Source organism: Colias philodice, chromosome 11 (assembly GCF_061535455.1).
Source record: "Colias philodice isolate Cphi_HAF_F1 chromosome 11, ilColPhil1 Martin Lab GWU primary, whole genome shotgun sequence".
NCBI lineage: Eukaryota > Metazoa > Arthropoda > Insecta > Lepidoptera > Pieridae > Colias > Colias philodice.
The window spans coordinates 11,433,193-11,505,281 of NC_143096.1; the positions used below are offsets into that span (position 1 = coordinate 11,433,193).

General features: G+C 33.8%; 2 protein-coding genes across 2 annotated transcripts; both read left to right on the top strand.

Moving 5' to 3' along the window:
- Positions 1-5,066: 5,066 nt before the first annotated feature.
- On the top strand, positions 5,067-19,988 carry LOC149484895 (very long chain fatty acid elongase AAEL008004-like). Its single transcript, XM_089701223.1, has 6 exons — positions 5,067-5,164; positions 10,442-10,632; positions 10,970-11,104; positions 16,235-16,340; positions 16,877-17,013; positions 19,448-19,988. Exons 1-6 carry the CDS (start codon positions 5,104-5,106, stop codon positions 19,709-19,711), a joined length of 894 nt encoding a protein of 297 aa, XP_089557349.1. The 5' UTR covers positions 5,067-5,103; the 3' UTR covers positions 19,712-19,988.
- A 7,150-nt stretch (positions 19,989-27,138) lies between these two features.
- On the top strand, positions 27,139-50,043 carry LOC149484896 (very long chain fatty acid elongase 7-like). The gene is made up of 7 exons (XM_089701217.1): positions 27,139-27,183; positions 44,024-44,103; positions 45,111-45,298; positions 45,706-45,783; positions 46,030-46,119; positions 46,711-46,920; positions 47,821-50,043. The coding sequence occupies exons 2-7, from the start codon at positions 44,049-44,051 to the stop codon at positions 48,217-48,219; spliced, it is 1,020 nt and encodes a 339-aa protein (XP_089557343.1). The 5' UTR covers positions 27,139-27,183; positions 44,024-44,048; the 3' UTR covers positions 48,220-50,043.
- Positions 50,044-72,089: the final 22,046 nt, after the last annotated feature.

Below are 72,089 nucleotides of genomic sequence, written 5' to 3' on the forward strand. Positions count from 1 at the left end.
GTCCTTCGAATAATTTTTGAAAATGCTTAATTGCTAAATAAATTGCAAGTAACTCTCGACCATACGTAGATAGCGTATTTTTGCTGTGCATTAGTTAACTTCCTTGAAAAATATCCGGGTTGCCAACAGCCATTAACCTGTTGCTGCAAGACGGCTCCTACGCATGTATCTGATGCATCCGTCATTAAAGCTAAATTCGAATCTACTCGTGGAGGAGCCAATGTAGCGGCCTGTTTAAGACCTGTCTTACATTGTTCAAACGCTTCGATTGCTTCTTGTGACCAATCAATTAAAAAATTTAAACCACTATTTATATCGGTGATGCGTAGGCGATTACAGGGTTGGATACATGTCTGTGGTGCAGACTTCCGCCGCAGGCTGCACCTTGTTTAGTTTTCCTTGACCTTCCACGCGTAGGGCTCCTTACAGTTCCGTGCGTTGTCCCGGAAACGATAATGGTAAAAGCAAAGCCAGCCTGGACCAAACAGAACTTCGTCGAGGTGCTGAGTGTGCACGGTTTTTTTTTTTTTTTTTTTTTTAAAAGGCACCCGTCATCACAGGGTGTTCGCGCCACCTCTGGATTATAGTCCAGAGACATTTTTTGCTTTTTATTTATTTTTTTTGTATAGATAATATTAAATTACAATTAAAAAATACAATATAACATACTACTTTAAAACAAGATAAAAAATACTGGATTAAATTACAAATAAAATGACTAAAATATTATACAATAATTGCTGAAAATGCTGTAAAATTAAAATTATTATAAAAAATTCGGTAAAAACACGGCACAAAAACACTCAACTTAATCCTATATCACAATTCACAGTAAAGAGCTAACTAATATCACACACTATTCCTTTGGTTGACTACGACTACAATATTTCTACAATATTGTAGGAACGCATCCCTACACTTGTCCCCCAGGGCAGAAGGCAGATTCTCACCCGTCATCGCCATGCCCAATTTTTGTTCAATAGCATATCTATTGCTTGCAAAAATTGGGCACTCGAGTAACAGGTGAGGAACCGTCTCCTCAACTCCAGGCTGACATAGACACGACGGATTATCCTTCAGCTTGAATCTGTTCAAGTAGAAGGCGAATCCGCCGTGACCAGTCAGTACTTGTGTGGTGTGGTGTGTGATGTTTATTTTCCCGACTACCTTGTATGCAGCTAAGAGTGAGTGTGTAAGAGTGTGTGTGTGTGAGTGTGCACGGTTACGACTTTGAGAACGTGTTAGGGTGTTAGGTGTACTAATGAAAGGCTCACATACGAGGCATACATATTTTATGCGCTCGGCGTATACGTCCGGCGATATCGATATGAAGTTGTACACTGCGTTACACACAATACATATATCTTTTGTAGGTAAGCAAAACCCCTACATACCTATATGAAAACCTAAATAAAAAAATTGTTTGTCTGTAAAGTCGGTTTACTGACGATAGTTGAACGTGACAACGGCCTATTGTGCTTCTTTGTCGCTCGTTCCGCGCTCTCGCTTGCACTTCAAGCCTACATGGAACGCCTCAGAGCGAGGTAACGCCGCATGAGTCATGTTTTTTCTTGCGTGCAGCCGGCTATCGAATTATAAGACGTTGTCACGTCAAAAAAAAAAAAAACTAGAGCCAATCAAATAATTCTAATGAATACATTCGCAAACTGGGTATATGAAATATATAAATCTGTAGAAATATCCAGGGCAACAAAAAAAATGTTTTTTTGTTGAGCTGTGTAATTTATTTATTTATTTATTCATGCTTTATTGCTGTAGTTAAAGTACAAATTGAGATTTAAGCTAGGATACATTGTAAAAACATGACAAACATTGTCTTATCGCCAAAAACCAATTTCTGCCAGACAACCGGTTACACGGAGATAATTTAAGTAAAGGATAGGATAGGGATAGCAGAGAAATAAATATAATATTTATATATAAAATAAAATAAAAAAAAGACGTGTGGCACTCGGGGACTGCCGCGGTAAAGCTATTGCATAGCATGCCTTCAAGCCACACCTCCGTGCCCGTCAGAGTGGGGAGCGTGAGGTTTTTTCGTTACGGAATTTCTGGATTCGGTCCCCGCGCTCAAGGCCCGCGATAGAAGCTATGCAATAACGTAATAAAAAATAAAAAAGCCTTTATTTATCTTTTCACAATATAATCTTAATTCTTACATGCTAAACAATAAGGTAACATTAACTTATTTTTAATATACTACACTAAAGTTGGACTTATAAATATGAAATGAGATATACATTAATAGATTAGAGTGATTGTAATATATAATATTATAATGATAACATTATCTCTATTTTGCGCTTGTGCCATCCACTTTTATATCATTTTGTATATACATATACAACAAAAAGGATGAAATTACTTCCTAACTATTTAATTATGTATGATTTTAGTGTAATAAAAAACTTTTTTTGTATTTAAGCCGTCTAGACGAGTGAAAAATTTACAATATATTTTAATGATTATTTTTCCGACCCAAATATCGACCAATAGAATTGCACCATTCGACGTCACGTGGTACAACCTACATGGTATTATACTGATAATTTTTTGAAAATTTTCTCGGGTCGTTGACGTCAAACTGACAGGTTCAATTCAATTGTGAAATTATTGGCCGACATTTGGGACGGAAAAATAATCTCCCGAATACCACACGAGCTTCAAAATTATCTGGCATTTCCCTCAAGGTTCCCTGCAAACAAATAAAGTCGTCAAGTTTTTCAGGAAAAATCACTCGCGCTTCGCGCTCGTGATATTTTAACCTTGACTAAAAACTTGACTCCTTCATTTGTTTGCAACGAACCTATCGGAAAATACCCGATAATTTTGAAGCTCTTGTGGTATTATAAGTGAGTATTTTGTTTAGACCGTGTTAATTTTTTATGTAGAAGTTACGTTTCACTAATGCATTGATAGAATATTCATTCTTTTGTTGAAGGTTCTTGAACCGGCAAGCTAGGCGATTGAAAGAAATACTGAGTTCAAAGTAATCAAGTATTAATAGGAAGTATCAAACATGATGTGTTTATGAAAAATACTTGAATAATTTGAACCTAGATCAAAGCATAATATCCTATAATATTCGATGTGGAAAAAAGTTCGACCACGTCATGGATCAATCATGGATGAATCTCTCGCGTACCAACCCGAGTATACCGATCGGTACGCGATTGCAGTCTCTATTAGGGGGAGGCTCCCTAAATTTTATGTGAATTTGCATTAATATTCTGAAACAGTCACACATACAATCAAAATGGAACTTTAGTATATGATTTATTGGGTCTTTTTCTTTCCATGTACAAGACAGTTACGTAATTGTAACATTTTCGCTCGATTAATTTTTTATTCAAAAAGTATGCCTTTTTTAAGGATCACTTATTAAATTTTTTAAGATTTACTTGGACTTTAAGTCTAAAATAAATGTTAACAGTAAGAAAATATAGTTGACTATCGAATCCCAAGTTATTTTTTCTCTAGATCAATTATATACGAAATAAGAGAATTGAGACTTACGAGATTTAGTTTCGAACTCGAACGATACGACAGAGATTTAATCGCGTAGCACACGGTAGCGGATACCGCTCTATTTCGAATAGGCCTTAAATGAATAAAAACTTAGATATTAAAGATTTTTTAATACATTTAAAACGCGATTTAATTATTTAGTTTTATTCATTGTATTTCGAGCTAAGTGCTCGACAGCGAGTGTGGTCGCGGGGAGACATAAGTGATCACTGTAGTGTCTAGACTATCTCTGTTCTAAATTAAATCAGCATTTATTAAGTACTAGCTGAGCTCCGCGGTTTCACTCGCATTACTCCGCTCCTGTTGGTCTTAGCGTGATGATAAAAATATATAGCCTATAGCCTTCCTCTATAAATAGGCTATATAACACCGAAATAATTTTCCAAATCGGACCAGTATTTTCCGCGATTAGCGCGTTCAAACAAACGAACTCTTCAGCTTTATTATATTAGTATAGATTTATTTATTTTATTTATTGATATGTATAGATTTAATGGAATACGTCAATAATATAATAAGAAAAGAGGAATATTACAATAAATTGACGTCATCTTAATATATATAAATCTCGTGTCACAATGTTTGTCCTCAATGGACTCCTAAACCACTTCACCAATTATAATAAAATTCGCACACCATGTGCAGTTCGATCCAACTTGAGAGATAGGATAGTTTAAACATGTAGGTACCACAGGCGAAGCTGGGGCGGACCGCTAGTGTTTTTATAAGAAAGTAGGAGTTGTGAACAAAATGGGATACATGAATGATTTATTATTCATCATAATATTCATGATAAAAATGTGATTTTTGTTTGCCTGAACGTGCAAATATCGGGAACTACGGCTCCCATTAAATTCAGTGTCAGTTACTAGAGAATAACATCTAAAATTATTTCACGAGCCTAATGATTCATTTTATAACTGTACCACGATTGTAATAAGTAAGTGTAGTTTTATGTATAATATAATATAAAAATTAATCGCAAAATGTGTTGGTGCGCATAACTCGAGAACGGCTGAACCACTTTTTTCTTATTGAGAGAAAACGTAAACATGTACCACAGGCGAAGCCGGAGAGGACCGCTACTTATCTATGTAATAAAAATGAAGTGCCAAATGTTTGCAAATGTTTTTAACGTTTTTGTCGCACAAAGAAAGGAATTTTTTATGTTTTTATTCACGAAAAAGTGGCAATAAGGCAGAACAACGTCTGGGATAGTTAGTTATTTAGGTATGAAAGCACAGATTAGCATACCTAAATAAAAATCGAATAAAACATAGTATACTTCGAATTAAGGGAAGTCAGTGACCTTTTTTGTTTACTTTTTATACTAAACAAAGCATTAAGAGCGAAGTAATAATTTGAATTCGTCTGCATTAACAAAGTAATTCAATGAGTCAGTAGAAAAAATTACTAATGAAGTGAATTTATAAAATAAATGTAAATATATGTAGACTGGGCCGATATGTGGAGCTATTTCTTATTTTTTGTTTAGTATAGCACCGGTTGGCAATAGGAAGGGTCTATTTATAATAATTAAAATTATTTTTCAAAATGGTAGTTTTAATTAGGAAGTTATTTGTGGGTTACAATTTTTTGTTTGACGAATTGGCTGGTAAGTGTTTATAATTTTTCATATTTTTGTTTGACAAAAGAATTGAAATCGATTCGATGGTTTCTATTTTGACTGAATAATAAAAAAAAATTGTGAAAAGACAATCTAATAGTGCAATATTTATTATATTATTTTGCCTTTTTCTTTATTGTAGCAATTGTGTGCAAAATATTAGAAGTAGTTATGAATAACAGAAAAAAAAATCACTCTTAACATAATAATATGTATGAGATAAACCTTTATTTCAGTCTTAAATAAAATATGACACTATTTACTTGTTTTGAAGTTATTTTAATTTAAATATAATCAAATATCGATTATTTTAAATATTACCAGTTACCGTAGTTAAGTAATATATACCAATTTTTTTTACGTTTTTCAAACTTTTAGCGGTTATTTAGGTAAATCTTAAGTGGAGGTTTTAATTAACCAAATATCATTAAAGTCCGTTTTGCCATTCTATAGAGTTTAGATAAAAATTATGACTAAAAGTTTTTCGATTTAACATAATATCATACTATTATTATGTATTATTATAGTAATTGATGAGAAATTTCTTGAGCCTATAAAATAATAAAATACTTTTTCAAAGCTTTTCTTATTTGGTCTAGAACCAAGAAAAATTTAGTCAGATGAATGCTGTAAGATTTTATGTTTCGAGTTCCTTAAACATCCGATAAATATGTTATAGAATTATTTTATATCGTGACATAATAATATAGATTATTATATCATACTTCACATTTCATACAAAAAAACAATTACTTATTTTGTACTAGCTTTCCGCCCTCGGCTTCGTCCGCGCAGTCAAAGAAAACCCCGCATAGTCCCGTTCTCGTGGGGTTTCCGTAATAAAACCTATCCTATGTTCCGGGGTAAAAAGTATAGCCTATGTCCTTTCTCGGGTACCAAAATATCTCTATACCAAATTTCAGGCAAATTGGTTCCGTAGATAAGGCGTGGGCGGCTTAAAATAAGAAGAATATGAGAAATGCCCACATTTTGCATTAAATTAAATAATTTCGGCATTCAAAAGACCTCCCGAAGGAATGAATAAATGTTTGATTTTAAGTAAATTATACAAAAAACTAATTAAATTCTTATGTTATCTATTTACTGGACAAAATTTGTCATAAAACAGTGTTCAAGATCATTTAAAAGTGAAATGAAATAGGTACATTAAATGCCCGAATTTTAAACAAATAATTTACGTATGAACTATTTACATTATGTGACTACTATTTTATAGCATAATTTATAAGTAAAAAAAGACGTGTGGCACTCGGGGGACGGGGACTGCCGCGGTAAAGCTATTGCATGCTATGCCTTCAAGCCACACCTCCGCGCCCGTCGGAGTGGGGAGCGTGAGGTTTTTCGTTACTAAATTTCTGGATTCGGTCCCCGCGCTCAAGGCCCGCGATAGAAGCTAAGCAATAGCTTAAAAACTTAAAAAGTAAATAAATATTGATAAATGATAAACATTAAACATATCCCCATTGTTGAGTGGTAAAGTGAAGAAGTAAAATATACAAAAAAGACGTGTGGCACTCAGAGACCTCCGCGGTAAAGCTATTGCATAGCATAAAAAGTATCATCGCTGTGCCGGTCGGAGTGGGGGGTGTTAGGTTTTTTCGTTACGGAATTTTTACATTCGGTCGCCGCGCTCAAAGTCTGAGATAAAAGCTATGCAATAGCTTAAAAAAAATAAAACAAGATATTTAATAATCAAGTAGTTATTAGGCTCTTCACGTAGTTTCACGAAGCATTATAGGTACATACAAATCGTTCAGCTTTTATATGTTTACTAGCGGTCCGCCCCGGCTTCGCCCGTGGTACATATGAAAAATAGATGTTGGCCGATTCTCAGACTTACCCGATATGCACAGAAAATTTCATGAGAATCGGTCCACCCGTTTCGGAGGAGTATGCAGACTAACATTGTGACACGAGAATTTTATATATATTAAAAAGATGTTCGTCACCACAGAACTTTCGATTGGGAGAACCATGTTCCGTGTTCTCGTTACTATTTTTTTATTTCTGACAATTTTAAGTCGATTTATTTTTTTTATAAAATAATATACTTTACCTTGTGTAGATGATCTTTATATTATACTAGCGGTCCGCCCCGGCTTCGCCCGTGGTACATATGAAAAATAGATGTTGGCCGATTCTCAGACTTACCCGATATGCACAGAAAATTTCATGAGAATCGGTCCACCCGTTTCGGAGGAGTATGCAGACTAACATTGTGACACGAGAATTTTTGTATATAAGATTAGATTTCCGCTCGGTAATTCGTCAGCGTTTGCAAAGAAAAACCCGCATATTTCCCGTTCCTGTAGGATTTCCGGAATAGAAAGTAGCCTATGTCTTAATCTGGGTCTTCAGCTACCTTCATATCATTTACCATTTTTCATTGTAATCGGTTCAGTATCATTTGCGTAAAAAAGTAACATACATACATCCATCATCACAAACTTTCGCATTTATAATATACTAGTTCACCGCCCAGGGCTTCACCTGCTTGGTCTAAAGCCTAATAAATTATATACTAAAACCTTCCTCTTGAATAACTCTATTTATTAAAAAAACGCATCAAAATCTGTTGCGTAGTTTTAAAGATTTAAGCATACATAGGGACATAGGGACAGAGAAAGCGACTTTGTTTAGTGAAGTAGGATATTTTAACTGTAGGTGAAAAGGCATTAGAAATAATATCAAGAAATGGAATCAACCAGAAGTCTAAATTCACTTGTTTGCTTGGTGATATTATGCAAATGTATGCTAAAATAGATTTTAAGCATGAATAGTGAAAATTAATTCACATCATAATATTTCATGTTGATTATTGGTAATTATAAATTCAATAAAACAAAATTGTAACGTATTGTTTAAATTTCTCTGCGTGATTGACCTTTCATACTTTATATATTAGTATGAATAATCATTTATAATTAATGGAAAATAAGCCTCAGTACAATATCTATACTAATATTATAAAGCTGAAGAGTTTGTTTGTTTGTTTGAACGCGCTAATCTCAGGAACTACTGGTCCGATTTGAAAAATTCTTTCGGTGTTAGATATCCCATTTATCGAGGAAGGTTATAGGCTATATATCATCACGGTAAGACCAACAGGAACGGAGCTATGCGGGTAAAACCGCGCGGCACAGCTAGTTTTATATAAATGCATACGCACTTCAATCTGCAGCAGCAAAAGTCGGATTAAGAATCAACACCCAAAAAACTGTTGTCATGAAAACTGCATTGACAAATGAACAGCTGGAAATATCATTAAGGGCCGATTTTTCAATGCTTGGATAAAACTTAATCGTCCAATAAAGTATTAACACGATAATAATATTAAAATGTCACGTAAACTGTCAAATACGGGCAATTAGAATAAGTTTTTAAAATGGTAGTCTTATACATTATTCGACGAATAAGTTTTATCCAAGCATTGAAAAATCGGACCTAAGTGGAAAATCAATTCGAGAAGTATCTACATTTTGCTACCTATTAAGTATTCAGAGCCCTAACGGTGGTGCAGAGGTTGATATTGAAAATATAATACAGAAAGCAAAAGCTGCTTTTGCACAGTTATCTCCCATTTGGAAATCAAGTCACTTATCCTGTCAGCTTAAATTGCGAATCTTCGAGAGCAATGTGAAGTCGATACTGCTATATGGTTGTGAGACTTGGAAAGTAACACAAGCTATCTCCAACAGACTCCAGGTATGTCTGAACAAATGCTTAAGAAGTATATTACGAATTTTTTGGCCTGATTCAATTTCCAATGAAGAACTCTGGAAAATAACCAACCAGAAACCTATAGACCAACAAATCTGCTCCAGAAAGTGGTAGATAGGGCACTGCCTTAAGAGGCCGGAACATAATATAGTAAAAACAGCTTTAGACTGGACGCCCCCGAATGGCCGTAGAAGAAAAGGTCCCCTGCATCGTGGAAGAGATCCGTGGTTTTAAAGCTTAAATTAATTTATATATTTACAATAGGTACGTAGTTTTTTATTACAAATAATTGCTGAATATGCAAATTCGGACTCATTTGTATTATGTAATCATTATGAGATATTAAGCCATGTTTACACTAACTTTACCTTAGCTTGAAATAATCCAGCGTTGGATTAAATTTACACAGATTTTTATTAAAAAATCGCACTACATTCAAAAACGTGAAGTATAATATGTTCATGGTTAACATTAGTTCATAAAATGTCCAATAGTAACTCTCCATAAAATGTCCCTGAACTTAAAATGAACTACATCATATATTTTTCTTCGTTAATTTACCTGCATATTACTTAAACCCGCTTAGTTTACTGTATCATTAATCAAATGAACAAATTTATCCCCAAAAAATCAAGGGAAAAAACGCACGACCGCCTGTTGTGCTCTAACTAATGTATTTTGTCCTTATTTGTACTTTTCTCTGTGGTGCACAATAAAGTATTTTTGTTTGTTTGTTTGTTTGTTGTTACGTTTTTGCGGATCACTATTTTGTACGGCACTATTTGCTAGTTTTACCAATGAGGCTAGTTTTACATACTGTTTAAATTTTGTGAGGTTCTAAAAACTAGCCAAGTCAAATTATGAGGTTCAATAGGTCATTAGTTGTTTGCTTTGTGAAAATAATTATATTATTCAAATTAAAAAGGTCATATTTTGGAATAAAGGTTGTTCTCTAAGAGAAAATAAAACAATTGAGTTTTCAGTTCACCAAAGAACTTAAAACATCTTTGTAAATAAATTTCTGGACTGTCTACAGAACTTGGCACACATTTAGATCTCAATTCTTTTTTCAGCAAATTAAGTCAACGATTGAACTTGGCTCCAATTTTTACATTTATGTTTTTGGTGGGATTCTTATTACATTATAGCATTAAAAGAAGAAATAGGTAATAACTCATTGTCTCGCGTTATTTGTGGTGTGATTAATTAATTATATTTATTATTAGCTTTCCACCCGCGGCATTGCCCGCGCAGTCAAAGAAAAACCCGCATAGTTCCCGTTCCCGTGGGATTTCCGGGATAAAACCTATCCTATGTCCTTTCTCGGGTATCAAAATATTATCTCTATACCAAATTTCATGCAAATTGGTTCAGTAGATAAGGCGTGATTGAGTAACAGACAGACAGACAGAGTTACTTTCGCATATTTTATAATATTATAGTATGGATTTGCGTTTCTTTAGCCTTACTCGTAAGAAAACCACGATTTTACATTATTATTGATGTTATATGTATATTTTTCAGATGCCAGAACGAAAGAATGGCCGCTTTTAGCGAAGCCCTACCTTGGAATATCAATGCTGGCCCTGTACCTTGTATTCGTGTTCAAATGGGGTCCTCAGTGGATGAAGAACAGAAAGCCCTTTAATTTGGAGCGGACCCTTATCGTATATAACGCAATACAAGTAGTTGCTTGTGCGTATCTTTTTATAGCCGTAAGTATTTTGTGAAATTTCGAAATGATTTGAATTATGAACTGACGATTTTTTTGAATATTATTTGAATTAAAATTATTAATATAATATGGATGTGTTTAGTGTAGAGTTTAAGAGTTATTTTTGGCAGGAAAGAAATCTTGCAAATATATTTCGAATAAAAATTTTTTGACGTAATTTTGTTGTTTTAGTATTTTTTACGTACTCAGTGTATGCAAAACTACAAGTCCCTTCGCACTTATAATACCGATAGTGGGACACCCTGTATATTTTTTTATTATATATTATTGAGTGACATTCATAACTCTTGTTATAATCTCAATAATCATCATTTCAGGGGGTACGGATCTGGACATCTAAATACAAGTGGATATGCGAACCAGTTGATCCTACTAATTCCGAAAGCGCCTTGGCGATGGCCAATTTGGTGTACTATTACTTTCTGCTGAAGATAATTGACCTTATGGACACGGTAAGCATCGATCAGGTATAATGGCGTCTCATCACCATCATCAGTCCATATAATATTATGTTTCCACTGCTGGGACGTGGGCCTTATGAGGGTACAGGCCATTTTCCACCACGCTGGTCAAGTACGGGTTGACAGATGTCAAAATAATATTATGTTGTCAAGCATTTGATTCTTACGGTGCATTTAGATCAAACGAACATTGAGCTAGAGCTAGAGCAAGAGCATTTTTGAAGTGAAAACATCTTTAGCGGCGTTGGGTATAAAATCTTAAAATCGCGTCAGGACACGTGACCTGATCGAAAAAGCGTTTAGACGGATGGATATCAAACATGCTCAACGTTAATAATCAAGTTTTCACTTCTGCCGGCACTCCCGGAGTGCAACCCGTCTTTTTTGTGATCTTTTAGTGTAAACAAAAACTCGTATTCAGTGTTGTTCAGTATTAGAACATTGCATAGAATCATTTCAAACGCACTAAGAATGCTCTTCGCCTGTTTACACTAAATAATTTGACATTAGAATAGGTAATAATTAAATAATTAAAAAATATTTAATACAAGCTATGATAAGTAGAAAATATTTAGTTACTGTTAAAATTAAACTCAATATTTATTAAGAAATGTGTACGATTTCATATAGTCGTTCATCATTATGAATACGATAGGTGTTTTTGTCTAAAAATAAACCCCCGCAAAAAAAAACTCTTGAATCGGAACACTTATACTAGCGGTCCGCCCCGGCTTCGCCCGTGGTACTTAACATGTTTACGTTTTTTTTTTCATAAGAACCATCCTCGTACTTCAAGGAATAGATTCCGCAGCGCACGCGATGACAGAATTTTTATTAAGGAATTTTTTACATCTTGGGTTACATTATTGCATTTTTGGTAAGGATCTCTAATTTTTTTGAAAATGCAATATAGCCTATGTTGCTCAGTGAAGATGCAGCTTTCTATTGGTGAAAGAATTTTGAAATCGGTCCAGTAGTTTAAGCGTGAAAACGTTACATACATACATACATAATTACAAACCTTTCCTCTTTATAATATTAAGTATAGAAGTATTATAGATGAATATGTAAACGAAATCGAGGCCAAGCCATGCTTTATTATGCAACAGGAGTTCATTAACCTTGCACGCTTTGTTTATAAAATAAAAAGTGCTGACGTATACATTTTATTACTATCTAGTTTACTAACGCCTCTTCGTCTGCTCTTAAAAAGATCTTGATTTTGATTTTTGTAACATTTTTTATTTATCCCTTACTAGCTTTCCGCCCGCGGCTTCGCCCACGCAGTCAAAGAAAAACCCGCATAGTTCCCGTTCCCGTGGGATTTCCAGGATTACTACATTTTCCCGGGATAAAAAGTAGCCTATGTCCTTTCTCGGGTATCAAAATATCTCCATACCAAATTTCATGAAAATGGGTTCAGTAGTTTAAGCGTGATTGAGTAACAAACAGACAGACAGAGTTACTTTCGCATTTATAATATTAGTATGGATTTTTGCTCTTATTTGGTAGTATGATATTTTATGGCCTATGGTCATAGTTATCAAAATAAACAACTAAAAAAATTGAGTTTCCGATAATGCAAACAGTTGCAGCTATGAGGCTATGGAAATTTGGGCGTAAATACTTTAAATTCCCATTTTCTATTTATCCACAATATTTTAAAGATCTTAACAAAAAAAGGCGTTACCCGGCAATTTCGACTATATTCAACCTCTATAAAGTCTGGTACAACATAAAGCACAATACCGAAAAAAATATATAAAATAGGATGGTCTTTGATCTTTAATTGCTCGCAAGGACTTTTTTCCAAAGTTAATAGATTTCTAGAAAAAAAATGTGCCGTGGTCATCGATTTTTCCGCAAATACTCTATAAACTTCGTAACCTGCTGACTTAGAGCTCTGAAAATTTTATGTTTAATAAATTATCAGTTACACAACAGTCCCTGACGAGAATTTTTTTTTTCACTGATTAGTATCTTTTTAAATACAAAATGCGAGGAAAAAAGAAGGTGCAGCGGGAGAGGTTTGAGATCCGTCAAGTATGGTCAAGGTTATTAGCGCATGTAAAAGCCTTAATTATCCATGCTTCCTAAAAATCTGCGCGAGACAAACCGATTTAAAAATGGTCTAGATTTTAACTTGGCTGAGTACTGAGTAGCCAAGTTATTATTTGAAACAATAAAGGCTGTGTTTATTTATTGACCAAACAAAACTTGTTAAAAATAGTACAGAAAATTTCCTATATTAAACAAGTGCCATGAAAATTTAAATAATTACTTGGAAATAAATATACACGCGTAGACATTGTTTGGTAATTGAGGTCGAAATGGTTTAACCCACGGTTTTATACGTTGAAAAATGTATAAAATGTAAATCCCTTTGATTTGGGCCTAGGAATATCTAGAAACATTTGTATGTAGATACAGATGTCAAACTAGACTATAACTAAAATTGTAAAAAGGATGAGCAATATTTGCAAATATAGATTTATAGACGATATCACTATCACTACATAGTATAAAACAAAGTCGCTTTCTCTGTCCCTATGTCCCTTTGTATGCAACGGATTTGGATGCGGTTTTTTTAATAGATAGAGTGATTCAAGAGGAAAGTTTTAGTATATAATTTATTGGGTTTTAGACAAAGCGAGCGAAGCCGCGGGCGGTAAGCTAGTATATTATGAGGAGGAAAATTTTGATTGTCTTTGAGGTTGTTATAATTTGACTCAAAAACTGCTTGACCAAAAAAAATATCCTTAAAACCACTACCATTATAGGTACATACATACACACCACACCACTATACCAAGTAGTATGAACATTGAACATTATATAAATACAATATAATTAAAGTCTTTTTAACGGATTTTAAACGCGATTTATTAATTATATTATTTTTCCGACGTTTCGAACACTTTACAGCGAGCGTGGTCACGGGGAGACTGAGATGTTGTACGTCTTGACGGTCATTCAAAAATTGCTATTTGTAAACTACCTCAACCTATTCCTCCGTTGTTGGTATGTGGAGTATTTTTCCGGATTTTGGCAGTATTGGCTTATCGTCTCTTCTAGTCTTTTGGTACGTTTGACATGGGATTTTAAATTTTTAATAACAGTATCCCAGGTGTTAGAAAGTATCAAATCATCTTCTCTATTGAAATTTGGATGTTTTGCACGCCTCATAAGCGAAGCGTTGAGGTGGGTACTACTGTCACTTCGCGCAAAACATCTGATTTTTCAAACTTAAAATGTCTTTATGTATTATACATTGCACTTGTAAGATAATACATACACACACATATTAAGAAAAAACACTATTTTTAACGTTCATGATATTTTTGATGTCGTTTTTGTTATTTAAACTAGTTAAAAAACAGTTTAAAAAAGTTCTGTCTTGGACGTCCGTGTGTCTGTATGTGCGGATCCTTTTTCTTGTTAACACGATAGCGACCGAAATACTTTACTAATCGAGTCTTTTTTTTCTCTTACGCTTGAGTATGCTCAGGAATAGAACCCTTTCATTTTTCAGGGTCTGATTCGATGTGGTTTAATTGTTATTAAATAAACAAAAATAATAATTAATAAATATTTATTAAAAAAAAATTATGAGGCGTGCACTTTTGGATTTTCCAAATTATTTCAATTTACGTTTAGCAATGCTTCTTTTTGTTTGGCCGATATATATGAGACCACAGTCACAGTCTAATTTGTACGTACGTGTAAAATAATATAATGAATAAATCGCGTTTAAAATCCGTTAAAAAGTCTTTAATTCTATGTTTAATACTCGCGTAAAATCAAACACTAGAAAATACTAAATACAATAAACAAAAAAAAATTGAGGCAATAAGTACGGAAGCCGTTTTTATACCAACAAAGGAAATGTAAAATTATAACTTTCGAGAACATTAAAAATATGAAAAATATTATAACAATTAAAATGTATCTATATGCATTGTAATGTAAATAAATTAATAATAAAATTAATAATTTTAATACATTCATAAATTAATAATTTTAATACATTTTTTGACGATTCTAGCTGACCTCCGCCTATGCGCATTAGAACTATTTACATTATTAATTATTTCATGACTGTTAAATATTACATTTTACAAGTAAACAAAAATCGAATTGAATCATGCCATCTTTTACGTCTAATCGTGTGTGCGTTAGTGTGCCGTTTTTGAAGATCAAAATATGCTTTGTTGGTAATCTTCACCTTTTTAAGCCTTTTAACTTATAATCCATACTAATATTATAAATGCGAAAGTAACTCTGTCTGTCTGTCTGTTACTTAATCACGCCTAAACTACTGAACCAATTTTCATGAAATTTGGTATGGAGATATTTTGATACCCGAGAAAGGACATAGGCTACTTTTTATCCCGGGAAAATGACGCAATCCCGGAAATCCCACGGGAACGGGAACTATGCGGGTTTTTATTTGACTGTGCGGTCAAAGCCGCGGGCGGCATCCTAGTATTATATATATTAGAACGGTTCAACCGGTTTTTCTAATATATATAATATTATATATATTAGACTGACTGGTTGGCTTGGTTGGTAGTGGCCCTGCCTTCCAAGCCAAAGGTCGTGGGTTCGATTCCCACCCAAGCTAATATTTGTGTGATGAAATTAGATGTTTACTCTGTGTCTGGGTGTTAATTTATCTGTATAAGTATTTATTTAAAATTATATATGTATGTTTATCTGCCACCTGGTTTCTATAACACAAACGAAAGCTTAGTATGGGATCAGATCGTGCCGTGTGTGAAAATTGTCCTGAAACACAGCTGAAAGCTAGTATGGGATCAGATCGTGCCGTGTGTGAAAATTGTCGTGAAATATTTATTTATATAATTAAAAAAAAGACGGGTTGCACTCCGGGAGTGCCGGCAGAAGTGAAAACTTGATTATTAACGCTGAGCATGTTTGATATCCATCCGTCTTACGCTTTTTCGATCGTCACGTGTCCTGACGCGAGTTTAAAATTTTATACCCATTACAGAAAAAGTGCTCAACGCCGATAAAGAAGTTTTCACTTCAAAAAATATTGCCCTAAGCCTTTAAGTATCTATGAACATTATATTCTTATGTTTAATTGTTAATTTTCAGATATTCTTCGTGCTTCGAAAGAAGTTCAATCAAGTATCATTCCTTCACGTGTACCATCACACTGGTATGGTAATTCTGTCGTGGGGTGCTGCTACTTATTTTCCAGGTGATTTTATGGCCTTATATAGTCATGTTCTTATAGATTAGTGGTGTTAAAAAAATGTGTGCGTGTACTAGTGTACACACGTAAGAAGTGAAACTTCTTTATGACCTTATTTTTCAAAAAATAATTTACTATAATATGCAACTTTACAGAAATACGTCGAATCACGCGTGATAGGGATAAGAAAAAGATGGCGCGTAACGGAAAAATGTCACGAGTAACGAAAAAATGTTACACTAAATTTTTTTCCAACCCCGATAAAGAAGTTTCACTTCAAAAAATCCCAAATAATTTCCGTTTTCAAAAGGCTCTCTTATGAAAAAAAATCTCTCAAATTTATCAAAGGTGGCGCCACTGTACCAAGATTGTCATATAATATCTTTTATCTACTCTCCATAATACTTTTATACAATTCTAAAGAACTTTTTATTATTAGTATTGTTTTCTATCTATTATCTAGATAATAATAGATAGAAAATACGAGATTTTTTTTTAATTTTCCACGTACCTATAATAAAAATTATATTTTTTATTTCCAGGTGGCCACGGAACTATGGTTGGCGTGATCAATACATTCGTTCACGTAGTAATGTATTTGTACTATCTTCTAACAGTAGCTTACCCGAGTGTGAAGAATTCTCTCTGGTGGAAAAAATACATTACACAGCTGCAAATTGTAAGTAATAATTATAATATTTATAAAAAAAGGAATTTTTAAGTTGATTGTTCACTACAAAAAACAGCGTGTGTGCCAAGCACACGTGTCAGAAGTGAAACTTCTTTGGCCATATTCAAAGATACCAAAATCGTCGCTTTACTCCATGACGTGATGGTATTGCCATGACGCGATCTTGAAATTTTACTCACAACGCGCCTAAAGAAGTTTCGCTTCAAAAATGTTAATAAAAATATTGATTCATATGAAATTTATATATTTGAGAATAATGATAGCTCTGTTGACTAACAACCTGATGAATACTTGTTTTGTTATTTTGTTGGAAGCACGCAAAGGAGAATGACCACGGGTGGTATCGGTAAAATTATAGTTGTGCCACGTATTCGTGTTTGTAAGAAAAAGATGGCGCGTAGCGGAAAAATGTCACGCGTAACGAAAGAATGTAACACTAAATTTTTTTCCAACCCCGATAAAGAAGTTTCACTTCAAAACTGTTTCATTTATACACGCGTAACAGTGTCCTTAAAAAACTGTTTCATTTAATTAAGGTAATTAAATTGACTTTCTGCAATGACGCACAAAAAAATATAATGAATTCCTATGAAAATGCTATTACTCACGCAACAAAACAATCAGTTAATAAACCATTTAGCCATTAATTAGCATACACGCGTAACCATCTCGTAACAGTGTCCTGAAATAAATATAGATTGAAAAACTAAAAAACACGCTTTCAAGATAGATACAACTCAAAATTAGAAAATAATTCTTATTCTAGGAATCAAGCAATAACCAATACATAGTATTTTTGTGAAAAAAGCGTGGGGCGCTTTTCATGAGCTGATTATACACAAGGCACCCCACGCTTTTTCACAAAAATACTATGTACCTATTGGTTATAAATGAAATACCTATTGGTTATTTCATGAAAATTTTTATGGCCTTTTAAATTATGCAAATTAAATTAATATCTTAGGAGTTACAGCAAGATCAAAATAATGCGTCACGAAGTAATATTTATATTACGTCGTTGTGATTCTAACGGCGCCCTAAGTCAGGCGTGCGACAAGCTGTGTATTCCTAAGTAGATTATACGGAAAACTCATGAAATTATTGAAAAATCACCAGTCCTTGACAAAATCGAGTCGAAAGGGGTCGGTTACATACAAACATACAGGTGAAGCTAATAAAAGCGTGTTAAAAACTGTTTCATTTTAATAAGGTAACTAGCGGTCCGCCCCGGCTTCGCCCGTGGTACCTACATGTTTACGTACTTCAAGGAATAGATTCCGCAGCGCACGCGATGACAGAATTTTTATTAAGGAATTTTTTACACCTTGGGTTACATTATTGCATTTTTGGTAAGGATCTCTAATTTTTTTGAAAATGCAATATAGCCTATGTTGCTCAGTGAAGATGCAGCTTTCTAATGGTGAAAGAATTTTTGAAATCGGTCCAGTAGTTTATGCGTGAAAACCATACATACATACATACATAATTACAAACCTTTCCTCTCTAAAATATTAGTACTTATAGATTAAATTGAATTTCTGCAAAGACGCAGAAAAAAATATAATGAATTCCTATGACAATGCTATTATTTTCACTTACAAAGTATTTGGGAAATAGTTAAACGCATTTACAGGTCAAATAATTATGTTTATGTGCATGTTTCGTATTAACGGCAAAACGGCTGAACTGATTTTGATAATTTTTTGCAAAATGAAACATACATAAGAAGGAAGGATAATCCTGTCGCAAGACGCGAACAGCTTAAATTAGGAATAGGGAAAATCTCACGCGATAAATTGAACGTGCGAAAAACAACTAAAACTGAGCAGAGACTACGTTATTTTTATAGGTCAGGATTTTTTCTTCTAAATTTTTATATCAGGTCCCTAAAACCTAACATGTGACCTCTAAATATTTTAATTTATAATTCTCAAAATAATTTCCAAGGATAACAAGCATAGCAAAGTTGTCATGAAAATTCATGTCGGCTTCCCTTTGAGCCTCGCTTTTTAGAAACTATGTCACCGCAGTATTATAAAATTTTTCTTTGACCTTTTGTACTAAGTATATAGTTTAGGACACATATACGAGGCTATATTATAATATCATCTCGCTGAGACCAAAAGAAGCGGAGCGCTGCGGGTGAAACCGCGGAGCACAGCTAATCCATACTAATATTATAAATGCGAAAGTAACTCTGTCTGTCTGTCTGTAACTCAATCACGCCTAAACTACTGAACCAATTTTCATGAAATTTGGTATGGAGATATTTTGATACCCGAGAAAGGACATAGGCTACTTTTTATCCCGGGAAAATGATTCAATCCCGGAAATCCCACGGGAACTATGCGGGTTTTGCTTTGACTGCGCGGGCGAAGCCGCGGGCGGAAACCTAGTATTCAATAAATCTCATCTGTTTCAGATCCAGTTCTTCCACAACGTAGTCCACATGGGCAGCATCATATTCGTGCCAAATTGTGGCTTCCCGCGCTGGACGGCAGCTCTCTTTCTACCTCAGAACACCTTCATGCTAATCCTCTTCCTCGATTTCTATATCAAGTCGTATGTCAGAAAACCAAAGGCCAAAAAGGAAGAAAACGGAATTGTTGAGAAAAGTGAGAACAATGATATTCAGCAACTGGTAAGGGCTCGTTATGTGGAGGAAAGGACTGCTGTACGATCATAGCGTAGTTAGAAGATTTTATTTTAGTATGTATTGAGACATTGCGACTTCATATGGGCCCTCTTCACAATGGGCAGCGTTGGGCGAGTAGAGGTAATCACGATAGTGTAGAGGGCCTAAATGTATAATCCGCTGTCATTGTTTATTCACAATCGCCGTAATGGCAGCAAACATCGCCGATCATTTGTTGGGCCAACGCTCTCGATTGTGAAGAGGGCCCATTATACGTTTTTGTGTTCCTTATGAGTATCTCGATGGTATAATGCGCTTCTACTAAGAGAAAGGTCAATGACTTTTATCTGTGAATAATAATATGTCAAATACATGAAAAATAACTAAGGAACTTCCTATAAAATACTTACTCTTATATTATTTATTTAAACACATAAAAATATCCTATTAATTAAGTATCAATATATTATTTTGTAATTTTAAGAAATGTGAGTGTGTGACTGTTGTAATTTAATTATATTTATACATAAATAAACGTTAAATTTTCATGCTGTTTTTTTCATTTATTAGATAGTAAAATAAAGAATATTTTAAAACCCTTCGTTCTATAATATTGATAGAATATATTGTGCACGAGCTTCAATAATTTTTCACAAAGAAAAAACTGGTTTTGCTCAACGCGAAGGTTCCTAGCAATTTTGAAGGCATCACTTTTCTAATTGTGGTAAAATAATATTTTTACGATTTACGTTAAAAATAAATATAGTTTAAAAAACTAAAAAACACGCTTTCAAGATAGATACTACTAAAAAGTAAAAAAAAATATTACTCCAGGAATTAAACAATTACCAATACATAGTATAATTGTGAAAAAAGCAAAGCATTTATTTTATACATGGCAAGCATTTATTTCATACTAGCTTACCGCCTGCGGCTTCCCCCGCTTTGTCTAAAACCTAATAAATTATATACTAAAACCTTCCTCTTGAATCACTCTATCTATTAAAAACAACCGCATCAAAATCCGTTGCGTAGTTTTAAAGATTTAAGCATACAAAGGGACATAGGGACAGAGAAAGCGACTTTGTTTTATACTATGTAGTGATAGGTTTGAATTGCAGTTAGGGGGAGCCGTATAAATCTCGCCCTGGGCGCTGGTAGGGCTAAAACCAGCATTGTGAGTAGGATATGTAGGTGGGAATCTTCCTCCTACATTCTCTGATCATGTTGTTAAGACAGGACACAGGTGGGATACTCATTACTCTACTATTTTAAGAATGAATGTGCGGTTTTGCTCGATTTTTATACCCTTCTTTACATGAACCTTTCAGTAAGATGACACCGATCATATCGTAGTTTGATGACAAACAAGTGTTACTACAGTTAAGCCAGTTTTAACCACGTCATTGTAATCTCAAGCTACAATCTACTTACATTTAAAATGATTTGTATTTTTTGCAAAACGTGTTCAATTTTTAGGCTTAATATTATAATTTTTATGATTGAATATCGATGAACAAGTTTAACTTGTACCTTATCCTTCTAATTCTAGATTAAAGTAATTAACGATAAATATTGGTATGTTGCCTTCCGAAATTTTCTTCAAATCTCACAATGTATTTCTATAATTGTACTTTCTCTCGACGTTTTCAAATTCAAATTCGAATTCAAATAACGGAACGTGTAGTCTGTAAGCAGGGGAACCCAATATGTTTGAAGGGGTTACGTCAATAATGTTTTATAGGGTTTTATCCTGTCTGCGTGGCGTCCGCGACGTGAGGACGCATTTGTACATGCTATTTTTCTTATACTCGTTTTTTAAAATGTGTTTCTACATAACTTCTACTTCGTGCGTTACCTAGATGCATATGTTATTACTTTTTAGTTTTTGTCAGTAATTTATGAACAGTATTTGCTCAATAGAATAAAATAATAATAATAATATTTTAGCTATTATCCGCTGTTTGAACATTAACCCTATTTTTCAGCATAATTACGAATTACTTAACAATAAATATTGAAATATAAAAACTGAATATATCCATAACATGCGCAATGGCCGTACAACTGAATTGGCTCTTTAATATTTCACATATTAATATGTTCTACACGCGAGATGTGCGCACACGCAGCTGGTAGCAAAGGCTATTGTTGATAGTGATTCAACAATAATAATTATGTACGAGTGTACATATAGTAGAATGCACGAGTGCATCGCTGTGACTTACTGACTGTTTTGGTGTGCATTCAAACAATGTGCATTTGTACCAGTTAGACAAACTAAGTCTTACTTTAAAAACATAGTTTAATTTAAATAAAGTCATATTTATTTTATTCCGTAAAAATTTACCAATATATCACCAAAACAAAATTTGATCGCCAAATGATCTTTTAGCAAAATAAATATAGTTTGAAAAACTAAAAAACACGCTTTTAAGATAGATACAACTAAAAAGTAGAAAATAATTTTTAATCTAGGAATCAAGCAATAACCAATACATAGTATTTTTGCGAAAAAAGCGTGGGGCGCTTTTCATGAGCTCATTGTATAATAGATAAGTATCTTCATTCTACAATCTACATGGCACCCCACGCTTTACATTGGTAGATGCCTTTTTTAGAGATAAAACACGAACAAAACATTAAAACCTGCCTGAATAGCTCTTGAGGTGTACAGATAAAAAATTTGGATGACAGAAGCGAAATTTAAGCAGCCTACTATCACTTCACTACCTTAAGCATTGGAATATCAAAAAAAAAAATTAATGTAATAAATAAATAATATAAAATAGCTTAATAAAACTCTTTTTAAGTGATTCACACTCTACAATGAACTTTTTTATACAATGGAACTGCTTTTAGGATTTCAAAATAAATTCATTTTTTGTCTATCATACATTTAATATAAAAAAAATTGTAAAAATAAACTCTAATTAACCCAGAAAACATAATTTATATAATTTTATTCAAAAACACACTAAAACATACAATACATCGCAGAAATTGCGGTTCTTTATAAGACAGTTAGTTTAAATTTATATAATACTAGCTTTCCACCCGCGGCATCGCTCGCGCAGTCAAAGAAAAACCCGCATAGTTCCCGTTCCCGTGGGATTTCCGGGTTAAAACCTATCCTATGTCCTTTCTCGGGTATCAAAATATCTCTATACCAAATTTCATGCAAATTGGTTCAGTAGTTAAGGCGTGATTGAGTAACAGACAGACAGACAGAGTTACTTTCGCATTTATAATATTAGTATGGATATTAATATGAACTAAGTCCACAAGTCCCTTTCTCTTATTAAAGGACTGATAGACGTGCGAGTAAGTACGTCTTTTAATTTACCTTTATGTCTATATTTTTAATACAATAATTAAAAGTGATTGTATCAAGAAGCTTATATCTAATACACTGGAGATTGCACTATGAACGTTTACTTGTCACGGGAAGGTATGACCTTGAATGACGCCTGGTTGTTCCTTCATCCCTTTCACACCAACTTGCCAAGTTAGGTGTGAAAGGGACAAAAAAACAACCAGGCGTCATTCAAGGTCATACCTTCCCGTGACAAGTAAACGTTCATAGTGCAATCTCCAGTGTATTAGATATAAGCTTCTTGGATTGTATTCAATACCTATAAGTATATACCACAGTATATACAAATATCTTTTCCAGCCTCTCAAGGGTGCAACTAGATTATCGTAGGTCATGAAATTATATTTTTTGGGCAACTAAGGTTAGAAACGTAATTGTTTCTATTACTTAATAACACATACCTATTATATTTTATTAGAATGTATTATTCATAAAATATTTATGTGTATCGGGAAAATCTTCATGACGCCAAAAAGTGTCTTTAAATGCGTTTACTTGAGATATAAGTACCTACTATATTATATGCTAGAGATATAGTTTAAAATAACGTATATGTACTTTGATCGTATAGATATTTTTGTACAAACTCAACTCACTTGAGCGGTAATATACTTACCGTTCGAATATCCTCTAAATGTCTTTTCATGGATAAACTCCAGACATACACACAGATTTATAGTTAACTAGCTTCCGCCCACGACTTTGTACGTGCATCCCCGTTTTTCCCCGTTCCGGCAAGAATTTCGGGAAATCCTTTCTTAGCGGATGCCTACGTCCTAACATCTACCTGCATGCCAAATTTCAGCCCGATACGTCCAGTGGTTTGGGCTGTGCGTTGATAGATCACTATATCAGTCACCTTTGAGTTTTATATTATAATAGACTAGCGACTCGCCCGCGGCTTCGCCCGATTTGTCTAAGCCCAATAAATAATTATATACTAAATCATTCCTCGAAAACACTCTATTATAAAAACCTCATCAACATCCGTTGCATAGTTTTAAAGATTTAAGCATACATAGGAATAGGGACAGAGAAAGCGACTTTGTTTTATACTATGTAGTGATTTTCTTTTAACCTTAAATATACTTAGTTACAAATGTATACCTAAATTAACGTAGTAGAGCATTTCAAAACAAACTAATGATTAGAGACAATGTCGTACCACGAATGCTTAATTAATTACGTTTCCATTATTTACGAATAATTAATAATATTTTAAAATAACGTACAAACGAACGACGACAAAATGGAACGACGACGATAAAATTCTAATATGGGCTTCCCATATTAGAATTTTACATGTTCTGAATCAAGTGTAAAATTGGTCGAAAAAGTTAACATTAATTTCTTATTTTAGAAAAGAGGTAAAAAGGGAAAAGATCTTTGAATTTTTAATGGCTATTAACAGAAGTCTCCTTTATGATTATTATTGTTTTCGTCGTGATCTTACACCAAGTTTTCCTCACTTTGGAGAAACTTTATATGAAGATCAATCAATATGGAAGATAAAAACCCATGGAGAGTTGTCGCGTAAAATCCACAGGACAGTTCTTTGGCATATTATGATAATATACAGTTACATATTTTGTAAAATTAAATAAAAAAAAATAAGTACTGACATGATTAAAAAGAGCAACTACGGAGTTTCTTGCCGGTTCTTGACCATAGATACTGCTTTCCGAATCGATGGTAAATGTTAAAAATAATATGTAAAAATATGACGTTTCAAAAGTGCTTCTCGAAGAAGTTTAATTGAATAAATAAATGTTTGAGTTTGAGTTTGAATAATTTTCTTAGCAAATATCACCTGTCGTTGAACTTTTAAGACATTTGATAGACCGGTTCACACGATGTTTTTCTTTGCAGATTGTAGCAATGGTGATGTGGCTAATCTGCAGAGAAAAAGTGGTGCACTGTTTGATCCATTTTAAAAATAAGTGTTGAAGGCGATTAATAAGGCACCTTAAAATAAATTCATAGTTCAAGAACTATTAACCTTACTAACAATAATATAAGTCAATACACGTATCACTAACAATATTTGCAGTATAAATTAAGGTTATAACCATAATATGAGGTTTATTATTTATTTATTAACTAGCTGCTTATCTCAACTCTATATTATTGTGTTGAATCAGTATAAAAAAATTAAGACAGGGAACATTATGTGGCTTTGTAATAGAGCCATCTAGGGATTGTAAGTAGAACTACAAACATTCACTTTATACTAATTTCACCGAATATGATTCAGTAATAAAATAATATTTGTTATTTTTATATAAGCTGAATCTTTCGTAAATATTTGATAATATTGAGGAAAAGATGTATAATTTACTAGCTGTTCCCCGCGGTTTCACCCGCTCCTGTTGGTCTTAGGGTGATAATATATATAATATATTATAGCCTTTAACCTAACACCGAAAGAATTTCAATCGGACCAGTAGTTCCTGAGATTAGCGCGTTTAAACAAACAAACAAACTCTTCAGCTTTATAATAAAATCGAACGCCTGCTTTCCCGTTTTTTGTGTTGTTGTTACAATATTACGTACGTACAATATTTTATATAGGGCACCTATAATTATTCTTCATTAAAAACCAATAACAGGTTTTAAAGATAAAAAATTTAATGCAGTCTTTTATCTGTAGCAACTGAATTATTGGAACCGAAATGTTATATAATATTCATCTGAAAAGTGCTCCTTAAGAACACAGAAAGTAATAGTCTAATTGAATGAATAAGTGATTGAATAATAAATTGGATTCCATTTGTCTTCGCAATACGAAATCGACTAGGAATGGAATCGTCAAAATATAATCGAATTACTACTAGCTGATTCCATAATAAAACACGAAATCGACTAGGATTCCACTTCTAGACAAAATATAATCGAATATATTTATCATACTAGCTGCCCCAGGAGACGTTGATCTGCCCCATTGCCTCGTGTTTTCTCTCTATAGGAACCTTCCCTTAATAAAAATGTTTCAAAAGCAATTGAGTTTTACGCTTAGCGACAGTTGGCGATTCATCTTATCTTACTTCTTACTACATATAATATTATTATAAATGCGAAAGTTTGTGAGGATGTGTGTGTGTGTGTGTGTGTGTGATTGTTACTCTTTCACGCAAATTCTACTGAACCTATTATAATGAAATTTAGCACACATATAGAGGGTTACTTGGATTAACACATAGGATAGGTTTTATCCCGGAAATCCCACGGGATCGGTAACTATGCGGGTTTTTCTTTGAAACGCGGGCGAAGCCGCGGGTGGAAATCTAGTTTTATTACATAGAAGACTAGCTGTCCCGGCAAACGTTGTTCTGCTCTCTTATCACTTAGGGGTATGAAAAATAGATGTTTCTGATTCTCAGATCTACCCAATAAGTACACAAAATTTCAAGAGAATAGTTCCAACCATTTCAGAGGTGTAGGTAACTATCACTGTGACACGAATTTTATATATACTTACTAGCGGTCCGCCCCGGCTTCGCCTGTGGTACATGTTTATTTTTCACCATAAGAACCATCCTGGTACTTTAAGGAATATTATAAAAAAAGAATTAACGAAATCGGTTCAGCCGTTCTCGAGTTTTATGCTTATCAACACATTTTAGCGATTCATTTTTATTCCTTACTAGCTTTCCGCCAGCGGCTCCGCCCGCGGTTTCAGAGAAAAACTCGCATAGTTCCCGTTCCCGTGGAATTTCCGGGATAAAACTTATCCTATATTACTCGTGGATAATGTAGCTTTCGAATGGTGAAAGAATTTTTAGAATCGGTCCAGTAGTTTATGAGCCTATTCATTACAATCAAACAAACAAACAAACAAAGTTTTCCTCTTTATAATATTGAAAGAAAGAAAGAAAGAAAGAAAGAAAATATTAGTGTAGACATAGAAGATAGAGCTATAGAGGAGATATATGTATAACTAGCCCACTGGCCTACTCTCAATAATTTTAAGTACTAAGGTCTTAGAAACATTTCTAGGACCCTTTCTATAATTTTATTATAAGATCTGTGACGGGAGTGATGCTAGGAGCGTCGCGTGCAGTCGTATTTTATCGGCCGCCCGGTCGATACTGGCGCAGTGCTCACGATAACTTCAAAGTGTACGGTCATAAAAGGATATTATTTAACGGTAAGTGTTTTGATATTATAGTATATATATTTGCCGAAATATTTGTGTATATAAGTGTGTATATCGAGGTCTAATTTTGGTGGAAACCGCTTCCTTTTTGGAAAACCGTATCTTTCGTGCGGCGCTTTTTGTATTGTCAAAATATAAGAATACGTAAGTATTTGTAGTTTTTATTAATGTTATGGAAAATGTTTTCTTTTAAGCCCTATTTTTTAAATATACTTATTTATCATATTTACATTTTTGCGTGCGGTTTTTCATACAAGAGATTATGTCATAATTTTATCCTTTACTTTTTTTACTTGGCTAATGTAATTTATTCTCTAATTAATAATACCTTAAGAATAATAACATTTACTTTGAGACATCATTGAACTAAATCAAGTTATAGATGAATTACATAATAACTGAAAACAGTTTACAAAATACAAAACAATGACAAAAACCATTCATTTTTTGCGAATAACTATTTATTCATATGAAGATTATTATTTTAAACTAAGTGCCGATTTTTCAATGCTTGGATAAATCTTATCCGTCCAATAAAGTATTACACGATAATATTAAAATGTCACGTAAACTGTCAAATACGGGCAATTAGAATACGTTTTTAAAATGGTAGTTTTATACATTATTCGACGAATTAGTTTTATCCAAGGATTGAAAAATCAGCCCTAAGGCAAATAAAAAGACTAAATAGTTTTCATTGCGTAATTAAATTTAGGTTAGGAGGCTATTATCCCAATTATTTAAGTCTTGACATACATAAACATTAATTAGTAATAGAAATAAATAAGAATGAGACATTTGTAATGTAAATTTTGTATTTATTTCTATTTAGTTTACGTAATATGGACTAGGTTTCATCGCTAACTCTCTTCTCAAAATTTAAAATTATTGATCACTAGCGGTCCGCCCCGGCTTCGCCCGTGGTACATAATATTTACGTTTTCTCTACATAAGAACCATCCTCGTACTTCAAGGAATATAATAAAAAAAGAATTATCGAAATCGGATCAGCCGTTCTCGAGTTATGCGCTTACCAACGCATTTTGCGATTCATTTTTATATATAAGAAGATGTATCTTCGGTTATTATTATCAAACATAATTACATTGTTTTAAAGTACATTGGTACCTACTAACCTAATTCAATTCTGGATAAAACGGTGAAATTTCTAAATGTAAATAAATATAAGCATGTTTGAAAAATTAAGTCCCTCTAATAATTCATATTCATTTTAATAGTATTTATTAATGTTTTAATGTTAATTTGAGTGTTTTTTGTATACCCTAAAATTAACGAAATATTCATGTTTACTTTTGAATAATGTAAATTATATTGATTAGAATCTACTACGCATGTTATTAATCGTTATATCAAAAGCTCGATGTTAAGAGTTTTCCTTCGTTTATGTATAAACATAAAGATGTAGAAAGCTTTCTCTATTTTATAACTTTTTACTAAGTTTTTATGTGACAACTTATTTATAACTAGATTCCGCCCTTGGCTTCGCCCACGTGGTGTTTTTTCGCAATAAAAGGTGGCATATGTTCTGTCTCAGGGTGTAAAGATTGTTTGTACCAAATTTCATCAAAATCGGTTGAGAGGTTTAAGCGGGAAAGCGTAACAGACAGACAGACAGACAAAGTTACTTTCGCATTTATAATATTAGTAGGGATTACTAGGGATTTAAGGTTAATCTTAGCACCAAATAATTAGCTCTTTACTTTAAATAACAAAGCTCTACTTATTTTAAAAATTCAAGCCTAATTATCTCAAGGGTTTCCCAAAAATATTTGCTTTTGTTGTACAAGTTGTACATAATTTTAGGGTAAGTTAGGGATATTCTGATTCTGATTCTGCTGTTCTCTGTACAATAAACATTTTTTATAAATATTTTGTATTACTGACAAATAAAATGTTAATAATTATTGAGCATCTTAAAGTAACTCTATGTTAAAGAAAGGAAAATTTTTGAATGCTTCTTAATTTTATCAACGTTTTTAAAAGTAGTGGCTTTACGGAAAAACAACCTTAATAACGCTTTTAAATATAAGCTGACCCGGCACACATTTTGGGGTATTAATATATTTTACCTATTAGACATGTTCAGATCTACTGAATACAAAAAATCCCTAGAAATTGCTCAAGTTTTTATAAATGGTATCGCAAATAATTTTTTCCACAAGTACCCTATTGTACGTCATATTTTTTCTGTTGTATAATTTACCTGCCATCTTAATGTATTTTTCAATGTAATTTCTTAATGTAAATGTAATTTTCAAATGTAATGCAGTAAAATTTATATTTATCTGTCTAGTATTTGTTTGGCGTCTAGAATGCATGTGCACCACGATCAAATCGTGTCGATTTAAGTGGTGTTCTGTATGCTTTATGTATGTTTATTTTTCTATCAAAAAATGGTTTAAAATAAAATTACATAATATATTACAAATAGGTTTATTATAATAAATACGAGGTTTTTATTATAATAAATACAGATAGTCCATTGAATGAGTCCCTCCAAGGGGGGTCTAGAGTGCGTGAGTTAGTAACGTAAGATGTTTCTTCGGAAACATGTCAAGAGACCCTAGGTAATAAACATACTAAAACCCCGGGCCACTAGGAGGAGCCCCGGAGTGGGGGGAGGGGGGAAATGGGTCCATTTTTTCATTTTTCGCTTAAATCTCAAAAACAGTACATGTTAGAGAAAAACTTTCAAGGAAAAGTTGAAAGGCCATAAAATTATCTACAAGTTGTACCTGAATCATTTTTTCCTATATCCTACCGTTTCTGAGTTATACGCAGTAAAACATGATTTTGGCTCAAACAATTTCCACATCAATCGATCAAAAAATATTTCTTTCTTCCAAAAAACTAAAATGTGCAACTTGTGACCGGTACTGATAGATTGCTCTTAATTAGGTCTATAATTGGTAAAATAAACACATTCCTCCATGGAAGCCTTTAGGAGGAATCGATTGTCAAAATATTATATTAGGGCAGTTTGAGTTACTAGACTTGATCTTTTTATTTTTTTCTTCCAAAAAACTCAAAAGTGCAACTTGTGACCGGTACAGATAGATTGCTCACAATTAGGTCTATCATTGCTAAAAATACCAGATTCCACCACGGAGGCGTTTACGGGGAATTGAATTTTATCAGGGTAGTTACGATACATGAACTTTTTATTTTTTTTCTTCCAAAAAGCTCAAAAGTGCAACTTGTGACCGGTACAAATAGATTGCTCATAATTAGGTCTATCATTGATAAAAATACCAGATTCCACCATGGAGGCGTTTACGGGGAATTGAATTTTATTAGGGTAGTTAGTTAAAAAGTTCATGCATCGTAACTACTATAATAAAATTCAATACCTCCTAAACGCCTCCATGGTGGAATCTGGTTTTTTTATCAATGATAGACCTAATTATGAGCAATCTATCGGTACCGGTCACAAGTTGCACTTTTGAGTTTTTTTGGAAGAAAAAAAATAAAAAGTTCAAGTATCGTATCTACCCTAATAAAATTCAATTCCCCGTAAACGCCTCCGTGGTGGAATCTAGTATTTTTATCAATTATAGACCTTATTATGAGCAATCTATCTGTACCGGTCACAAGTTGCACTTTTGAGTTTTTTGGAAGAAAAAAATAAAAAGATCAAGTTCAGTAACTCAAACTACCCTAATATAATATTTTGACAATCGATTCCTCCTAAAGGCTTCCATGGAGGAATGTGTTTATTTTACCAATTATAGACCTAATTAAGAGCAATTTATCAGTACCGGTCACAAGTTGCACTTTTGAGGTTTTTGGAAGAAAAAAATAAAAAGATAAAGTTCAGTAACTCAAACTACCCTAATATAGTATTTTGACAATCGATTACTCCTAAAGGCTTCCATGGAGGAATGTGTTTATTTTACCAATTATAGACCTAATTAAGAGCAATCTATCAGTATCGGTCACAAGTTGCACTTTTGAGTTTTTTTGGAGAAAAAAAATAAAAAGTTCAAGTATCGTAACTACCCTAATAAAATTCAATTCCCCGTAAACGCCTCCGTGGTGGAATCTGGTATTTTTATCAATGATAGACCCAATTATGAGCAATCTATCTGTACCGGTCACAAGTTGCACTTTTGAGTTTTTTGGAAGAAAAAAATAAAAAGATCAAGTTCAGTAACTCAAACTACCATAATATAATATTTTGACAATCGATTCCTCCTAAAGGCTTCCATGGAGGAATGTATTTATTTTACCAATTATAGACCTAATTAAGAGCAATCTATCAGTACCGGTCACAAGTTGCACATTTTAGTTTTTTGGAAGAAAGAAATATTTTTTGATCGATTGATGTGGAAATTGTTTGAGCCAAAATCATGTTTTACTGCGTATAACTCAGAAACGGTAGGATATAGGAAAAAATGATTCAGGTACAACTTGTAGATAATTTTATGGCCTTTCAACTTTTCCTTGAAAGTTTTTCTCTAACATGTACCGTTTTTGAGATTTAAGCGAAAAATGAAAAAATGGACCCATTTCCCCCCTCCCCCCACTCCGGGGCTCCTCCTAGTGGCCCGGGGTTTTAGTATGTTTATTACCTAGGGACTCTTGACATGTTTCCGAAGAAACATCTTACGTTACTAACTCACGCACTCTAGAACTTTTTATTCAATAGACTAAGAAAACATAATAATATTATCCAGATTTCAAATAAATGTTTTAGATTATGATTTATAATTAACGATGTTTAAATAAAATATATTTATAATATGAAAGTTCCAAGTGATACGTCACTCAAAGCCCCTGTAGAACCCCAAATTTTCAACCCTCCGTAGACATGTACTTCCGCGTTACATGAGTCATACTTAACAATAAAATTATTGAGAATAATGAAGCACTTTTGAATATTTAGGAGGAATTATTTCAATGGGCGAAAAATACGGAATTATAATTTTTGTATTTTTAAGTCGGGTGATGAATACGAATTTTGGTTGTTCATTTTAGTCTGATTTAGTAATTTTTATAGTTGCATATTTGTGGAAGATAATTTACTCATAGTATAAGTTGTTTTGCCGTGATGATAAGAACAATATAGGTACATACTACAGTTATATAATATTTTTATTTAAAAATATCCATAAATCGGTAGTTTTGTTCGTTAGGTTAACATATATTATAATAGTAAGCCGAAAGAAATTTTCATAACCTCTATCATATTTTATTACAAGGAAAGCTCTCATAACCGTTCTAACTTTAGCAAAATGGTTTTTGATCTTTAGATAAATTACGCAAGGCAGAGGTCAAGGAACTTTTTACACGCGACCAAAATCTGAAACATAAAGAAATATTATTGGAATAATGTTGTAGCTTCTGTATATAATAGTTATTTTGAAACAGTTCATTGACCTTAGATGCTGTTTATTGAAATCTTCGCTGTATGTGAGATTTTTTTAATAATTATTGTCCTTTGAAAATAGAAATTACAAGAGTTTCTTGCCAGCTCTTCTCTGTAGAGTGTAGACTGTTTTTAGAAGTGGTGGTTACTCATAACTACGTTTTGTATTCAAAGGTGCGAATTTAGGACTTCAGTCGCTGAAGTCATATTTTCTTGATTCACTACATGTATTTTGTTTACATGCATACAAATTTAAACATATATACAAAATAAAGAGATAGAAAAATATTGCATCCACTTTTTTCAGTCTAGGCTTCCCATGTCGCATTTTTAATAGATAACAAGATTAGATTAGATTCTTATCCAGTAAAAATATGTTACCTTTTATAAATTTACTATAGGGTGGGTAAAAGTAAACTCCTAGTCCATTTATTATAATAGCGTTGAAATAAATAGTGGAAATTTTCATCGGCATTTGTATTCGTTATTAATTTATAAATCGAAAATTTTAACAGACATCAAAATATAGGGATAGTGTTAGTACTTATGACCGTTTAGTTGTCTTCATCATCATCATCATCAGCCCCTTATGTTCCCAATACTTTGCTCGGGATCAGGCTGTTATCCACCACGCTGGCCAAGTGCGGGTTGCTAGATGTCACATGTCATCGAACTTTTTGAATCTCTGTGGTCTAAGATCCGAATATAAGTCGAAATGCAACGGCGTGATAATAGAATGAGACCAATTTTATAATAAACTAGAGGTCCGCTCCGGCTTCGCCCGTGGTACATATTTCGCAATAAAAGGTAGCCTATGTCCTTTCTCGGGAATCAAAATATCTCCATACCAAATTTCATGCAAATTGGTTCAGTAGTTTAGGCGTGATTGAGTAACAGACAGACAGACAGAGTTACTTTCGCATTTATAATATTAGTATGGATTTAGTGTATTAAAAAATGTATTAAAAATGGGTTGACTGGGAAAATTAAAAAAAAAAGTTGAAATAAAGAGTAAATAAATGAAGCTTCATTTTACGTTGCTTAGCTAGATATAATGAAAGGTCAGGGTAATTTTTTACACTCAATTATTTATCTTAATTACATACACAGTTTAATAAATATCTGATTTCAATCTTTGTTGTGTTTATAAATATTGAGATAAAAAAATAACTTCATATTCTATAGGTTGCAAACAAATAAAATTTATTAAAAAAAATTAAAAATTATAAATACTAGTTTTAAAACAGTTAAGTAATACTGTTAATTTTATTAAATTTGTAAAGAACAATTTTATAGTTTTCCTACTTTTCATCGTTTCAAGCCATTATGGTTGAAATTTTTAAGGTGAGCATTTCACATTAATTGGAAAACCTTTTACCAATTTCCAATGAATGCAAAAATCCTTTAAGTTTTTCTATATAAATTAAAATTAAATTTTAATTTTTATTTATTACATATAACAGAATAAGAAAAAGTTAGGTACACACTACAGTTCGCAGTAAGTAATAAATACCTTGTTTCTACACACAAGTAAAAAAATAAAACGACCAAATCATACTCATGCTATTTGCGTGGAAATCACTACTAAACACCATGTACATACATCGTTGAGTTAATTATAAAAGCTCTATTTTTACAAGAAATTAACTAAGTGGAGGCGTTTAGGGGTCAAGGTCTCAACTCGATAGAATTCACTTAGAAAGCGATAGCTTGCTGCAATGCGTCAAATCCTTAGGTACAGATTCACTGCATAGACTGAAATTTTGTACATTTATCTAGTTGAAGTATTACGTATTACGTTTGTAGATACTCTATATATAGGTGCAAAGGTTATTGTAGTTATGGTTAGGCGAAGGATGTAGGTTCGAATACACATGATCACTTTTATTCTACAAAAACAATGTCGAATATTTTGTCGTGTAGGGCATTTAATAACTACTTTGTGAAGGTTTGAAGAACTCATATATTGCCATAAAATCTATACAATACAATATTCATGGTATAACAGGGATTAGTAATTCATTAATTAATATTTTTGTTATTTATTAGCGCTTAATGTAATTTTTGTTTGCTGTCACATTACAATTTATTTATTAATAAGGAGGAACGCTGGCTCTTAAGATTGCTCTAGTATAAGAGACAAGGGGCCGTAGACAAAGTAACAATTAAAAAACGATAACGAAGTTAGAAAAGGAAAAATGTATGGGATTGACATTAGATAGACCACGTGATCTAACGCGGCGTATGTCAATCCCATACATTGCCTTTTCTAACTTCGTTATCGTTTTTTAATTGTTACTTTGTCTAAGGCCAAGGTTCATAATTATTATCTAAGCTTAAAGTTTTTGACAAAATAAAGATTTTTATTATTTACATATTATTATTATTTATTTGATATTTGTTGTTGGGATTGTCAGAAGATGGCTAAGCATAAAACTGCACTCAGACAAGTTAAGACTCTGTATTTACTCGTATTAGAAGTTGTTCAATCCAATGCATAGAATATATTTTAATAGGATTGTATATAATAACTGTATTTTACACGTCTTTTCTATAAAAAGTATCTTTTTAATAATAATAAGTATTGCAACTAGTGTGGTATGCTCAAGGTGACCACGTGTAGCTTCGTAGATCATGGCGTAGCATTTATTTTATTGAAATGTAAATATTATTTCATTATATTATTATATCATAATCAAATAAAAAGTTTAAAAAATAAAAAGTGAATTCATAATTATTATGAAAATATGCATTAAACAGAGATAACATAATATTATATGAATTTGTAAAGAAAAATTTCGATCACGAGGTGGGATTCGAACCCAAAATAACAAAATTTGCAATCCATACTAATATTATAAATGCGAAAGTAACTCTGTCTGTCTGTCTGTTACTCAATCACGCCTTAACTACTGAACCAATTTGCATGAAATTTGGAATAGAGATATTTTGATACCCGAGAAAGGACATAGGATAGGTTTTATCCCGGAAATCCTACGGGAACAGGTTTTTCTTTGAAAACGAGGGCGAAGCCGCGGGCGGAAAGCTAGTTCTGAATAAATCTATTCAAAAGAGCTGTCTTCTATTTATTGTAAGAGTTCTCGTAAATAATATGTTGATATTTAAATCGCTAATTATTATTATTATTAGATTTGGGTTGATATTACAATCGGTATATTATGTAGTAGATTTATCTCCGATCTCACATATTATAATCACTAGCCCAATTTTATTCCCTAAGGATACAGGGCTCAATTTATGTCGTCGGATATAGCTCAAACATTTATTCATTCAAAACCACTTCTGAAATAAATACTTTTCTTTCAGAAGCGCTTTTGAATCAAAATACATTATTTGCTATTTCTATTAATATAGTAAACTAGCGGTCCGCCCCGGCTTCGCCCGTGGTACATATTTACGTTTTCTCTACATAAAAACCATCCTCGTACTTCAAGGAATATAATAAAAAAAGAATTATCGAAATCGGTTCAGCCGTTCTCGAGTTATGCGCTTACCAACACATTTTGCGATTCATTTTTATATATAAGAAGAAGATAAAATAAATAGTTTACAGTTATTATTTCATACAAACAGAATGAATGCCTCAACTTTGTATTAAAATAGATACTTCAAATAATACGAGGATTGAAAATAAATTATTATAGAACGAAAATACTCACACATTATTTTGTCAAGGTAAAATAGCGACGTCTATTTCAATACACAGGGGCTTGTATGAATTTTGTAATAAATTAAAATAAAATAATAAATTCTGTATAAGCAATAGAAGCGTGTTAAAAACTTCATAAATATAAATATACAAAAAAAAAACATTTACTACAATTTTTAGTTGCTTTTTTATATTTTTGTATAGATCATAAATATATTTTTTTAAATGAAAATAACTTTATTGAATATATAGCAGCTATTGTAGTGTGTAATAATACATTTATAAAAAGCAAAAAAACGATGCAGTAAATGTAGAAAAATAATAGTATTTTTTTTTTCAAACAGGTCAGTAACTAGAGACAGAATCTCAATTGTTTACACTGACCCTTGTACATCGCGATCGTTAATACAATCCATACTAATATTATAAATGCGAAAGTAACTCTGTCTGTCTGTCTGTTACTCAATCACGCCTAAACTACTGAACCAATTTGCATGAAATTTGGTATGGAGATATTTTGATAACCGAGAAAGGACATAGGCTACCTTTTATTGCGAAATATTTACCACGGGCGAAGCCGGGGCGGACCTCTAGTATTACATATCTAGACAATAAGGATGGATTAGGTCATTACGAGGCGAGCCCACGCGATTTTTAAATCAAAGATTGCTTGTAGACGCTATTTTAAGCAGCTAATCTATACTAATATTATAAAGCTGAAGAGTTTGTTTGTTTGTTTGAACGCGCTAATCTCGGGAACTACTGGTCCGATTTGAAAAATTCTTTCAGTGTAAGATAGCCCATTTATCGAGGAAGGTTATAGACTATATTATATCATCACGCTACGACCAACAGGGGTGGAACCGCGCGGAGCAGCTAGTATACAATATACATATTAAATGCTGGATTAATCAGACGGAGACTGGAGTGTAAGACTAACTTCCTGCCCGCGGCTTCGCCCAAGTAATTAAACTAAAATACATATTCCTTTTCCCATTCCCAAGTTGAAAAATATTATATTTTGTCTTTTTTCAGGTCTCAAACTATTTTCGTACCAAATTTAATTTAAATCGGTTCAGTAGTATAACGTGAAGAATCGACAGAATGAAATATTAAATTTTTGATTGACGGTATGAGAATATTTTTCATTTAGGACAATTATTAATAGCATGTTGATTATATTTTTTTATATCCTACAAAATAATAAGTTGCATACTGCAAATTTATATTAAAAAATAAAAACATACGAACTGCCTACTAGCGGCAAAACTGCATATTCATTAGATGTTCTCCCCGAACCTTTTATGCAAAATCTGTGTGTGATCCTCTGGGAAAAAGTTTCTTAAGATGAAGAACGAGGGATATATTTTCAAGTTCTTTTCTTAGACCTTTGATAGAACTCCATGTAACTTTACACTATGAAATACTAGGGAAGTAATACTACTTATAATACGGATTATCTTTATAATATAAGTAACATACCTACATTTTTAAATTGCAAAAACAATCTTCATTAATGTATATGTACTCATGCCCTATAAAAATTTTTCTTAAAAATATTGACACCAAGGAATCAAACCTGTCGCAACAGCAACCACTGAGCCACCGGGTTATTTATATATGTCACTAGTTTTCCTAGTCACTGTGTATTTTGTAACGCACATAAATACAATGGACATTGACCGGATTCAGTTCAAAGCGTTTCGACCTACAATCCATCACTTGACTTACAATTTGTTTAGACTGAGAGCTGGTGTATAATAATACATACAATTATATTGATGTCGTCTATGTGAATTAAATTTACTGTTAGTTAAATTTAACGTTACAATGATTACGATTGCCCAATTCAACAAGGGTGCACAAATTTGAAATTTTTTATATATATTTGTAGTTTGTGAAGTAAATGTTAAGACGATTCATTCAGAGTACTTATTTATTGAATAAATTTCTTAATTAATGGCCTACGTTAGATCAATGTGTATGTTTCTACTTTAAGGCATATAAAAATAGGGCTGAGCTTTGAATACAGAGAAGGATAAGAAAAATAATTACCTAAATTTCCCAACCAACTTTATATATATATTAAATTTAACGCAAATCATTTTTAAATCAAATTTAGCATCACATATCGAATTATACATACCTACACATCGCATAATAGCACAGTAGCAGTACCAATTTGCTAATCATTATAACAAGGTGCTTAATCCCAATGACTCGTATTATATTCACATATCAAATGTCATCAAGAACAATGCACCGGCTCCTAGACTATAATGATTTGGTTAGAAAGCTGTTGATGTGAAATAAATCGGTATAGAAGCTGTCTTAGTGACAAATGATGTGCGTAACGGTCCTGTATTGAATAGCATAACTGGGAAAGGTGATAAAGGGTCTTTAACGATATTTACTTAAAGTACTAGGTAATAATTTTGTCCCGATATAAACGGTATGTATTCGAATAATATAAAACTATATGTTTGTTTGAACGCGCCGATCTCAGGAATAACTTGAACGATTACAACAGTTACTTTACTTTCGGATAATATGTACCTACGTGATCCCTGAATTAATGTCTCTATGCCAAAATTAATATCCGGGTTGTTTCTACTTTCGACAAACCGTTTGATCTTTTCCTTATTATTCACATTCAATTAAAATTGGTTTAAAATGTGACATTTTCCAATATTTATTTTATCATACCCAGACATATTTCAAATGCTGTTTATTAATTACTAGCTGTGCCCCGCGGTTTTACCCGCATTGCTCCGCTCCTATTGGTCTTAGCGTGATGATATATAGCCTATAACCTTCCTCGATAAATGGGCTATCTAACGCTGAACGATTTTTTTCAAATCAGACTAGTAGTTCCTGAGATTAGCGCGTTTAAACAAAGAAACAAACTCTTCAGCTTGTTAGTATTAGTATAGATAATTCGCATAGTTTACGAGCGTGGGTTACCAGACAGACCGTGACGCAGCACACTCATGATGTTGAGATTCATTGCAATCATATTCCCATTTATATGTTAAGGACTTCATGTTGAACTTGATTTAGAAATTGTATTACTGAACGCATGTTTCGAAGTTTTTACAAATATGGTCTAATAGAAATATTATATTTTAGTCGGAGTGAGGACTGCCTTCATTCCCCAATACATTTTTTAATAGATAGAGTGATTCAAGAGGAAGGTTTTAGTATATACTTAATTTATAAGATTTTGGGCGAAGCCACGTGCGGAAAGCTAGTTACAAATAAATAATAAAATAAATAAATATTTCAGGACAATTTTCACACACGGCACAATCTGATCCCATAATAAGCTTTCGCTTGTGTTATGGAAACCAGATGGCTGATAAACATACATATATAATTTTTAAATAAATACTTAGATAATTAACACCCAGACACAGAGCAAACATGTTCATCACTCAAATATTTGCCCCGGGTGGGAATCGAGCCCACAACCTCTGGCTTGGAAGGCAGGACCAACCAAGCCAACCGGTCTGTCAAATAAATGTAAAACCTCGATAGCAAGTAATAATGAAATATTCTTAGGAAATATTATTAGATTTATACGAATACGCGTTAGGATTTTTCTAGTCGCAGAATTCAATTTGTGTGAATTTTGTTGGCTTCCTGCCTATAGGTCATAGTAAATTCCAGCCTTGTATTACCGTATTATTATAAGCCAATCTGCACTTATAGATAAAACTACTGTTAGTGATAATTATTTACATTCTTCTGTGTTTGTAGTTCTTTTATTCAAAGAATAAGTCACATTTTAAATATGAAAATCTCCTTTTCGGTGCGATTTTATATCATTATTACAATCCTAAATGCTTAAGGCCTAAATGTATCACATGGCAGACGCATGTAACTATTAAGGCAATTACACGGTTCATCGACCTTAATGATTCTGTCACTACATTTGAATTTGTTTTTTTAACCGCCCTCTATAAATATACATCGTTGTTGAAGTAAAAGTGACCAAAGATTATGGAATTGTATACTGTATCGTATTGTATCGTAATGTGTTAGTGGTTTCTACCTAATTTATGTTTTCTCTGAGAGGCAGTAACATATTACATTTATGAATAGTAAATATTGTGTACTATGTATGTTGTAAATGTAATGTAGGAAGACTCATCTTTCAACATTAACCGTTATAAGCAAAGTCTCTACTACATGACCCATTCTGGAAACCTTAAAATGACTAAGCAAGTAATTATAAGTTCTAGAGTGGGGAACAGTTAAGAAAACACCGATTTAGAAATTAATTTTATTCAACACGGACTCTACTATATTCTGGAGACCTGATGATGGCTAGGTTGGAGAACATCTCACCTACAGAGATATAAAAGATGGAGTACATTATTTGACGTAATTCTATAGAACGGCCTCTACCATGTCATGGTGTATCGAATGGTAATGGTGACCAGGCAAATGTATTTAGCGTTCTCTGTATATCTCTTCATACCTAGTAGGAATATATGCATGCAACCTACACAAAATAAAAAAGAAAAAAATAGGGGAACGGACAAGAAATCACGTTTTTTTCGACTTGTTATGTATTTTGTAGTTAGTTCGGGGTTAATTTTTTAAATCCCTTACGTCTTTGAAATGATGACGAGAAATAAAATGTGTTTCGATTTTTAAACATTAAAATATTATACCCCTTTAAGAGTTTGGTGCCTATTTATCGACTATATAGCAGCTTCAAATCAAAAATATTATAACGTGTTTTAAACTGAGTTTATTTTTTTCTACTGTTTATCTTTGAACACATTACAAAATGAGTGATTTTCCTGCGACTGAAGTTACCAGAGCCTATGACTATGACTGATATGGGTCATACCTTCCGTTCAAAGAATACAGTGTTAGTTGTCTATTTCTATTACAATGTTCAACGCTATAGTTAAACAGTCTTACATATTGTGTTGGCGCGGGCAAGGAAGAAATTGGGCAACTTGGAATTGGTTTTATAAGGGTGCAAACTTGGATAATTTATTTTGTTGTGGCTTTGGAAAAAATGCATGTGACGTGTGTAGATCAGTACCACCATGTCATGGCAACAGGAAAATTATAGTACAGTTGAAGATTAAATGGTGTTCGAGAAGGAAATAAAACCGACCCAGTACGAGTTAGACTCGCGCACTGAGGGCTCCGATCAAATCTATTTTTTATGATGTTGTAATTTATGTTTTTTAGCATTGTTTCCATTATTTGTGTCTATAAGACATCGCTGACATCTGATTAAATCTGATATTTGTTTGGATTACTAGGCCGAACGTTGATTTAACAAGCATCACTCACGACGTCCAACTAGTTAGCGAATTTATAGCCCTTTGAACAGAGCGGATAGAACGTTCGGCATATTGTTGGATGACGAGTTGTTCTTTAGTCATTCAATTAAATGTGGTCATTCAATAATCGCTCTAGTCTTCAATCAAATAGCAGATGACAGCGACATATTATCTAGTATCTTATTAAAATCCTCCGATTAAACAGATTTTCCAGAGAGTTGACGTCTTCGGAAGAGTTTTCGCTTTCGTGAAGTAAAAATTTAACAAAAAAATAATACTGAAAAAAACCTTCGTTTTTCTTAAAAATATATTTATAATGACGCCTTATTTGATTATTATTATCCCGAATGTTGGGTTGTAGAATAAAAACGACTTCGTCACAATTCATATTTTATTATTCACTTGATAGTTTTCTTAAATCTTACATAAATCACAAGGCACGGCTATGGCACTTATAGACCGCACTGGTCGGCTGTTTAAGATCAATTGGCTCGCTGATCGTCTCTTCAAAAAATGTAAGCGATCGACTGACAACTAACCAACTGGAGGGGAGGTTAAGTTGTCAGGCGGTAGATTATAAATACCAGAAAACCTTGTCGATGGAAATGTTCTATGTATGATTTTAAAATTTGTAACACGAATCTATTTCTTTTTTCCTCGGAGAGTCACTGCAAAGGAATTATTGTTATATAAATTATATTTTTATGAATCACTAGCTTTCCGCCGGCGGCTCCGCCCGCGGTTTCAAAGAAAAACTCGCATAGTTCCCGTTCCCATGGAATTTCCGGGATAAAACCTATCCTATATTACTCGTGGATAATGTAGCTTTTGAATGGTGAACGGAATTTTTAAAATCGGTCCAGTAGTTTATGAGCCTATTCATTACAATCAAACAAACAAACAAACAAAGTTTTCCTCTTTATAATATTAGTGTAGAAGAAATCATCGGTTCACCCAGTTAAAAGTGCGGAGGTAACGGAACCAACAAAAAATTCAGTTGAATTGAGAATTTCGTCCTATAATGGCGTCGGCTAAAAATGTTGCTATACGTTTATGTCAGTTTTGACTTTCCTACGATTTTATACAATAATATAAAATTAAATGATTTTATACAATATAAAAAAAAATTGCTGATTTTCGGCGGTATGGCGACCATTTGGAACTGTCTGAAAAGTATGGCATGGCGATTTTCGTACATGGCTACTGGACGATGATTGCCTGTGCAAAAATTAGCCTGGTACAAATGGTTGAATTTTTTTTTTAAATCAACGCATTCACGTCGGTATTGTGGGCTGTAAATTACACCGGAAAAGTATGGCATGACACTACCGCCTACTTCTTTTTTATGGGCTATCGGTAAATCCTAAAATTTTTGTGTTACAAATCGTTTGCCTTCCGTAATTTATCCGACGAGTTCGACTAACACCCACGCGACTAGTATGCCGGTACCACTGTTCTGACAATGATTTTTTGGACCCTTAAAATATACGATAGAACAGCAATTAATCTTTTTTTAAAAATATTCAAGGCACAGGGAAAGTCTGGTTACTGTTTTATAGGTATGTGTTTTCTGATAATATTTTACTGTCAAAAATTATCAACACTGGATATTATTCAATGACGCCTTTCAAAAACAAAACTAATTTACAAACAGATTTTTATATCTTTACATACCTATTTTTAACTTTCATTTCATGAACTGCTCATGTAAATACCTATTACAATCTGGTTTAATTTAACAAAACATTCAATTCGGTGAATTTTAGCGTTATTTTGCAAAAAAAACCGCACGTACAGTCCCCCGTCCGAGTCGAACTGACACCGTCAAATTTCGTCGAAAATATGCAATAGAGGTGAGGTTTTATGTGGGTTTTATTATAAATTCGAGTTTTTTCTTGATAATTTAACGATAATAATGAAAATTGAAAAAACAATCAATACAAATTGTTACAAATATCATAACATATTTTTTGGTATAAATTTCATGTATAAATATGTAGCCGTTTTCCTAACAAAATGCGTTTTATGTTCAAAAAGGGGTTGATTTGTATGTATTTTTTTTATGTTTAGGCCCATCTAAACTGAAAAGTAAACAATACACTTTGTTAATTATATCCTTGAGTATCACATATATTTTTTTTAAGACAATCGTACCAACAGTTTCCTCAACAAAATTCAATATGTATAAGGTGTTTTCCGGTTTTGACCATAGTAATCCCCTTAAGTTACATGCGTCTGGAAGTATTTTAAACACAGAAAAGATATTATAATACGCATACAATAAAAATTAAGAGCGGTCAATACTTCTGAAATGTTATAAAACCTTAAAGGTGTATCATGTCAATAAAAATCACTGGCCGAAAACTGTCGGTACATTGACATATGAAAAAAAAAACAAACTGTCAAATGAATTCTATACCTACATAGTGTGTTACAAAACTAATTGGTTTATTATAATTCCAGGATTACAGTTAAAACCCGATCCACAATGAGCTACATAGACAAAATCGATAGATATTTGGACTCGCTGAAGGTCGGCAAAAGTAAGTACATAATATAAGTTTCCATTTTGTATCAACCAAACAATTTCGTTGCAATAATGTCTTGAAGAAGTGTTATTTCCAGTGTACACAAATGGTAGCGCTATATAAGTGGTCTTTAGTCATTACTTTCCCCATGTTGGAAATAATATTGCTTTAAAACAGCATGGTGACATGGGGATACGTCATTAAAAATGAAGGGATCTCTACCTTCTATATCAACCAGGCACATTTCAATATGATTCCCCCTTTTGGTAGCTTTGCATTTTTCTAACACTAAGCGTTAACCTAATTACCCAAGTCTAGATTTAAAAAGCAAGGAATCAAAAATAATAATACTATAAGTACATAGGTTAAATGATTATTTGTTACATAAAACTTGTTGAAAATGTAACTAATAGAGCTTTTGCATTTGGAACGTAGTTTCGACGGAATTCACTAGATGGCGTGGATATTAATATTCCCTTTGAAGGAAAACCTACATTGACTGAACGTTATCTACTACTTGCATTAAAATATTATCAATCATATTATTTTTTACAATATATTATTCGTCTAATTAAATATTATTTCATACGGAGTAATAGTCGAATAATGAATAGTTTAATAATATGCGCACCCACTCAAGTACTCTTTATACAACCATGTAAAAAAATAAGAAAAAAATTTTTGAAAAACCTTTACATTTTGAAATATATTTTTGCTTTACAAACATACATCAACATCCATACTAATATTATAAATGCGAAAGTAACTCTGACTGTCTGTCTGTTACTCAATCACGCCTTAACTACTGAACCAACTTGCATGAAATTTGGTATAGAGATATTTTGACACTCGAGAAAGGACATAGGATAGGTTTTATCCCGGAAATCCTACGGGAACGGGTTTTTCTTTGAAAACGCCGGCGAAGCCGCGGGCGGAAAGCTAGTTCAATATAAATAGGGAATAGTCATAAATAGCCATACCATAATTTATTTAAAAGCGATCGTTTATTTCTAATATTTCAGGTGCAATAGTGGATTCCTGGTTCATGATGTCCAGTCCATTCCCCCTGCTGGCTGTGGTGGTGTCATACCTCTTCTTCCTAAAGATTGGACCACGGCTGATGAAGAACCGTGCCCCTCTACAGATAACCAAACTGGTCAGCTATTATAATGCCGCCCAAGTGGTTTTAGCTGCTATGATATGTATCAAGGTACTTACTTAAACTATTGCATTTACTCATTAAGCTATTGCATAGCTTTTATCTCAGACTTTGAGCGCGGGGACTGAATGTAAAAATTCCGTAACGAAAAAACCTAACACCCCCCACTCCAACCGGCACAACGATGCGATGCTATGTAATAGCTTTACCGCGGCTGTCCTCGAGTGTCCGAGTGATTTTTTATATTTTTTATTTGATGTTGCAATAAATTCAAACTGCAAATAAACTTTAAAATGAAAACTATTTATAAACCAAACCATTGAATTTATTTAAACTTTATTCAGGACAATAAGGCTGACTCCAGTACTAAATATCTTTCCCTTTTTGCATGTAATCTAAAACAATATTTGCTATGTAGTGTAGGAACCGCTTTTTTACCAACCCCTTTTTAATTTCAGGTTTTCAAGTTAAACATTTTCAGGGATGGCATAATTTATGCAGGGTGCCGTTATCCGTCCAATACGCAAAATCCTTTGGTAAGCAAAATTCAAACGTTTTTTTATAAACTTTAAACAACACGAACACAAGAATTTGTTGCAAAATAATAAAGCTAAGCTACAGTACATAATTATTGATATCTAGTCTATATATTTCTATATATAGCTGATTTTCTTTTCCATTCTTAATTTTTCTTACATAATAAAGATTATTAATATATACAGTATAGGCAATATATTAATGTAATAGTAACCAATAATAATTGACTTAATTTACTATTTCAGTTACTCGATCTGGGTTGGTGGTACTTCTTTGCAAAGTTCACGGAACTATTGGATACGGTATTTTTTGTTCTAAGAAAGAAAGACAAACAGGTAATAACATTAGTTTATTTTAAAGCGAGTCCATAGTCTCTAATATTCAACATGTTTATTATTAAGTTTTTTAACATTTTGTAGTCCTTGAAGTTTCGCCCGTGTTTTCAAAGAAAAAACCCATATAGTTCCCGTTCCTGTGAGATTTCCGGGATAAACTTAAGTAAAGTGCCAAATTTCATTGTAATCGGTTCAGTAGTATTTGCGTGAACAATAAACATCCATACATACTCATAACTTTCGAATTTATAACATAAGTAGGATTATTTGATAAGAAATCTAAACTTTATCTACATTGACGACGCGGTTGGCGCAGTGGTAAAGTAACTGCCTACTGAGCTGACGGTCCCGGGTTCGATTCCCGGTCAGGGCAAATATTTATGTGATGAACTCAATTATTTGTTCTTGGGTCTGGGTGTTATTATCTATATATGTATTTATTAAATATTATATTATATTTATCGTCGCCTAGTACCCACAACACAAGCCTTAATTGAGCTTACTGTGGGACTAGGTTGATTTGTGTAATAATGTCCTATAATATTTATTTATTTATTCATACTTTCATATAAATATCTGTCATATTTTCAGCTAACATTCCTTCACGTCTACCACCATGTGATCATGGCTTTGTACTCTTGGAGCTACCTGAAGTTTGCTGCCGGTGGTGACGGCGCTATCCTGGCTCTTCTGAACTCCGCCGTCCACGTCGTCATGTACACTTACTATCTCATGTCTGGTTTGGGGCCCAAGTTCCAGAAGTACCTTTGGTGGAAGAAGTACGTCACGAAGATGCAGTTGGTCAGTATGATTTTACTTCTTTATATGTTTATATGTTAAAATAACCGTGGTTATGAAGCAGTAAAAAATCATTAAAAATATTTGATCCTCAATCAAAATTTTTATTTTCTATCACAACCAATATTACAGAAAAGAGCCATATGCTCTATATATAATTTGCGTGCTCGAGACTCACTAAGAGATCTCTTTAAGAATACTGGTATCCTTACTGTACCGTCGCAGTATATATTTAATAATATTTTATATGTACACAATAACGCTTACTTACACACAAAAGTCGGAGATAGACATTGTTATGACACAAGAAACAGAAATAAAATTGAAATGCCATTTTTCCGGCTAGCTAAAGTTAAAAATTCATTTATGGGTCAAGGTATACGCTTTTACAACAGAATTCCTCATAATATTAAAGAGTTTAGTAGTTCTAAATTTAAAACTTATATAAAAAATGTACTAGTTCAGAGAGCCTATTACAGTATTAAGGAATATATGGACGATAAAAACCCATGGAGGGTTGTCGCGTAAAAACCACAGGACAGTTCTTTGGCATATTATGTTAATATAATTATTATGATGTTACATATGTAATTGGTAAAATTGTAAAACTGATATGATTAAAAAGAGCAACTATGGAGTTTCTTGCCGATTCTTCTCCGTAGATACTGCTTTCCGAATCGGTGGTAAATGTTAAAAATATGTACCTAATGACGTTTCAAAAGTGCTTCTAGAAGAAGTCTAATTGAATAAATAAATGTTTGAGTTTGAGTTTGAAAAACCCGAAGTCTGTACCTTTTTTCGAGTCATAATTGATACACAATTTTTGAAGCTAAGTGAAGGTCCAGCAAAAAATAATAGAATTACAGATATTTTTCTTTACTAACCTTACTTATCTCATTGCAGACGCAATTTGTGTTGATGCTTGCCTACTGCGCGTGGACATATCATTCACCAAGATGCCAGTACGCTACCGGGTTCACTTTCTTCATATCCTCAAACGTCATCATTTTCCTGATACTCTTTTTGAATTTCTACTCAAAGAGTTACAAGAGTAAAAATGACGCAAGAAAGCAAAGAATTGAATGTGCCAAAGCTGCTGCTCTGAATGGCTCGAACGACCATATAAATTTGAACGGCAATAACGTATGTGATAATAATGAGAATGGTATTTGTCGGTCTAATGGCAAAATGAGTCTTAAAGTGCCTTATGAAAATTCAAATGGAGATAATAAAAATGGAAAAGTATTGCTAACAAGAAGATCAAACAAAGAAGCGAATGGACCAGATTTTAACTATGATTAAGAAATGATTTGCCAGGTTTGAATTTTGGGGGATATTTAAATGCTACTAGTTGGCACCAATATTAAAGTATTGCGTGCATGTCTTTCTTTTTTAAAAATATAATTTACTAGAGGTCCGCCCCGGCTTTGCCCGTGGTACATATTTCGCAATAAAAGGTAGCCTATGTCCTTTCTCGGGTATCAAAATATCTCCATACCAAATTTCATGCAAATTAGTTCAGTAGTTTAGGCGTGATTGAGTAACAGACAGACAGACAGACAGAGTTACTTTCGCATTTATAATATTAGTATGGATTAAAACTTATAATTTCCACTGAAATGACAGATCGAATATGATCGAATAGTGGTGCCTACTAGTGACATTGTTAAAGCCTCGGCATTTTCTGAGACTGATGTATGTGATGATACAGGATGCGTGGTTTACCTTCGAGAGCCGCGGCGTTATTTCTATGTAAATATAGGTAGATGCGACTGCCTTTGTCGGGTTAGTTAGTAGATCAGCTATTAAATATTTTGTCACACTTCGTTTTAAGGGAAATGTTACTAATATATATTGGGTACTTGTGCCTGTTTATTAAATTTAAGTACTTAAGATGAAGATGTTACAGTACGTTATTGTTAAACATATCGATGTTTTAAATGTTTTCGATTTCTTTAAGTGATGTAAATACACGCCAGTCAAAGTCTTATGCTAATGGCAATAATATGTGTGACGTATGAATCTAAATTACAGTGAATCTGCGGGCGTTACAACATCTAAGTTATGCATAATTGTTGTTAATTCTGTTATAAGCCTACCAGTCTCATAATATAATAAAAATACATTAAAATTGTACGCAAATGCAACAGAGACTGTAGAAAATTGTAGCGTACTAATAACTTAACGTTTTTATGTATGAAGTGAGACAATAAGAGCTGATTTATTGTCAGATATATCTATGAATAGAATGGTATCTTCTTCGTAAAATATAAATTCATTACATTTTTGGTTTTGTTTGCAATCTGAATGGTACATAAATGTGCGCGGCAAAAGAGTTACATTAATAGCGTAAGTTCTTGACATTTTAAAATATTTTGGATCCAAGCCTAGCTTGAATTTGCCTTTGTAATATTTTTGAATAAGTCCCATAGTGAAAAGCGCTCTCTAAGATTTGCTAAAGTATATTTATGGTGTAGCTGAATATAATTTAAGTGTCCAAAATATGGTCAAAGGTATAGCTACTGCGTTAGAAGGATATCAGAATATGGGGGCAAAGTATTTATAATATTTGTGTAGGATTAGTAGATCATCAATGTATGCAATGAAAACATGGAGCGATATAAAATGAAATTTATTATGGGAAAAGCTGTCGTAACACTGTAGATGCTCTCTTCAGGGGACTTAGAAATTTAAGTAAATCAATATTAATACATTTATTAAAAATTTCTTAATATTTGGCTCGGACAAAGTAACATGATAGAATGTTTCATTAAAATCATTGCTAGAGAAAATTAAATCAAAGTTATTTTGCTCCCATTCTGATAGTGATATTAGTACACCAATAAGCGTAGAAAGCCATTATACATTAAGATTGTTTTGCTTTTGAAAATGTGTTCGTTTAGTAATATTGTTTTAAAGAACTATGGGGTTCCAGTTCTCAGTTCTTCCTTCACTTAAATTTTTATATGATTGACTATTAAAATTCCGGCCAAAAGCTTCAGATATTATTATAATAAGTGAAAAATGTATATAAGCAATAGTTTATGATCTTGTATTAAGCAAAGTCAAAACAAACCCCATCTGTAAATTATGTAAAGAGTAAAACACTTTTTAGCCTTGGACATTTTTTTTTAATTCTATTAGAGATAAACTACGATAACATGGCGCGCCCCTCCAAAATTCAAAACGTTTGAAAGTATTTGTGAAAGTATTTACAATGCACCACCAAGATTCACAACGCATGTGTGCGTAATGAGACGGCCGTCAAACAAAAACAAATCCACGGATTTGTTGCTCGACTAGTCACGCTCTAATCGCTCATTATTATTAGTAATGGCGCTGCACTGACGTATTCTATGAAAACGACACGTGCGTTGTCTTGGGCGCTCGGCAACTTATGATTAGTTGACCAACAAATCTGGACGTAAAGTACTAAAGACGAATACGTACAACTACATACAAACTCCTTCGTAAGGATGTCACTACACACATTGAAACAGTAATTTGGAGGGGCGCGCCATGTTATCGTAGTTTATCTCTACTTGTATTTAATCTGAAGTTGCAAATATTTATTTGTATAATTTCACTATTTTTAGGCTTTTGCATAATATTATGTTATGTGATCCATCTTTCTCAGGAAGAGTAAGCTAATTTGAATTAAAAGATTACTAAACTAGTAAAAATATTTAAAAAGTGTTTTATTCTACTATTTTAATCATGAAGGAGATGTTTCATAAATGTAACTTGCACATTCAATAAATTTATTTGTGGACACAATTATTATATTCCAGTCTAAATTTTACGAGTTTTAGGTTAACTACCTATTTTTAATGTTATCGTTTTTAGCGAGCTCTCTTAATATTCAACGGTAGCACAGATTTTGAATTGTTTTTTTTCCTAATAATTATTCATGAATAGTTTGAATAAGGATGCAAGTCGTGATACATCTCCTTTTCAATAAGTTATCTTCTATCAAATAAATCATAATAATGTAAGGTTGCTTTCACACAAGCAATAAACAGATTGTGAGTTTCTTTTAAAATTTTCGTTATGTTTTCTAACTAAATCGAATTTGCTTGTGTGTAATCATCCGAATTGCTATAAGCTTTGTATTACTTTTCAATTATTCCATAAGGTGCTAAAGTAGACCTTTTTGCATTTTAAATGCTCTCATCAAGTATTTTTTGCATACAGTCTTTCAACTCTGCTATAAAATTATACATTTTGAGAATAAAGCCGCCGTACAAAGGTTGTTTTGTCCAACATTTTACACAAAATAAGTATTAGAAAATAATTGATCTATTATTACAAATACCTAATTTATTTGACAGGGTGGATCATTCAATATTATTCACTGCGATCGAAAATATTACAATAAAGAATTAAATTACCTTTTAATTTCGTTTGAAAAGTGCAGTTTTAAATATTTTCACGGCTTTATTTTCAAATGTTTCTTGTCAAATTATATAATGTAGTACAAAATTATACGAATCAGAAATGCCAGTGAGACGAAACGCTTTATAAAATAAATTTAAATCGCACAATTACATTTATATTAGATATAAGGTAATATTTGAATTAGTTAATTAGGTCACAATGGAGTCTTTCGAGATGAAATATCAGTTTTCCTGAGGAATAAATTATTATTGAAAATTTTGTGTTTTTATTTTGAAATCTACCTACTTGTTACTTACCTTTTACGTGGTATAGAAATGACAGAAATTCTCATACTTTTTTGTCACTTATACCACACATATTTTGTTTTTTAACTTAACTAGTTAAAATAATTATTATTATGATGATCAAAATATATTGTACTAGTGGTCCGCCCCGGCTTCGCCCGTGGTACATATTTCGCAATAAAAGGTAGCCTATGTCCTTTCTCGGGTATCAAAATATCTCCATACCAAATTTCATGCAAATTGGTTCTGTAGTTTAGGCGTGATTGAGTAACAGACAGACAGACAGAGTTACTTTCGCATTTATAATATTAGTATGGATTTAAAAAAATACCGTGAATATCTGATAATATAATATATCATACTATCATATAAAAAGTATATTTTACAGTTACAGTTATTCTTCCGTGATAAAATCCAAAATACGTAAAATTTAATTTGGTGTTGTAACACAATGTATGCAAGTTGACCGCACTCACAACTAGATGGCGCCAGCTGTCGTATCACGATATTTAGATCTCGCTATCGTTTATCTCACTAAGAATAGTGACCTTCGGCCGCATACAAATATTTGTGGTTCCGTTCCGGTTAGGGCCTGGATACACGCACGCTATACGCTTTCACCTTTGTTGAGACGTTTTAGTGTCAAGTACCCATATATTCCCGTTGCTATTACAGTGGACTTCCACCCCTGTTGGGATTCACTTTGATAGCACGGCGCGCATCACAATAATTGTCAATAGTCTGTAATTTAATCCGTTTACTCAATAAATACTGTAGTATCAACCTGCATTCTCTGTCACTTGTCACCCCGACCCCTTACAACTGGCGCCCTGACGTGAGGCCTGTCGACGTGACGTCACCGTGCTACGACGTGCTACGAGATCTGTAGAGCATCTACGAGACAACGTTCGCCTGCGCTACGACGCCTACGAAAGACGACCTACATTATTAATTAATGAGTGGAAGAGGGTTTGAGATAACAAAATCATCCAAACTTAACCAACCTACTTACGTCACACGCTCCGGACGGCTTACAACGGTTAAAGTACAGAAAAAATCTGTGAAGATGTTATCTCCAGAACAATTTCAGCAGCTTTTGGAAAGGATTCCCGGCGCGCAGCCTGTTAGAAAAGGGTCTTTTACAAATTGCAATTACCATTATGATGGCGTAAAGGATGCCGAAGTAGTTGAAGCCTTCCTGTCTGCTATAAATATTTTTAAGCGTTCCGCTGATATGGGTGACAAGACTGCTCTAGACGAACTTCCCTTGCTGCTTAAGGGTGAAGCAGGAGTCTGGTGGTTAGGAGTAAAGGAGGATGTGACTTCGTGGTCAGACTTTGAAACCCGCCTGCGCGAAAACTTCGCGCCAACTCGTGAGCCATATCTGCTGTACTCCGACATAATGCAAGAGAAACAGCTCTCAGGAGTACTTACTGAGGATTTTGTACGACGTAAGAGACTGCTCTTTTCTCAATTACCTAGTCCAGGCCATCCAGAAACTCAGCAGTTAGATATGATTTATCATTTGCTACGCCTTGATATTCGTGAAAAGATTCCTCGAGCTGACGTCAGGAACTTCAACCAGCTTTTAAAGGCGGCTCAAGCGGTTGAACATGTCCTTGAGGAGAAAGTCGGTGTTTCTCGTTCAAATGAAGTTAAGCCTACTGAACACAAGTTAGATGCCCGACTAGTCCCCACACGTAAAATGAAATGCAGATTCTGCAAGAATTTTGGCCATAATACAGAGAACTGTAAGAAGTTAAGTGCCCGAAGGGACAGGGATAACGTACCGCAAAAAGGTACGAAAACTGAAGCTAAAGAAGCAGTTACCCAGTTCCCTTCACCATCGACACCCAAATTCAGTTGTTACGGCTGTGGTGCTCCTGGAGTAGTGCGAAGCAACTGTCCGACGTGCCACGCCAGTAAAACTCAGCGCCCCGACCAGAATGTTGGTTTCTGCGCCATATCTACTTCCGCTGACACCAGGGATCGGCCAGTAGTATATGTCGACATTGACGGAATCACCGGTGCTGTCTTTCTTGATAGCTGTGCCAAATCCAGTATAGCGTCCTACTCGTTATATTGCGAGCTCAGAAGGAAAGGATATGTGTTCAAGGAGTTAGGAGTCGGAATAACGTTGGCTGATGGTGTCCATAAACGACAAAACGTTTTAGTAACACAGGCTCCAATAAAAATTAACGATCGCACAATCCTCACAACCCTGTTGGTTTTACCTGAGTCGCGTAGGAATAAAACCCTACTTGGAGTTGGATTTATACAAGATGCTCACATTGTGATGAACTTGCCGCAGTGCACATGGCATTTTCTTGAAGATCCATCACAGGAATTTGAACTCTACCCAGAGAGTTTTGTCAAGTTTGGGAACGTCGAGCTTGCAACAGTCACATCTGACGACATCTCCTTGTCGCCCTCGTTACCCGAAGAAAGTAACACCGAAGACTGCATGCCACGCCCATATGGTCCTTTGATAAAGGTAGCCATTCCGACGCCTCCTCCCAGGAAGAGACGCTTTGATGAGTCCCCTGGCGGATCTTCCGCATTTTTAGACGCACTCTACGAAGATGCCATAACCAATCTGCAAAATTATGATGAGGGCTATGACTTAAGTGAATTTGAGAGTAATCTCTTCCCAAAAACCTCAATATCATCGATAGATGTCAGAGATATTAAAAATTTACTGGATCGTAATCTTGACGTATTTACGCCTAATGGTAGGCCAGTCAAAGACTTCGAACATTCGATCGAGACCGGAGATCAGAAACCGATTTCGGTCCCACCTTATCGACTCTCACCTTTGAAAACAAAAATCCTGAAGGATGAAGTAGAGAAGATGCTGACAGAAAATATTATTGAGCCCTGTTCTTCCCCATGGGCTGCACCAGTAGTGATGGTCCCCAAGAAAGATGGAGGCACCAGAGTTTGCGTAGATTACCGACAACTGAATGCAGTTACAATACCAGATGCGTATCCCATGCCAAGGATGGATGACCTGCTCCATAATGCTAAGCCTGCTCCTTACATGAGCACCATAGATCTACGAGCTGGGTATTGGCAAATTAGTGTCAAAGAGGAACACCGGGATAAGACAGCATTTGTAACCCCATTTGGAATGTATAGATTTCGGAGGATGCCTTTCGGACTACGCAATGCTCCAGCTACGTTCCAACGAATGATGGATCGTTTCCGCATCTCTCTTAGCCACATAAAGTTGATGGTTTATTTGGATGACCTAATAGTCATGTCGTCGTCGTTTGAAGACCACCTCAAAGATCTTCAAGATGTTTTCAATAAACTGTTGGAATTCAACCTTACAGCCAATCGAGAGAAGTGTAACTTCTGTTGCCAAAAAGTAAAATACTTAGGGCACTACATAACGGCTGATGGTCTTCAGCCTGATCCTGATAAGGTCAGTGCCATATTAGACATGCCCGCTCCACGAAACTTGAAGCATTTATTAAGTTTTGTACAAATGTGTTCATGGTACAGAAGGTTCATTCCTGCTTTCGCTAAGATTGCCGAACCACTCACTCGCCTGACCAAGAAAAATGCCTGTTGGCAATGGGAAGAAGAGCAAACAAAATCATTTGCAAAGCTTCGAGAGTTTTTGGCGTCTTCCCCAGTTCTGGCCCAAGCTGATGAAACCAAACCATATACAATTAAAACTGACGCTAGTAGCTACGCTTTGGGTGCAGTTTTGGTGCAGGGGGAGGGTGAAAATGAACACCCCGTTGAATATGCAAGCCGTCTCCTAAACAAGGCAGAGCGCAATTACTCCACGACAGAACGTGAAGCGCTTGCGGTGGTATGGGCGGTTAATAAATTTCGAGGTTACATAGAAGGTTGTAAGATTACGATTATGACGGATCATCAGGCCCTTAGATGGCTCATGTCGTTGAAATCGCCAAGTGGGCGTTTGGCCCGATGGGCTCTTCTTTTACAACCGTACGATATTACTATTAAGTATATTTCTGGTAGAGTAAATGTTGTAGCTGACTCTTTATCGCGACCCAACTGTACTCCTGAGACAGAAACGGACTGCGGTCTATGTACAGTAGTGGTTGACATGCCAGCGAAGAGTAAAGAAACGATAAAGACAGAGCAGCTAAAAGATGAAGAAGTTGTCAAGATTGTACAATGCCTAGAAGGAAACAATACAGAAAACGGAGAATATTGGAGTAGAAAGGGATACTATATGAATAACGGCTTGTTATACCGTTACAGTCCCGATACTGATCTAGGAATCAGTCAACTAGTAATACCCAAACAAGAGCAAAATAGTATCATCAGTGTTTATCACGATGAACCAATTGCTGGACATTATGGGGCGGAAAAGACATTTGAACGCATTGCCAAACGATACTTCTGGAAGGGGATGAGGAAGCATATTGAGACTTATGTCCGCAACTGCCTTCAATGTCAACGTTACAAACCTTCTAACCAAAAGCCCGCTGGTTTGCTCCAGACCACAGCCAGCAATCATCGATTCGAAGTGGTCGCTTTTGATTTATTCGGGCCATTGCCCCGAACTGCCAAGAACCAAAACTGGATCTTCATCGTCGAAGACGTCGCTTCGCGTTGGGTAGAATTATTTGCTTTAGAACGAGCTACTGCTGATGACTGTGCCAAAGTAATTCTTGATGAGATTATACTGAGATATGGCACTCCACGCCGATTTATCAGCGATAACGGCACGCAGTTCGTGAGCTCTGTCATGCAACAATTAACGTATTGCCTTAATATTCAACACGGTTTCACACCAGTGTACCATCCTGAAACAAATCCGGTTGAGCGAAGGAACCGTGATCTGAAAACACAATTAGCCATTTTAGTAGAGGAGAATCATAATACATGGGCAGAGAGGCTACCTAGTATACGTTTCGCTATGAACACGGCATCATCCTGTTCCACTGGGTACACGCCTGCGTATCTAACATTCGGACGTGAATTGAGGACGCCGGATGATGTGAATCATGATCTCCGTGAGATAATACAAAATGATAACTTTATCAAAGAAGTTACTCCGCGCTTACTCGAGATGGCAGACACTCTGCTTAGGGCACGGGAAGTACAAGAAATGAAGGAAGAAAAGAGGAAGGAGTACGTGGACAAGAAGAGACAAGCTTGCCCTGATTACCAACCTGGTGATTTAGTATTGGCTTCTACCCATGCATTGAGCAAGGCCAGCCAGGGATTCAGTTCGAAGTTTGCTCCTCGCCGTGATGGGCCTTATATTATACTACGCCGACGTGGTCCTAGTTCATTTGAATTAGCAAGCACTGATTCCAAGACTCCTGTTGGTGTGTATCATGCCTCGGCTTTAACGAGATATCGTTCTGAAGATGCCGTAGTGCCAGAACCCACTCTACCTATTAGAAAAAGAGGAAGGCCTAAGAAGCAAACCATAGACGCTAATGTTATAACGACCAAGGCTTCTAGACCTAGAGGAAGACCACGCAAGAATCATCAATAAAGCTACATTCCTGTTCCTGTCCTACTCGTCGGGTCGACTTCATGGACAGAGGGGGAGAATCTGTAACACAATGTATGCAAGTTGACCGCACTCACAACTAGATGGCGCCAGCTGTCGTATCACGATATTTAGATCTCGCTATCGTTTATCTCACTAAGAATAGTGACCTTCGGCCGCATACAAATATTTGTGGTTCCGTTCCGGTTAGGGCCTGGATACACGCACGCTATACGCTTTCACCTTTGTTGAGACGTTTTAGTGTCAAGTACCCATATATTCCCGTTGCTATTACAGTGGACTTCCACCCCTGTTGGGATTCACTTTGATAGCACGGCGCGCATCACAATAATTGTCAATAGTCTGTAATTTAATCCGTTTACTCAATAAATACTGTAGTATCAACCTGCATTCTCTGTCACTTGTCACCCCGACCCCTTACAGTGTTAAAATAATATCAATTTAAATGTTTGATTCAATTACATTAATTAACTTAAAACTGAAATACTGAAGTTTGTTATTTTCGTGTAGCTTTTTTTTTATTGGTAATAGGGAAGAGCTTGACCACAATCTCGTCTAAGGTATTTTATGGTGTTCCGCAGGGGAGTGTATTGGGACCAACCCTCTTTTTGCTTTACGTTAATTCATTATGTGATATGTCTTTGACAAATGGATATGTGTTTTCATATGCAGACGATACAGCTGTTGTATTTTGTGGAAGAGATTGGGAAGAAGTACAAAATAGTGCTGAAATTGGTTTAGCTAAAATCGCACAATGGTTAGAAATGCATCTCTTGACTCTTAATATAGCCAAAACCAACTACATCTGCTTTGCTAATTACATTAGAAATCAACCTAATATTAATATAAAAATTCATTCTTGCCCTAACCGTGATAAATTAAACTGTTCATGTCAACAAATCACTAAAGTATCTAACACAAAATATCTCGGAGTAATCATAGACGAACGTTTGTCGTGGCATCTACATCTAGAACTCCTCATGACAAGGACTAGAAAGTTTATATGGTTCTTCAAGACCCTAAGACATGTCGCAACTACAGATTTGCTAAAAATTGTATATGTGTCACTTGTTCAATCGGTGCTTACATATTGTATTACGGTATGGGGAGGGGCTACCAAAACAAAATTTCTAGATCTTGAGAGGGCACAAAGATCTTTACTTAAGGTTATCCATTTTAAACCTTATAGATTTCCGACCCAAGAATTATATTCGGTGTGTGATGTTCTTACAGTTCGAAAGCTTTACGTATTAAATATTGTTCTGAAACAACACAAAAGTTTAAAATATGATCCTAAACTTGATAATAGAAGGAGGAAAACATGTGTGGTTCCCAATGTACTTGTTAAAACCGCATATGCTCGAAGACAACAGGCTAAACAATCTTCTTGCCTATATAACTTAATAAATAAAGCCTTAAATATATATCCTAAAACAGCGAAGGAGTGTAAATTGCAACTAATTAAATGGTTAAAATATAAAAATTATGAGGAAATAGAAGAATTATTAAAATTAAATAAAATAAATTAAAATAAAGCAACATATTATATAATATACACACTACACACACACTCTCTCACAAACACACACGCACATTCACACACTCACACACACACATACACACACACACACACAGACACAAAATACACACTCGTTCTGTTCCCTATAATACATATATCTAAATAGTTTTTACTTATTTCTCTTTATATAAGAAAATGTTATTCGTGTAACACTTAAGTATAATGTACTGTCGGAAGAGCGAGATGTCCTACCACAAGCATTTAATTGCTTAAAAGGATGTCTCAATGACTGTTAAAATGTAATCATATTTGTTACAGAATAAATATTTTTGATTTTGATTTTTGATTTTAATCTCGCCTGATGTTAAGCTGAGATGTGGTCTAAAATGGAACTCGCTTCCCAAGAAGGTACCTGTTCACTCTACGCTACTCTAAGCTTTGGTGTTACCACGCGTTTCCTTGTCTTGAAAGAAAAGTATTTCCTGTATTGTACCACAAGATGTCATCAAAAGCAATTTGTTTTAGCGTCCTCTATGTCCCTGGTAGAACAATGTTTATTAATTAATGTTCCCTTGTGTATGTTATTGTTAGCGTTGATCAAGATAGATGATGCTCTAATCAAAATGTTTGCCATAGCCCATACCATACTTATGCAATTTATTTCTGTATATTGCACGCCTCATAAGCGAAGCGTTGAGGTGGGTACTACTGTCACTTCGCGCAAAACATCTGATTTTTCAAACTTAAAATGTCTTTATGTATCATACATTGCACTTGTAAGATAATACATACACACACATATTAAGAAAAAACACTATTTTTAACGTTCATGATATTTTTGATGTCATTTTTGTTATTTAAACTAGTTAAAAAACAGTTTAAAAAAGTTCTGTCTTGGACGTCCGTGTGTCTGTATGTGCGGATCCTTTTTCTTGTTAACACGATAGCGACCGAAATACTTTACTAATCGAGTCTTTTTTTTTCTCTTACGCTTGAGTATGCTCAGGAATAGAACCCTTTCATTTTTCAGGGTCTGATTCGATGTGTTTTAATTGTTATTAAATAAACAAAAATAATAATTAATAAATATTTATTAAAAAAAATTATGAGGCGTGCACTTTTGGATTTTCCAAATTATTTTAGTCTTCTTAATAACAATCAATCGTATTATATTATGTTAGAATTGTGTCTGTGTTCCCCGACGAGTACAATATGGGGGTCTTCAAGCGTAGAGTGAACAGGTACCTTGTAGGGAAGCGCGTACCATCTTAGACCACATCTCAGCTTAACATCAGGCGAGATTGTGGTCAAGCGCTTCCCTATCGACAATAAAAAAAGAATATTCGTATGAAGAAGTATTCATCTATGCATTAATAGTTGCAAATTGAAATTATTTTAAATCAGAATACTTATAAATACGTTTTAATTAACAAACTATTGATTTATGGTATGTTAGTTAACGTATTTCTTTAAAAAGTCCATTACGCTTCTTATCAAATATTATCATGAAACGAAATTAACAAAGAATATTTATTTCAACACGATATTTTTTTTTCATAAACCAATCATTATAATTATTGAAATTTTGTGTTTTTATTTTCAAATCAAATTCAAACCAAAAAAATATCTGCGATTATCTATTTCAGTACTACATTTTCTTTTCATAAACCAATCATTTCACACTTTACCCGTAACATATCAAATGACGTAGCTAAACGTTCAATGTCTGCAAAAACTCGAACACGATTTATAGAACAAGCTCGCCCCCCGACCTCGACTCTCGTTTGTCGCTTTTATCACCTCATTCCTGGCGACACTCCATTTATTACTAACGTTGAGCGCTTGTCAATGCTTCGATTGCGTGAATTCGATTTGATTAAATTTCTTAAGGGTATTAGTTGTGAGTATTAAAGTAAATTAGAGAAAAAAAAATACAAGTAGCTTACCGTGGCTTCGTCCGCGTAGTCAGAGATTAACTCGCATAGTTCCCGTTTCATTGGGCTTTCCGGGTTAAAACCTATTATTGTCCTTGCTCAGGTCAAAAACTATATGTGTTCCAAATTTTATCATTGTGTAGGCGATAAGAAGAGACATATGAATAGACAGAGTTAATAATTTATGCAGATTAAAGTTTGTCAGTTTAGATCTTAAGAAATAAGTAAAATTGGCCTTTTATGTTATACATTTTAAATTAAAGAAAACAACTTAAAGCAGTATTAATTCCACTGTGAATAATTATGTTGGTCATCTAGCGCCATGATTCTCCCACCTTGAAATAAGACTGCTATATTTAAGACATCATTGTAACCCCTGGGTTACAATGACAGGACAATGACAGGACATAAAGGGCTAACCAATCAGTGAAACATATTCAATGTACAACCCCACAAGAGGACACAGGAATTCACTTATTAGTTGTCATACAAGGGAACAAAACACGCAACATTGATACCACAGACAATAATTCCTATCCGATACTAACAATCTAATACTTCATATCGCCAAGTTAAATGCGAGCAAGTTATGTAGAACTCAGTTATGTCCCGGTCTAATTTAGAGTTAGAGCTAGAGTGGTCTAATTTAGAGTTAGAGCTTAACGTTACGAGTTGTGGACTGGAGTTAACTGCTTTGATCAAATTCTCGTGTTCATGATTCAGTGATAAGTATTTGGTAGAATTCAATTCTTATAACCAAGTGAAGAAAATTTTTATGTTTTTGCCTGTGTTGCACATAATTATGTTTGCGAACATAAAAAACAAATTTGAATGCAGTTTCTTAAATCGTTGTTTAAGGATGCAACATATTATTGCTGTTTTTCCATCAAATATAGTTTGTCATATAAAAAAAAGTGTCTCGAAGATTATATAATGATTTTATTGACTAGTTAAGAGGGCTCAATCTATAACGTAGCTGTAATTTAACAGTTTTTATTATGTTTTTTTGTCTATAGCAGGAGTTTCTATATCAGTAGATTGCCAAGCCAAATATTTATTGATCTTGCAAAAGGTGATGAATTAAGAGCATTTAAATTTAAATGAAAATATGCAAAATTATCGACCATTTCAATTCGTACATTCAACTCAAAACAATATAATTAATCTACACTTAATAATAAAGCTGAAGAGTTTGTTTGTTTGAACGCGCAAATCTCAGGAACTACTGGTTCGATTTGAAAAATTATTTCGGCGTTAGATAGCCCATTTATCGAGGAAGGCTATAGGATTTATCATCAAGCTAAGACCAACAGGAGCGTAGCAAGTAGCAACGCGGGTAAAACCGCGGAGCACAACTACTTAGTCATTGAATAAGAACAATAATGATACTTCTTACTATTTAATTTTGACACATTATTGAAACTAATAAACGTAAACAAAGGAAACAAAAACGTTTGTATCATTATTCATTTCACGAGACCCAATGGATCAACTAATTTCAGACAATGTAATGTTTAATTTTAATTAGTTCTTTAAGAATCCTTTGAGTTTAATGTTGCCATTATCACGATGTAAGACTTAATTAAATCTTGTTTTATGGCGACATTGAGAATTGAAGTTTTGTGTTCCTACGCTTTTTATTCGATTTACTTTTCAGTATTTTATTTTTATACATGAGTATGTAATACATACAGATAAATTATTGTGTTGTTGTTGAATGAATTTATGCGATATTTTTAAGCTATTGCATAGCTTCTATCGCGGGCCTTGAAAGCGGGGACCGAATTCAGAAATTTAGTAACGAAAAAACCTAACGCTCCCCACTCCGACGGGCGCGGAGGTGTGGCTTGAAGGCATAGCATGCAATAGCTTTACCGCGGCAGACCCCGAGTGCCACACGATTTTTTTAATAATATTGTTTGAATCAAGTTTTCAAGTTTCTATTTCTACAAAGTGTTTATTGATATGTTTTATATACGTTCTTTTGTGGGGTTTTCCCTGTAAACATTTTAATCGAAGCTAAATAATTTCTACGATTCGATAGCGTTTATACCTACTATTTGTATTGTGTATTCCAATAGAATAAAATACAATACGTAATTGGTGTACATATAGGTACTAAGTTAATTATAATTTCATGCCAATTTTCATTCAATGCCAAATTTATGATATTATTCTAATGTTAAATCCTAAAACCGTATCGAAAATGTAGCATAATAATTCTATAAAGGCAAATAGGTTCGCAAATGTATGCGATATTTGATTTACTTTGTTCATGATATTATTAATTATTTAAATTAATAAGTTTCAGAAGATTTGATTTCAATTTGTCGACCCGGTTAGTAGAGTTGGTAGAGACCCTAATAATAATTTTATTGCCTGAGGAACAAGGTTAGGAACAAATTGTTTTTCGTTTGTAAAAGTGTGCATAAGTACTGTATTGTATTATATTTATATATAGACATAATATAATTTATAACGTTTATAAGTTTTCATAGTACCTACCTACTACCTTGACACGAGACAATTTTTTTCAGTGCTTATATCCATAAAATATTTACAGTTTCCTTATAAAAGAAGCTCAGATCGTAACCATTCATTTTTACGTTAAAGTTTAGGTATCAAAAACTTTTTAGTCTTTCAGACAAACAAAAAGAAGAAAGAGTAAGTATTGAGAATTTATTTAATTTACATAAATAATAAATAATACAGAAGTAATACATAAACTAATTAGCATTTTTAATAACGTAAAAACCTCAATTTTTTGTCTATACTCAAAATCCTTCTCCACAAAAGGCCGTAAACTAACCAAAATACGTTCCTAACAAAGCCCTCCATTCATCATTCTTCGACATAAATGAACAACCACGTCAAAGTTAGTGAACTTTTACAGGAGAATCACCAAAACTACAGGACAATGTGTGCGCCGTCATTTTGTCGTGCTGTCGGACATCAGAGTGGCCAAGAGTGAGTCGTATTTTATACGGACTCCAATGTGGTGTTTATTATATATCAAACCTGTTTTTTAATTATCCCAAGTTGTATGATACAGGATAGATTACATGCTTTCTTTTCCCTATCGGCGCCCTTTGCTAGAAATAGCTTAGAAAAACATTAACGCTTATTAATAAACTAGCTGTGCTTCGCGGTTTCACCCGCGGGGCTCCGCTCCTGTTGGTCTTAGCGTAATGATATATAGCCTATAGCCTACCTCGATAAATGGGCTATCTAAAACCGAAAGAATTTTTCAAATCGGCACAGTAGTTCCTGAGAATAGCGCGTTCAAACAAACAAACTCTTCAGCTTTATAATATTAGTATAGATTGAGACCGTGAGACGAGATTTCACCCACGTTTTTTTTTCGTACCGTTTGTCTTAGACTACTAGACAAATAATGATCTAACCTCAACAATATAATTAATAATTAAAATTATAATTGTATTTTTTTAAATAACGCTATCAAGTATTTGTTTTCAGGTCTTCAGCTCTTTCCTTGGCTTAATTTATTTTTATTGTGTTTATCATGTTCACTACATTTTTATGAAATTCTTCTGTTTTGAAATCCGGAACCCTAAAAGAGAAAATACAGTTGAAGTCGAGTAAGGCTTTGACAATTCAAAAGTGTCAAAGCCTTGCTCCAATTCGGGGACAACTATGTAGTACCTCGTACCATAAAAAAGGTACTAACTATTTCTATCCATCTTTTAGTTTGGTTCCACCATAAAATGTTACTTTATGTTGAGAGATGGGATTCAAGGATGAGAGAAAGGTCTCTCTTAAACAGTGTTTAAGTAATGGAATATACATAAAATAGGTTCCAAATTTCAGCTCGTACTCTTAGGTAAGGCCTCTGAATGAATAGTCACTTAGGATAATATGATTTAATTAAAAAGTTTTCTTCGGTTTTCGACTCAAAGTTTTACATTATCATAAATACATTTACCTATGTTGTCCTTATCAATTGTGCTTTTATGCATGATAATATTATTGAAATATTGTGTATAATATTATTTGTTATTGTTTACCCAATAGTTATAATAAAGGCACTCTTACTAGTAAGTAAGAGTTCATGATTTTACATTGTTTTTCTCAGTCTTCTTTATTTCAATATAGATCGAATCTATATTTATCCTCCATCTAAACATAGTCCATCATATTCATAATATTATAAAAGTATAATAAATACTTAGGTGTTTTAAAATACATAAAGACTAGGTTAAAACGACTGAGAAGCAAACCAATCTCAGTATTGAAACATAACTATGGACAGGCGATGCAGTTTATAATATTGTCACAAGTTACTAAACGTTAGTTAGGAAGTTACTTAGAACTTGGTCTCGGTTATGTCCTGGTTTAATTTAGTGTTCGGAAGAGCTGTCCCAGAGCAACTGGTTAAGATTCCTCTTATATGTGTTTGTTAAAGTGCTATGAAAAGGTGACATAGTTTATATTTACTCTTTATAAATTACTAGCTTTTCACCAGAGGCTCCATCTGTTTTGTTTTAAACCTGTTAAATTATATATGTACTAAAATCTTCCACGAGTATTAAAAAAAAAACGCCACAAAAACTTCATTTTAAAGATTTAAGGTTTTTTTTCAAAATTTGTTTAGTATCTTCCGTATTCATCGGATAAATATTATATTATACCTGGAATAGAAATGGGGTGGGTTGAGAAAAGCATAAAGATTTATTTGCAATGCAGTTGCATGTTTTTTAATGCAGTTTTTTATATAAGTAATTATTGTTATATTATTAATATTAACACAAGATTATAAGTTTGGGGACAGCTTGTTTGAGCACACGACCGATTTCCTATTATGATGACACTATTTTAAGAATATTCAAATATTTCATAGAGGCTAAGGATGCATTTCGGAGTAATTTTCAACTTGGATAAAGTTTCCCGTAGATACTGCAGAACTTTAAGCCAAAACTTAGCCTGCAATGTGTCGCCTTACTGTTCTGAGAGGCCATGAAAATGGCGATTAGCAGAAGCAATTAAACATAAAGGTATAAGTTTTATAAAATCTTGTACTACATAATGATTCTACTTTCTATATAATATTATTGTCTTGGAAATGATGATCATTTAATTTTTTTTTCATAACTGTCTGGAGTTTCACAATCATGTTAAAAAATAAATGCATGATTAATGAAATCCATTCTATTGTTTATCGATCTGATTAGAACAGTATTAATAAGACCGAATAACGGAAATATCTTCTAAAAATACTCTTTACTATAACCTTATAAATAACATAATATCCCCCACAGCCGGGTATATTAAATTTACTGTGACGTGACTAGCTTAACCAAAAGCGAACGATAAAGATATTTATATAATAACCTATTTATCTAATGATGGTAGTTCAGAAAGTATACATTATATTACATGTATGGTATTACAAATGAATTTATGAGAATGGATGTCTATAACATGGATGTTTGTTACTCTTTCATACGAAAACCACATAACGGATTTTGTTGGTACTTGGCAACGATGTAGATTACGTACCAGAAAACACATTAGTTATATTAATATTTCATTTCGCAGCGGGTATATTCGCGGTGTTTCCGTGAGCTACAACAAATATTTTTATTTTTTATTTTAAATAATTTTCATTAACAAGACTTGTAAAAAACATGTGTTCTTATTTCGAATAATTTATCTTTTACCAGTGCTTTTAAGACATAATTTTTCATGGCCACACAATTTTAAAGTGAAGATAAAAAGAGAGCTGACGACTGGTTTTACTTCGTGGTTCATAATATTTAAATGTGAAAATAAAAGTCCTTGGGCAATGCGCGCCAAAATACATATTCATCACGATGAATGGATATTTCTTTAATTTGGATAGCGTGAATTTAAAATAAATAGGACGTGCCTGTATTCGTGTTATTTGTGAATACTTCTGTAAAATTAATTAATGTAAATGCAATTTATTAATGATTGTGATGTGGTTAATATTGTTAATCAAACTCTAGAAAATTATGTATGCTTTTACAAACTTATATAATATTTGCCTTCGAAATTATAATCCTACTAATACCCATTAGAAAATATGAGAAAGTACTTGAGAATGTATGTATGTTTGTTACTCTTTCACGAAAATAAAACTACCTAAGTCAGAATATCAAAATATGAGCTATTGAAATATAGGATTTTGCCCGCGGGTTCGTCCAGGCACAAATATATTTAGATGCACATAGACGCACACTATTAATAACTGTTCTAAAAGCATATAGAACAAATAATAGCAGATATTTGTCTATATAAAATAAACAAAATAAATAAAATCTATTCTGATTATTGTATCATAAATATTACAATATTAAGCTATTCCTGTAACATATTCGTTCATACAAAATAAGGATAAGGTCCTTGATAAATAACCTGTCAATATAAGTTATGAGTCAAACTAGATTTCGGAGGACCCAATGCATACAAATCTTATTCTCGTAGAAGATGGAACCAATAAATCACGAGACAATGATTTCGACCAGTGACGTTACAGAGCAATCTCCAAATGTTATTAACCGACTTCAAAAAAGGGGGCTTACTCGATTGTATATAATATTTTTTGGGTTTGTTAAAACAGAACGTTCAATGGGCGAACTGTTTTAAGGATTTTTTTAAAGCTAGTGACTTCTGGTTAGACCCCTATGAATTGTCCAATTGTGATCATTTGAAGGCGGCATAGTATTTTTTGTAATAATTACTTTTTCGTAAATGTTCGTAGTGAGTTTTCTGTAGAAACTGTTTTACAAACTAGTGGTTCATAGTTTACATGTATTATGACGGTTCTTAAAGTCTAGTTGCCTCAAAATTGTTTAAATTTGAGTATAATATGTACCTACCTAGTTCACCTAAGTCAAGTCAATCCAGGAAGGTGTGTTTAAGGTTTAACGGGTAGTAACTAGTATTGTTGCATCTTTAAAAAAAAGTCGTGTGGCACTCGGGGACTGCCGCGGTAAGCTATTGCATAGCATGCCTTCAAGCCACACCTCCGTGTCCGTCGGAGTGGGGAGCGTGAGGTTTTTTCGTTACGGAATTTCTGGATTCGGTCCCCGCGCTCAAGGCCCGCGATAGAAGCTATGCAATAGCTTAATAAATATCCAATAACGTGCTCACTCAAAGTAAATACAGATTGAGAATATCTATTAAACCCATCATCTATTTACAACTACAGAGTTAGTAATCATTTACCGATTCACGTTCCTTGCGCTAAAAGCTTCATTGTTGCGAAATTAATCAGCATTTCCAACTAAATAAGCCGCGGTCTTATAAAATAAATTCTTAATTAAGAGCCGTCGTGTCTCAGTAATTCTAAGAGATCAAACTCAAAGGACTGCGCGAGAATTAATTAAAATTAACCGTCACATTATTCGACGAATTAGGTTAAGATGTGCCGTGTGAATGGTTTAATCAAGGTTTTTTTTGTTTGGTACTCGTTATCTTCCGCGTGTGTCGTATGTTTCAACTTAGATGTGGTCTAAGATGGAGCGCCTTTCCCTTGGAGGTTTTTCACTCTTTTCTTCATAACCTCTAGTTCATTTTGTTTGTTCATTCATTCTGTTCGTTCGCTTTTGAACTACAGTTTTCGTGGACAAATTTTGTTAGCTAACATTTATACTCTATAATACGTAAGTCTACAACCTACACACTGTTTACTGTATCATCACTACATAGTATAAAACAAAGTCGCTTTCTCTGTCCCTAATGTATGCTTAAATCTTTAAAATACGCAACGGATTTTGATGCGGTTTTTTTTGATAGAACGAGTGATTCAAGAGGAAGGTTGTAGTATATAATTTATTAGGTTTTAGACAAAGCGGGCGAAGTCGCGGGCGGAAAGCTAGTTTATAAATTATAATAATATAATCTTGCCTGCTGGCACTTAAGTAAAGATTTGGTCTAAGATGGAGCGCCCTTCCCTTGGAGGTTGTTCACTCTTTTTTTGATGACCTCTAGTTCATTTTGTTTGTTCATTCATTCTGTTCGTTCGCTTTTGAACTACAGTCTTCGTGGAGAAATTTTAGCCGCGTCGGTAGCTAACATTTATCCATATTAATATTATAAATGCGAAAGTAAACTCTGTCTGTCTGTCTGTTACTCAATCACGCCTTAACTACTGAACCAATTTGCATGAAATTTGGTATAGAGATATTTTGATACCCGAGAAAGGACACAGGATAGGTTTTATCCCGGAAATCCTACGGGAACGGGTTTTTCTTTGAAAACGCGGGCGAAGCCGCGGGCGGAAAGCTAGTACTCTATAATACGTAAGTCTACAACCTACATACTGTTTACTGTATTTAATATAATACACACAATCCTAATTCTACTCTTAAAGAAATAGATCCTGTGACGCCAGCAATCGTGCCAACATTTTTTTCCAGCCCGTACCTTAACCCGATATTATCGATTGCAAACACACAAGAATAAATAAAAAATAATTATATGAAAATATGTCTATTAAAGGCAAGTAATGAATAGATGAGTTCATAATTATTATTATGGTTTAAATCGGATGTAAAAATAAAAATGGTTAAGAACGGCTAAGTCTTGATAATTGCATTGACTTACAAAGATTAATTTATCTGAGTCTCTGTTCCTTAGACATCGTTTATTTCTTGAATCTGATGAGGGATTTCATTCTTTATTATTTTCAGTTTTACTATTTCAATCATACAGTGGAAAATTGAATGAACAAACCATACCTTTATCTTTACCTAAAGATTTTGTTAAAACTTTAACAGTATATTGCACCTTCATACAAGGTTCCCGTTCAAATAAGCTGTAAAACTTCTTAAAGTATGAGTCAGAATTTAGACTGATCAAAGTTTATTAGACACTGGTTTGAAATATTCTAGAGAATCGATATTCGATAGTCTTTAACTTGATTGGAAAAATGTATGTTTTCGAACCATTGCTAAAAGACGTCATATTCAATGTTATGATGCTTTTTCAATTGGGATTTAATATGAGATACGGATTAGGTTAATCGGACGTTTCGCATTATTTTTTAAATATAAAATCTATTTTTTACAGGCTGTAAATGACCCCTATACTCTTTATATCTAAACTAGCTTCCGCCCGCGGCTTCGCCCGCGTGGTTCAAGACACCACACTTTTATCAAAACTAAAAGGTAGCCTATGTTCTTTCTCAGGGTCTAAAGATTGTCTGTGCCAAATTTCATTAAAATCGGTTGAGAGGTTTAAGCGGGAAAGCGTAACAGACAGTCAGACGGACAGAGCTACTTTCGCATTTATAATATTAAGTAGGGAAGTAGGGATTATCATTATCTAGGATATGATAACGTATATTAAACAATATAGCATATTGACACATAACTTCAACTATTTAATATAGTGTACAATAATAATATGTGCATAAATTACCATACATAACGCTTCAGAAGTGGGATCCCAGTGGCATTGTAAATTATATAGTCGGCTAAAGTATGGCCCTTGTAGTTTATTGTGCTGATGAAATGCTTCTAATATTTGTTTGTTAGGCCTGTATCCACCATGTAGGCGGTGGGGGTACAAGGCCTAGCTGTTAACCCCTGCCGCCGAAGGCGAACGGTGGCCACCGTTGGGTTTTAGTGGGTATGGCTTTTGCGAGTCCCACATACCCCCTCATACAGAAAATCTGTAGAGGGGGATGCGTAAGTGCATTTCCCAACGTAAAAAAAAGGCCTGTATCTATCACTAGCTGCGCCCCGCGGTATCACTCGCGTGGCTATGCTTCTGTAGGTGTTAGCGTGATGATATATAATAGCCTATAGCCTTCCTCGACAGTAAAATTAATGGGCTATCTAACACCGAAATAATTTTTCAATTCGGACGGAATAATTTTTCAGTTCAGTAGTTAATGAAATAAGCGCGTTCAAACAAACAAACTCTTCAGCTTTATAATATTAGTATAGATGAGATTATAATGTTATGCGGATTGCTATAAACTTTTTAATTATATCTAAACTACTTTTCTTCAAGGTATGAAGCTGGGCAAATAACACGATGAAAACATTTAATTTCTATTTTTAACGTGTGTAGTGTACTCGTTTTTAATCTCACAATAAAATCGATTTTAACGAGACCCCTCTAGCTTAGAGGCTTACTCTTCAGAATGTGCCAAAGATATATAGATATATATATATATAAATACACTTGAAAAACATAGCCCCACCTCTGCTCAAGTCGGGTAAAATTTTCAGTCATTTGGCAAATCGCCATCTAGTCCAAAACTTAGCAAAAAGCTAGTACGTACTATGAAAGCAGCAGACAATAGACGATACTTAATTAACCCTTTTTTAAATACAAACTTGAATCCAGATTCTTTAAAACAGGTCGTGTCCTGAATCTTACCTTTCTCCTCCATTCAATTTCTCTCATAAAAGTTTCTTTATCTAATCTATACTAATATTATAAAGCTAAAGAGTTTGTATGTTTGTTTGAACGCGCAAATCTCATGAACTGCTGGTCGATTTGAAAAATTCTTTCGGTGTTAGATATCCCATTTATCGAAGAATATCATCACGCTAAGACCAACAGGAGCGGAGTAATGCGGGTGTAACAGCGGGGCACGGCTAGTTCTTTTAAAGTCGGCAACCTGACTGCCGAGGTGTAAGACCTGAATATTAATCGCCTTTTGCGTAGTAATTCTATTTAATAATCCGTGCTTATGCCTCTGCTAATATGCATATGCGGTGGTAACGCTTATATCATCTTTATTACCATCAGGTGACCAATCAGCCCCTTTGCTGATTATAATATAAAATGAAACTATAATATAAGAAGCCTTCCCTTTTTCTTCAATATTTCAAAAGGCAACTGAACAAAAACGGAACATTTTTATTTTTATTATTTAAATAATGACATATCAAACCTTTGCTAAACTATGTTCAACACAATTTTAGGATGTGTACCAACCAAACTGACTCCACCAATTGTTAAACGAATCGTACCCTGCGACTTTGAATTTCTTTTATTCATTTTTCACTAGTAGATAGCGAACAGTTAACCACGTTAAACTTTGCCCCTTTACAAATAGTTCCTTTGTCAGCAGTGACGTGACTAATAGTGGCTGTCGAATTCTTTCTAACGTTGAAAAAACTTCTGTAAAGGTTTTTTCATCGTGTTTTGGTGTATGTCCTTATGTGACGAAGGATTGCAGGCTTTTATGGAATATAAATGGCTTTGACCTCTACACTCTACAGTTAGGTATATAAAATAAGCATTAGGCGATTTTTTATTGCACAATAGGGGAGCGCTTGGCCACGATCTACTTCAAATAAAATAAAACTGACCGAGGATAATATGATATTGAAAACTTACTAGCTCTCAAAAATTGTGATTCTAATTCGATTTCAATTTCGTAGTAATATTATAATAATAAAGTTATACTATAATAATGGGAAAATTTTTGATAATCTGTTAATTACTAATTAAGTCAAATATATTGAAAAGAGAAAACTTGCCTTTTGTACGCTCACGTAGGCGCGGGCGGAAACCTGGCAAGC

What these genes read in the sequence shown, in the direction of transcription:
- LOC149484895 (XM_089701223.1), top strand. Translation starts at nt 5,104, where the DNA reads ATGGTAGTTTTAATTAGGAAGTTATTTGTGGGTTACAATTTTTTGTTT. An exon ending in TAATTGACCTTATGGACACG is followed by an intron (nt 11,105 to 16,234) that starts GTAAGCATCGAT and finishes GTTAATTTTCAG; the next exon opens with ATATTCTTCGTGCTTCGAAA. An exon ending in ACATTACACAGCTGCAAATT is followed by an intron (nt 17,014 to 19,447) that starts GTAAGTAATAAT and finishes CATCTGTTTCAG; the next exon opens with ATCCAGTTCTTCCACAACGT.
- LOC149484896 (XM_089701217.1), top strand. Translation starts at nt 44,049, where the DNA reads ATGAGCTACATAGACAAAATCGATAGATATTTGGACTCGCTGAAGGTC. An exon ending in CTCGCTGAAGGTCGGCAAAA is followed by an intron (nt 44,104 to 45,110) that starts GTAAGTACATAA and finishes CTAATATTTCAG; the next exon opens with GTGCAATAGTGGATTCCTGG. An exon ending in CCAATACGCAAAATCCTTTG is followed by an intron (nt 45,784 to 46,029) that starts GTAAGCAAAATT and finishes TTACTATTTCAG; the next exon opens with TTACTCGATCTGGGTTGGTG.